Genomic DNA, 72,089 nt, shown 5'->3' on the forward strand with positions numbered 1-72,089 from the left:
ATTTAAAATGTTTCTTTGGAATATTAATTCTTACTGGATATAACAATGTGCCATCAAAAGGCATTACTGGGATATAAAAGACGATCTTAGTAATAAACTTGTGACCGACGCTATGCGTCGCAATAGATTTGATGAAATTCAAAAATATATTCATTTTGCCAATAATACACAGATCAATGAATCAGACAAGATGTGGAAATTACGCCCACTTATGGGCAAACTGAAGAAAAAGTGTTTGGATAATTTTGTGCCTGTGAAAAATGTTTCATATGATGAAGCCATGATAAAATATTTTGGTCGTCACGGATGTAAACAATTTATCCGTGGCAAACCAATACATTTTGGTTACAAAATGTGGTGTTTAAATACCAATGATGGCTACCTGATCAATTTTGATTTATATCAAGGGGACAACAATCCTCGTGGAAATAAATCTTATGAATCTCTTTTTGGAAAATGTTCTGCTCCTTTAGTAAATTTTTGGAAGATTTACCAGACGATAAAAGACAGTTACATTATGCCATTCATGTTGACAATTTGTTTAATAATTATAATTTGTTTACTTATCTGAAGTACCTAGGATATTCTCCAATTGGAACGATTCGTGATAATCGGTTGGGTAATACGTGTCCACTGACAAATAAAGCATCATTTTCTAAAAAATCCAGGAGTACCTCAGAACATATAATACATAACTGACGGAATACCATTAGTTTAATAGATGGATGTCAGTGGTGACTGTTGTTGCAACTTCTTCAGATGTTTTACCAACTTCGTTAGTAAAGAGATACTCCATGCAGCAACATCGTCACGTTATGATAAACCGTCCAAATTGTATATCTAAGTACAAAGAAAATATGGGCGGAACGGATCTTCAGGATCAATGTATGGCAAACTACGGAATAGGTGCTAAGGGAAAGAAGTGGTACTGGCCCATATTTACTTGGATGATAGATATCTCACTAAACAATGCCTGGATCATTTACAAAAAAAATTGTATCCAACCTCGATTTTCGTCGCAATAGTTTAGGTATTTTTGACTCGATATGGCGTCAAACCGACAGGTGCTGGCAGAAAGAAGGTTCACACGGAACCTTTCGTAGAAGTAAGGTATGAAAAAATCGATCATTTTGTTGCCCCTTGTAATAGAAGGCGTTGCGCTGGGATTGGATGTACTACATTTGGGAGAACATAATGCACAAAATGTGATGTCGGACTATGTGTAAAGTGTTTTATTTCGTATCATTCTAAATAATTTTTTTTGTAAATTGGATATAAGTTCCCAGTGGTAACATAGGTATTTTTTTTCTTATTGAAATTTGACGAAAAAATCATGTTTCCTTCTAACTTTAGGTCAAAGAGACTTGTAATAAAAATTGCAGTAAAATTTATAAAAGAAACGTTAGTATGGGCGTTAATGGGTTAAATGGTTTAGTGAAGAGAATGAAAACAGTGACTCAGAAGAAGCAGACACTTTCACTACGGAGAATACAAGTCTATATTACCATACAAAAGATTGGCATAACTGGAGAAAATTTGGTTTTGTTCGTAATGTTCGAACAAGAAGCGAAACTATTGTTACGCATCTACCTGGATCTCTTAGGGAAGCAAAACATGTAAAAACACCTGGTACTTGAACCTATTTATTGATGATATCGTGAGTATTGTGGTAACAAATACAAATTTATACATTCAGAAAATAGCAGGCCGTTATCCGGATCAATCTGATGCGGATCCAACGTCAGAACTAGAAATTAAGTGCTTTATTGGTCTACTTTATCTTGCTGGTACTTGTGTGTGGTGTCACAAAGGAGATTTCTTTTGTGAGTCATTAGATTTGATTATACAAATACGAGAGCAGCAAGGCAACTTGTCGAGAAGTTGGCTCCCATTGGGGAAATTTTTGAAATATTTAATATTAATAACAAGTATAGTTAACACCACCTATCTACCGTCCGTCGGCAAATTCAAACAAAAATATAACTCCCAGACCATCTTTTATCACTTTTAGTCCAAACAAATTAATATATGCATTTAATATTTTACCACCAAAAATGAGATGTTTTAACCAAATATTGCTTCAAATATAATATGAAGAATAATTTTGAATTACGTTCCGCTAACAAACTTGCTTTTTTGTCCTTAAAAGTAGGAAAAAGTTTCAATTATATTGCTTAATATTTCGTCTAAATATAACCGTTTAACAATTTTAACTGTACTAATGCCCAAGTATCAATTTTCAAGTTTTAAACCATTGATTTATGATGATTAATCCGGTTGTAAAAATACCGGCATGTGCATTATCTAAAGGACTGGACTTGCAAATTTTTAGTTTAGTTGTATCTTTGCAACTAGCTTGTTTATAGATAGATGTGCATTGCTTTAATTTTGAGTTGTGTTGAAATTTTGTTGTGATTATTTATAATTGTAGTATTTTTTTGTTGTTTGTTTTTTTGAAACTGTTTATTTGTGTATAAAGAACATGTTTAGACCATGCGAAAAATCAGCTAGTTTTTCGTGCATGGGAGCAAGAGAACCCAAGTAGTGGTAGAGAAAGTGTAGTAGTCAACAATCTTTTAAGTGTAAGTGTTACAAAAACAGTGACACTGAGACTGTAACTGTAGAAAAGTGTTTAAGACTTCCGAAGAAAAGGATTGTTTTGAATGAACAATCTAAGAGAATTTGTATGAACGTATACAAAAATCTTCAACATGAAACTGAAAATAGTTGTAAAGCCAGTATTATAAGAAAAACGGCCTTTCTAACAGGAATTCCGTATTCTACCATCCGCGACATCGTGAAAAGTTGTGTTAAAAATATAAAAAAAGATCGGATGCTGGAAAACCTAAACAAATTAATATCGTGACTACTAAAGTTTAAGGAATTTTGATATTATATACACCAAGCTTGTTGTAATGGGAAGAAGCTGCCCTAAAACCACTTTACGTAGACGGCTGAAAAAACTTGGGTTCGAATACAAAATCGTTGATAAACGGGTGGCTATTATGGAAAGTAAGAGGATAGTACACTGGCGTTTAGATTATTTAAAAAAAATTCAAGAATATCTAGATCAACAGCAGACTATATATTATTTAGACGAGACATGGTATGACACGCATGACACCGCTAGTAAGGGTTGGACTGATGGTTCACTTAGGTGCCCGTTGAAAGGAGTACCTCCGAATAAAGGTTTTCGGATGATTATTGTGCACTGTGAATCTACAAATGGTTGGGTGCCAAATGGGTTAATGCTTTGCGGAAAAAAAAATAGAAAAATGTAGTGTAGATTATTATCAGAATATGAATTCTACTATATTCGAAGAATGGTTTAAAAATATACTACTTCCCAATATAACACCGGGCAGTGTGATAGTTATGGACAATGCTAGCTACCACTCAAGGCTTCTCAAAAAAATTTCTAACAATGTGTCTTCAAAACAGAAACTAAAAGATTTCCTCAGATAATGATTTGTATTTTGAACACAACTATAATAAACAGTTACTTGAAGTGCTTTGTACTAAAACTTATAAGAAACAATATATACTGGACACAATTGCAATACAACATGGCCATACTGTTTTAAGGTTACCACCTTATTTTTGCATATTCAATCCTATCGAACTTATTTCGGGACAAGTAAAAAAACGGATTCGGAGAAAAAATAGGAAAACGACTGGAAAAAGACAAGTAAACCATGTAGTGAAAGTAGAAAATGAGTACAGAAGACTAGGACAATTATTTTCAAACAGTGGAAAACTTATTATTAATCTGGTGGATAGTAACGATGATGAGAGCACGCCTGCAGGAGAAATATTTTAGACAAGGTACGCTAATATGACGATTATTTCAGTTAAAACAACTCAGTTTTTCATTATAAATTGCCAACTGTGTTGAAAACAATATTTTCTTAAATGTAAAATACTTTTCCAGAGTTTCGTCTATGTACGTCATCGTTAAACGTTAATATGGCTTTTCAACGCTTCTCATATGTTTCAGGCACTTGGGATATGTCGTATAAGTTTAATATATCTACGCCATACGTTATTGGTAGGTATATAGTATATACCAATAACTATACATACCAAAGACGTATGAGGTAGATGTATTAAAATTGTATGACATATAACAAGTGCCTGAAACATATGAGAAGCGTTAAAAAACCCTATAGAAGATGCCGTTGTATCACCTAGTATTTTTTCCGACAGGTTTGTAGTGATAATTTTTTTTACATTTCACTTTCAACCATTTAAAAAACAAAGAAATATAACGTTTTGCTTGTTTTTCCAAAATAAAATTTTCTGCTCTTTGACTATAATAGACACATTACACATCAAAAAATTTGTGTCGGTGAAACAACCAATATCGCGAGACGTCCCTGGACATCGGTTACTCGAATTTCATAACATACAAATATTATCTGTTTGAATTTGCTGACAGACGAAATATCGATGGACTCGACTTTAATAACAAGTGTCAATGTTATTATTCAATGGGAGAGTATGTTACATCAGGTGAAATGTTGCTGGCTTTTCGTGGTACATGTGGCTTCCGCATGTTTATGCTTAAAAAACCAAATAAAGATGGAAGAAGTAAAGTATATTCTCTTGTTGACGCTCGAACTTACTATACATCAAAATTAGAAGGTTATGCTGATGTATAGCAGCCGGGTGGACCATTTCAGACAGACAATTTTACTAAAGCAGTGTCTCTTAGAATGTTTAAAGGCATGTTGAATTCCGGTGGTTCAAAGTTTTGCTCTTACTGAAAAAGATATTACTCAACACAGACTTACAATTGTTGGAACTCTCAATGCACATGCAAAAGATATACCACAGGTTTTTAGAAACTTCAAAAAACTACCTATTCCTTCGACTATATTTCGATATGAAACAAACATGACTTTAGCATCCCATGTGCCTAAAAAAAATAAAAATGTTCTGATATCTTTCTTTCGTCGAGAGGGTGTAATAGATACAAGTACAGGTGATGCTGAAAAGCCAGAGATAATTACTTTTCACAATGCCACAAAGTTTGGTGTTGATATTGTCGACAAAATGATTTCGTCATATAGTGCGACTAGAAATACTCGAAGATGGCCGTTAGTAGTATTTTATGAAATGCTCAATGTAGCCGCCATCAATGTATACGTCATATGTAAACGTAATGATGCTCCCAAGTCCCAAAATCGAAGACTATTTTTAAAAGGATTGGGAGTGAGATTGGAACTGGTAAAAGAAAACGTTACAAAAAGAGCAACTACGTTAAAATTGCCAAAACATATTCGGCAACCAAATTTTCTGAGCTGAATACTAAATCTCTACAGAATCCACCTCCAAACAAAAGAGGATATTGTAAGTACTGTAGGAAACGACAAACGAGATATTTTTGCAAGTTTTGTAAATCGTGGCTTTGTATGGAGCACATTATTGCCTACTGTGGTGAATGCGTCGAAAAAAAAAATGAACTTTAATTTTAAGCCTAAATATTTTCTGTTTAAAGTTAAGTTTGAATTTGACTTCTGGTTAGTTTATTTATATAGTACTTTTTTAAAAATAGTTAATATAGTATTTTACGGTAATCATTGACATAAATAACATGATGTGTCGGAAGTCTGTTTTTGTTTATCAATTTATTGTCAGTTTGTTTTTGTCAAAGAGGTTAGAATAAATACATTGAAAACTTGGAATAGTATCAACTAAATTAATCATAGCTGTTCTTTATAAAAAAAAGAACAAAAAAGCCACTTTAGGATACTTAAAATTTTTTACCTAATAGGCTTAACTCATTCGCGAGTGTTATGTATTCACTCGTCTGATGAAAAAAAAATTTTAATTGAAAAACCTTTTCTTATTTCGATCACGTTTGTAATCTTAATTTAAGAGCCACAAACTATTTTCAAAATAGAGTCCAATTATAACTAATCTTTGATATTGCCGGACATATGAAATAACTGTCATCCTTTTCATCTCTGATGTAGATGAGAAAGTGATTTAGATTTCCTTGAAGAATCTTCTTGTTGATATAATATCAATTTCTTGTTTTATAATAATCATAAATCGACTTTTCAAATTTGAAGTCAATGTTAACCTAATGATTATTATAAATAAATATATACGTAGAGGAACGTCCTTGGTGTTAAAAATCCTTGAAGTTGATCCACAGCCACAAACTATTTTCAAAATAGAAACTTTTCTGTCCAATTATAACCAATCTGATATTGCCGGACATATGAAATAACTGTCATCCTTTTCATCTCTGATATAGATGAGAAAGTGATTTAGATTTCCTTGAAGAATCTTCTTGTTGATATAATTTCAATTTCTTGTTTTATAATAATCATAAATCGACTTTTCAAATTTGAAGTCAATGCTAACCTAATGATTATTATAAATAAATATATACGTAGAGGAACGTCCTTGGTGTTAAAAATCCTTGAAGTTGATCCACAGCCACAAACTATTTTCAAAATAGTAACTTTTCTGTCCAATTATAACCAATCTGATATTGCCGGACATATGAAATAACTGTCATCCTTTTCATCTCTGATATAGATGAGAAAGTGATTTAGATTTCCTTGAAGAATCTTCTTGTTGATATAATTTCAATTTCTTGTTTTATAATAATCATAAATCGACTTTTCAAATTTGAAGTCAATGCTAACCTAATGATTATTATAAATAAATATATACGTAGAGGAACGTCCTTGGTGTTAAAAATCCTTGAAGTTGATCCACAGCCACAAACTATTTTCAAAATAGAAACTTTTCTGTCCAATTATAACCAATCTGATATTGCCGGACATATGAAATAACTGTCATCCTTTTCATCTCTGATATAGATGAGAAAGTGATTTAGATTTCCTTGAAGAATCTTCTTGTTGATATAATTTCAATTTCTTGTTTTATAATAATCATAAATCGACTTTTCAAATTTGAACTCAATGCTAACCTAATGATTATTATAAATAAATATATACGTAGAGGAACGTCCTTGGTGTTAAAAATCCTTGAAGTTGATCCACAGCCACAAACTATTTTCAAAATAGTAACTTTTCTGTCCAATTATAACCAATCTGATATTGCCGGACATATGAAATAACTGTCATCCTTTTCATCTCTGATATAGATGAGAAAGTGATTTAGATTTCCTTGAAGAATCTTCTTGTTGATATAATTTCAATTTCTTGTTTTATAATAATCATAAATCGACTTTTCAAATTTGAAGTCAATGCTAACCTAATGATTATTATAAATAAATATATACGTAGAGGAACGTCCTTGGTGTTAAAAATCCTTGAAGTTGATCCACAGCCACAAACTATTTTCAAAATAGTAACTTTTCTGTCCAATTATAACCAATCTGATATTGCCGGACATATGAAATAACTGTCATCCTTTTCATCTCTGATATAGATGAGAAAGTGATTTAGATTTCCTTGAAGAATCTTCTTGTTGATATAATTTCAATTTCTTGTTTTATAATAATCATAAATCGACTTTTCAAATTTGAAGTCAATGCTAACCTAATGATTATTATAAATAAATATATACGTAGAGGAACGTCCTTGGTGTTAAAAATCCTTGAAGTTGATCCACAGCCACAAACTATTTTCAAAATAGTAACTTTTCTGTCCAATTATAACCAATCTGATATTGCCGGACATATGAAATAACTGTCATCCTTTTCATCTCTGATATAGATGAGAAAGTGATTTAGATTTCCTTGAAGAATCTTCTTGTTGATATAATTTCAATTTCTTGTTTTATAATAATCATAAATCGACTTTTCAAATTTGAAGTCAATGCTAACCTAATGATTATTATAAATAAATATATACGTAGAGGAACGTCCTTGGTGTTAAAAATCCTTGAAGTTGATCTAGCATTTTTTACGTCATAGAAATTCAGCATTTTCGATAGTACTGGCGGTATCGTTTGAATTTCACTTATTGCTCTACTTATTGTATTGTATAAATCGACTTTTTTAATTTAAAGTCGGCGCTAACGTAAACAAACGTAAATAAACTTGTAACATATCTACTACTTTAACTGTTTAAAAACTTGATAAACCTGGAACTGGCTATAAAAAACACAATAACAACTTTTAATATTAACAATATTTTAGAGAGCACATTATTACATTTATACAGATCAAAATTTTGAATGTTCTTCAACTTGTATGAATGTATCTTTTTTCAACTCAAGTGGCTATTTCTGTTCTAATCCTGCTATCCTGTCGTATATTCTACAACCAATTCAATATCGATCTGATACTTCAGCGTATTAGTTCTACGGATCCATAAAAAAAACTAAACTTAAGATTTCATCTTCAGTAAAACATTTTTTGTGCTAAGCAGCTAACCAAATTTCATGATGCCTGCATTCCTTAATAACCAAAGATTCATTTATATGTATCCATACACTGTGATTAGGCACGGCTTCTGCTCTTAACCTGGAAAAAAAATAGAGTTAGAGTAAATGACATCTATTGCATATTTTAAATAATATTACAGGAAAAATAAAATAATGATTTTTCAGCAAATTTTTAAGACTTCTTTTATGAAGTATTTTGAACTCTTAAAGGATTGAATTAAAAAGCTCATAATCACAGCTGAACACAGCATAAATGATTAACCCAGTCAAACGTGGTCAAAGAATACAAATACACTAATTTATTCTAACCAATAAATAAATCACACATCAACTTTCGTCTGCTTCATATCATTCATAGACTTGGATATTAAACATACACATATAAAAGGGCACCCTACAAGTAACGGAATAAACCAGACACTAAAAAAGAATTACATCAAGAAAAACCGGGAAACTTACACCTCTGATTAGAATAATTACGAAAAATTTCAAAAACTATGAAGTAAGGGAGTGTTCTTTAAAAACTACCACTATCCTGCTTATCCCAGTATCTAACTTAACCTTCTCCTAGACCATGTTCCAAATGTTTATTATGTACCCACAACACAAAGAACTTCATCACCTTAATAAGCTCTAGGAAATGCCAAGGAAAACATCCAACACAAATGTGCACTTCTACCCTTTCAGAGAAATGTTTGTCATGCAATTCCAATGACCACCAAGCATGGTCCTAACAAACCAACTGACCAATGTCCTAACAGACCAACTAGACCTATCAAATAAATTCCTAATGCATTTCAAATGTTTTTAAAACTCCAGATGAGGTTCATACTGAACACCAACTGCCTCGGAAACCATCGGGGTCATGATTTTCGTGTTTAGTGATCCCAAAAACTACTGAGTAGTAATATTGAACTAATTTCTTTCAATTACTTCCGATTTACAAATTTTTTATAACTTTAAAACACACTGTCGAAAATGCATTTTCCTTGTTGTGCAATTTTCATTTCCAAATCATAATTTTGTTTACAAAACACTCTTACGAATCGAATACAAGTTTCATTGAGATCCATCCAACTGCAATAAGTTGGTAGGTTTTGGGCATTCTACTGCTTCATTTTCTCACCTTATTAAACTAAAAAAGAGATTTGTACATCTATATAATATTGATACTACCCCAGTATTTAGCAGAAATTCAAAATTTATACTCATGTTGGATCTGGAAAAACCAACCAATGACTCACCAACTATGCCACAGGAAGGTCTCACAATATTTCAAGATAATGGCTCATAACGTAAGGTTTCTTCAAATTCAAATATAAACAGTTTTCAACCAAAGAAATACTTTATATACAACTACATACAAAATCAGAATATCTATAGTTTTATGTGTGTGGAGAGCAAAAATGAAAATTTCATTAATCCATGTTATGACTGGTGTAAAACCTAACAAAAAGAAATTATATTAAGCCAAAACTTTAGAGGAGGCAACCTTGTACAATTCCGAAAACTATTGAAAATGGGTGAAGAAAATCCTAAAGGAACTCTCTCAATCACTGCATCTGTTTCATTCTCTGTCAAAGCCTCTAAATTACATATTTTCATTATCTACATTCATAATTCTTCTTTAATTGAAGATATGCTCTTCACTAAATCATCCCTTTATGATTATTCAATAATCATTGGCAATTTTAACACACCGTCATGTATAAATCAAATCAAATGTTTCCCTCAAAATTGCAATTTTTGTCAAATGCCTACAGCTCCTGTGTATCATGGCAGGTAACCCAAGCACAACGCTCGATACATTACTATGTTCTAAAAATGTTATAAATAATATCACAAATATACTTCTAACTGCCGATCTGGGCAGTGTCATCTGGATCTGCAATTTGATTTTAATCTACAACTTGTTCCTAATCATATTAATGAAGTTAAGCTTTTTAACAGCAAAAAAGTAATGTACAAAATCTAAATGGTAGAATGAAGGAATTTTTAAATGTAAGGCGATATTTGTCCACAAAATTTCAACACTATGTTGTCTAAATTATTAAGTAATAGAAAACTCACTCACACAAAAGAATTCGCCTTTTAATTGCAATCTTCCACCCTTGATTTTATCTCTAATTAAACTAAAGAGCCAGTTACTCAGGCAGATCCAAATCAATGATGCATGTGCATTAAAATCACAATTTAATGAATTAAACAAAGACATTCACAAACTTATACCACAATTTAAACTACATACATAAATGTATCCTACATGTAAGAATGTAAACTCTATCGGCCGGTTTCACAAAGTAAAGTTACCTTGTGGTTAAGAGATAACCAGTGGTTAGTCTGAAATATACGTTTCACAATATAAGGTCAAGGGCTTGGGTTGAGGTTAACCTATAAAATTTTTAGTTAAGGTGCTGGTTTAGAGCTTGACCAGGATATCCTAACCTCATTTCGATTTTCGTTTTGTTGACACTGTCAACATGACTATAAACACGTAAATTATTAATTACTCAGATATGGATTTATATGATGTAAATGCTTTTAGCAGTGATGAGGAAGCTGGCAGACCACGAATAATAAGGCACAGAACTAATCATTTTGAAGAACTAGACCATGAAGATTTTTTCTGTCGCTTTAGACTTTCAAAGAACACTGTTGAAAATATTTTAGAGCAAATCGAAGATAATATTTCTCACCCTACAGACAGGTAAGTACTTATAATAAATGGATTGAGATATATTTTTAACTAAAATATGTGTTATTTTAGGAATGATGCCCTTACACCTATGAAGCAGTTACTGCTCACTTTGAATTTTTATGCAAATGGCTCATTCTTGCGCACTACTGGTGATTTTTGTGGAGTCAGTAAAGCAACAAGCAGCAGAGTTGTAAAAAGAGTCAGTGTAGCCTTGGCAAATTTATTACCTATTTATATAAGAATGCCTGAAGGTGATGAAGTAGGTGAAATAAGGCAACAGTTTTATAATATTGCACGTTTTCCTAGGTGTATAGGTGCCATTGACTGTACAATATAAGAATTCAGTCTCCAGGAGGTGCCAACCCAGAAATTTATAGGAATCGAAAGAATTTTTTTTCTTTAAATGTACAAACAATTTCTGATCTCAACTTAAAAATACGGAATATTGTTGCTAGATGGCCTGGTTCTACTCATGATGCACATATATTTCGAAATTCAAATATCTGTGCATCTTTTGAACAAGGTAATTATGGTGAACATGTCCTACTAGGAGATAGTGGCTATCCGATTAAAAATTATTTCATCAAACCTTTAGCCCATGTCACAAATGCAGCTGAACAACTTTTTAATGAGTCTCAGATAAGAACTAGAAATGTTGTAGAGAGACAGTATGGTGTATGGAAGCGAAGATTTCCATCTTTAGCAATGGGACTCAGGGTGAAATTGGAAAGTATTCAGCCAATAATAGTGGCTACTGCTGTTCTCCATAACATAGCTTGTGATGCAAATGAAAATGATCCACCAGTGCATGAAGAGCAAGAGAGAGCAATTCGTTTTGCAAATAATATCAATACACCAAATATGGATGAAGTGTTAGATAATAGATTAAATCCTGATAATAGAAGGCGGTATAATCTTATAAACAATTATTTTGCTCAACTGTAGTTGCAAGAGATAAATTTTTTCTACTATATTAATTTTTGTTCTGATACACCATCTTTGTTTAATCAGCATTTGTTTATCTATTTTAAGAATGCATTATTGAATACTTGTATTATTTTTGATTATATTCTTTATGTTATTTCTCAAAATGTATTTTTTATATTTTAATGTAAAATAAATGAGGGTTTTTCACTCACTATAGTCAGACAACTTAAGCAAGTATGACTTTACTGAGTACAAGGAGTTTCCCTCCCTTTAAATAAGTGTTTATTCCTATCAAAACCCTTCCTTGCAGAATATAAAATTAATTACACATTTAAAATAATATTCTTTATTTCAAAAATATATATAAGCAGATATATTGTTACATACTATATACAATATAAAAAATTTATAATTATATATATATATATATATATATATATATATATATATATATATATATATATATATAATTATGTTATATTAATTATATATATAATTATATTGTACATAGTATATAATATATCTGCTTATATAAATTTTTTAAATAAAGATTATTTTAAATGAGTAATTAATTTTATATTTGGCATAAAAATTTTACATACTTAGGATCCCTGGTTACTTCTGATAACAACATTGCAGAGGAAGGAAAGAGGTGGATTTTCATTGCCAATAAATGGTACTATAGCTTATAACAGGCAACTAAGATCAGATAACGTCACAAGAAAAACAAAATGCCAAGTATATAAAACTCTTTATAAGACTGGTACTCACATATGGTTCAGAAACTTGGATACTCTCTAAAAGTGATCAAAAACAATTAGCCACATTTGAAAGAAAAATGTAAGTGGAATGGAGTCACAAAAGAAATGGAATGGAAAGATTTCTTTGATTTATACAAAATATCACGATCCAGATATCATAACATTTATTAAAATAGGACAGCTGCGTTGGATGGGACATATGGAAAGAACAGATGATGGAGAAATACCAAGCAAAAGCACCCTAAATCAGAGAAAAAGGCATGAATCAGATCAGAATGGAGAAGAACTCTGAAACAGGCGAATTCACAAAAAGGGTTGTTGAACCAGAACTAAATATATATATATATATATATATATATATATATATATATATATATATATATATATATAATACATATATAAATACATATATATAAATACATATATATAAATACATATATAAAATAATGTATGTTTCTTAATTTTCAATTCCTGGGTTAGGAGGTCTATTATAAATAAAACACTTAATTATTGCTTAAGCATTTCGGCTGTTTGCTATTTTTAATAAGCACTTTAATTATTTAACAATATGTTATATACAATTATATTTTATGTTTACACTATTTGGTGGTTTTACATGGAATAATAAAATGGTATCTGAGCCTAAAATACAGGTTACAGGATATATAATATATATATATATATATATATATATATATATATATATATATATATATATATATATATATATATATATATAAGCACACCAAATCAAAACTGGTCAAGAACTGCAAAGATCTCAACTACACAACTAAATAGAAAATGTCTAAAAAATATATATACAACAAATAGTCCTAAATAAATATAAAAATTTATCTTAATAACGATCTAAGAATTATAATTAATTAACTAGTAATTAAACAATTATTACGGTTAGAAAAGTAGGCACTAAGTGTCTACTTTTTCCTTTAACATTTTCAGAGACCTATAGCCATTTCCTCCACATGTTGCATTGAACTCTTTTTCAAGCTGAATCCAAGCACTATTTTTTTGGCGCCATGTGATAGCGTTTGTTTCTCGGCATTCAATCACATTTTTATATTTAATGCATAATGAGTTCAGTACCTGTTCCTCTTCTGGCGAAAAGTTTGCCGATCTTTTAAATATTTTGAAGTGCTAGCTTCCATTCTAAATTTAAGCTTGCTAAATTCTTAAACAATACAATTATAATTATTATGTAAGTTGAACACTGAACACTATGAAATGACAACTAACCTGAAAATATTTTGACTGTTGAATAAATAAAGTGACAAATGTGTCAGAACTCATCTATACTGGTCAATATTCATAACATTTGCTGATAATTCTCCATAAAAAATCTGATTATTGCCCATAATTTCTTACCAACATAACAAAAATAAAACAAAACCTACGGTTAAGTAACCATAACTAGATCTGTGAATGTGAAACGGCGTCTGTCAGTTAAACTATAGGTAAAGGTTACTTAACCGCTAGGGTTAACCACTGATTGTGAAACCGGCCATATGAAGGGTTAAATATACTGGAATGGAATAAAAAAAAAACTGTCCAAATATTTATTTAATACACAGGATAACCCCATTAAAAGTTTAAATTACAATATACAATATCACAGTTAGGATTCAAAACTTGAAATTACTGATAATATAAAATCAATATCAAAAAGTTTCCAAAACGAGACTAAAAATCTTACATACTAAAAATATGTACAACAAGTACAACAAGAACAAAATTCATTAACACTAATATACATATCACAAAGCAAGAGATCTTTTTAACTGAGTTAAAGTTATATTGAAAATATCAAAATCGAGAACATTTAATAGTAACATAGAGCTTAATGGGGAACATTAAAGTTAATCTGGCGAAACAGGTTTGGACAATCAATAAATCCATGTATGATCTTATTATATAAATATAGCTCCTAACATATCACAACAGTTCTTGTGTGAGGGTGAAGATAATTCTTGTTAGATACGGGAATAATCATGATGTTCAATAGAAGTGTGAACATGGTAAGTTCAAAATCTCAAAAATTTTTGGTGGACTCTTTCTATGGTATCAATATTGTTCTGAAAATAGGGTGACCAAATAACTGATCAGTATTCCAAAATAGTTCTAACTAAGCAACAATACACTAATATTGTTAAATCAATGGAGAAATCTATATATCACACCTGTAGATACTAAAACTATCACATTTAATTTCAGAATCAGTTATGTTATCACTAGTTACTCTCCACTAAAATAATTATATTGTACAAGCAGCAGTAAATACTTTTCGGGATCTCAGAAATCTTTGTATGAACACCTTTAACATTTTGATAAAAAACTGTTAATGGGAAGGACACTAGTTTTTGTGGTTGTTTAACTTCACAAACTGTAGGAACACCCCTGCAGTATCTAATACATAGATTTTCACTGCCAACAGATTTTCTTCCATCCAGTTCCTGTTTAGCTGCCTTGTAAGTGTATTGCTCCATTTTAGTTTGATCCTCAGAGATTCTATAAACAGTATTTCAAAGTTTATTACTAGATTTAAGAGCCATTTTCACTGTGTTATCATTACATATAACTTTGACTGGTCTAGCTTGATGGCAACTGGACATTTTGCCAACTTGAATAGCATGTGATATTGTGCATTCCTCCTGGTGTAAACCAAGAAAATGAAAGACTTCACACACCTGAGATTTGTCATAGCTAATGCGATCAGCTAATACATTAGTTATATTCAGGAACTTTATAAATCATATTGATGTTATATTTTATAAAAAACTGAATTGGCTGTTGTCTGTGAATTGCTATTTTCCATTAATATAATCTTTTCTTTGAGACCGGTGATTTCTTCTTCCAGCTTGGTAAATCTTCACACAAACAGGAACACTCTTAAATGCATCATGACAGGTAGCACAAAAGTACATAAGTAGATGTTTCTGCAAAATAATTGCCTGTATCTCAGATGTGGAAAAGCCAGAGCATTTTTTTGAAATGTGTACCCTTGAACGGCAACTGTCGCATGCTGTTATTTGCTTTTCATTAGTACCGACATCTTGGGAACAAGCGCTACAATTATTAGTCATTATAACCTCAAAATTTTATTTTAAAATATTTCACCAATCATCGGCTTTTTGCGGTCTATTATTTATGGAATATAAAAAGCAATAACCAAATTAACTAGTATGCACAATATTATTTTTAACATGCTTTCAAAACTGGAAAAGTTTTTGGAAAAATACAGCAGCAAAATTTTGTTTGTTTTGTTAACCTAACCTGATCTAATATTTTTTTGACAAAATATAAATCATTTAGACAACAAATTTCAGAACTGGTATATGATGGCCGGTCATATAATACAGATGAAGAAAATGTAATGATTTTGTAAAGTACCTAGAAGAAATCTAAAAATTTAGTAAGGAAAAATGGGCAGCAAATGTAATAAATTTCAGCTTCAGTTATAAAGGGAATCTTTTTGATCAGACAGACCAAATGAGAAAAAGAAATCATATTCTGCATGTGCCTAGTATTGTAACCATACTGATCTTTGTAAGTTCTTGAAATCATTTAGATAACAAATTTCAGAACCAGAATAAGGTAAACAACCAATCCATGCCACTGTACCATTTATTGCTACTGACCCTTAAATTCTAAGAAAATAAGAAAATGGCTTGAAATCAAATTACATTTGTTACAAGTACTAATACCTTATTATATTTGGGAACTGTGTACTGTTGTACAACACTCAAGCTTCAGCCAATTTTGTTGTATACCACTTACAGTAATGTGTAAAACTGCTTCCTGTTTTTTGTAATTTTCTTATGAAAAAATTAAGATAAGTATACATTTTTCTTTTTCTAATTCACTTTATTTACTATTTAAAATTGCGGTGTTGGTACTACTTTTTTTATTACAAAAACTTTACTTTTACCAGTTATTACCAGTGGTGGCAATCAGTGGTTCTAAAGTGGCAATCATAAGTTCCATTAATATTTAAGTATCTTGTACATTCCAGAAATGGCACCTAAAATGAAATATTCGAAAGAGCAATTGGCCAAAATTCTAGAGGATGTGAAAAAGGGATTCCTAGCAGCTACTGCAGCAAAAAATTATGAGTTTCTTGTAGTACTTTGAGGCATAAGAGGGATGGAAAATCACCATTAGTTTGTTCTATGTCCCTTCTACAATTTTAACCAAAGAATAGAAATCAGTCCTAATAAAATGGATTTTACATCTAACAGAAAGACATTCTATGATTTCAAAAGTTCAGTTTTGGATGCAGTTCAGAAAATAATGAATTCTACAGAACGGGAGAAATAATTTATTAATAGCTGTCCCATGACAAATGGTTTCACTTGTTTTAGAGAAGACATCCAGAAATATCCCAAAGAGAATCACAGAATTTAACTCCCAGTCAGGAAAATATAAGTGAATACAATTTGAAACAGTGGTTCAGTCAAGTTGAGGAATATTTAAAGTGAGTTTAAATTTATACAGTTTTGGTAATTGAAAAATTGCCCCCCGCCCCCCCAATGATTGTGTTGGCATGTGAAAGAATTCCACCATCTGTATCCCAAGTATTCCAAAAGAATGGGCTCTGGGAACTTCAGATAATGGATGCATATGTTTTAGTACATTTTAGTGGGTTGAGAGTGGTAGAAGCTGTGATGACATAGACTTTTATGAAGGCCCTAACAAAGAATTTTGCCTACTAACTCACAGAGAATTTAGTGGGGAAACTATTTGCTTGTGGAATTCATAGGAGGTAAAAGAAAATCCATAACATACAGATATGTTGTGATGAAAAAGACATCTGTTTTGTTAATGAAAATCGTATTTTAGGCATACTGCCAACACCTATTATTTTATCCACTGGTAAACGGAACCAGTGGATATATTTGAGGCCTAAAACCTGTGGAAAACACTAGATATATTGTTTAATTTATTTTTTATATCAAGATTATTTTATTTATTAGTTTGGTTTAGATTTTTATTAATAAACAAAATTTTTCAGTAAAATATCGTTATTTATTTATTGCAATGACTGGATGGCATTTTGGTATTTTGAAAAATTTTGTGGCAATTATTGGTTTTTTGTCTTTATATGGTTTTTAGTTATACCTTTCTTATAGTGGCAATGACTGGTCATTTACCTTATGCCAGCCAGTCATACAATAGGAATGAAGAAAAATGTAATGATTTTGCAAAGTATTTTCAAGAAACCTACAAATTTAGTGAAGACAATAACTTTGATAGATACCTAACATTACATGGATAATTAGCTCAGAAATTTTTATAAGAACAATCATAATCTGAATGTCCTTCAGATCATCATACAGAAGAAGAATATGATGAAACATTTAAAGGGAATAAGGAAATAATAGAAGACAGAACTCCATGAAATGTTACATACACTGGAATGAAATAAAAAAACTGTCCATTTAGACAACAAATTTCTGAACTAGTGATGATCAGAACTAGAATGATGGCTAGTCATACAATATGGATGAAGAAAACTGTAATACTTTTGTAAAGTACCTTAAAACCTACAAATTTAGCAAGGACAATAATTTCTATAGAGATACCTTAGATGAGGAGGATAATTGGCTTGGAAATTTTTATGAGAAAAATCATAATCCCAATGCCCTTTGGATCATCACACAGAAGATGAATATGATAAAGCATTACATAAAGAAAAAAACATAGCTCCAGGCAAAAATTACATAAATCGTAAAATCCTTAGGCAACTAGATCCTGTTATTTATTATTTAAATTTATATTTAAAAACACCAATAAATTCCAGAAAACCAGTTTGGATTTAAGGAAAAATCAACAGTAATCCATTCTCTTTCAATAGTAACATCCAATGTACAGACAGCTAGAATACAAGTACTGAAAACTGTTAAGTTTTCTTGAGGGGAATTATGATTGAAACTGCTGCCAATATGTATTAAAGTATTAAATGATTTGCAAACCCATAGTGGAATATGGTTCTATAATTTTCTACAATTATAAAGTTCCTGCTAAAAATAATATAAAAGTGGCCAAAATAGCTAGTTTCCCACAAATGAATAGAATGCATCATTCTGATAATCCATCAAATATAATGTTTTACAACAAAAGCTTGAGCCTCACATTATGAACAAACCTGAAAACTCTCACAGTAGATATCCCAAGGGAACTCTATTTGAAAAAATACTCTAAATACCAAGACAATAAACAATTTTCTTTTAGTGTCTTCTCTTTAATGGTTGTAACTTAATAGTCTAACAATATTGTAATTACCAGTATTTTTTTTATATTTTTTATTATGTTTAGTCTTAAAAAATAATTAAGTACCTTCTATACTAATTTTGTAAATTGGCTGATAGACTTCAGTCAATAGCCTTTTGGTAAATAGTGTCAATATAGTATATATTTCTCTCTCTCTCTCCCTCTATAATCTAATATTATTGTTTAATACATTGTGTTTATTTTGTACATACTTTCAACAATTTAACCTGTTGTAAATCGTAAGTAATTTTTGGAACTCCAGTTCTTCGTTAGGTTAGGCATATGTTCCCAGAAAATCTTGCCACTGCAATGACTTACTTGGGAACAACACGTATTAGAGATATGTCTCTAAATATCTCCAGTAGTAGGCATACTTGAATGTATTATCCTCTAATGAACTCACATTTGTCCTATTTAACTATCAAATGGGTTAATATCAATCATAACAACTTCATCCTCTTATGGTGTTATAAAACAAGGCTATTAAATATGTTTTTGAACTGCCACATCTTCATCCAACTGAAGGCCTATCATATTCAAAAAGAATACTCAACATGGAATCAATGTATACCATGCCAGTGTGTGTAATTATTCATGAATGTAAGCTTTGTCAAGCATAGACAAATATTGTCCTAACACTGAGTGAAGATGTGCATGACTACCATACTAAGCAAAGAAGTACTTTTCATATGGCGGGCAATTTAAATTTGATGTAACAGAATCCCTTCCTGACAACTACTTTCAAGACCAATCAGTTTTGAATTAATTTGAACTTCCTCATACTTTGTAAAGTAATACATTTCTGTGTTAATATAAATAACTTAATCACATTTTATAGCACATAATAATATAATATTAGCATTAAATAAAACATCTTATTTAAACTTACTTAATACCATTATTTTAATGTAGTGAATGTATACTTATAAAACCAACATAGTTAATGCTCAATATTTACAAATGTATATTTAAAATATAGAATGTTTCACAAAAAAAAACACCTAAGAAAATAAGACAGTGACTTAGATGTATGAGACAAACTTAGTTGAATGGAGGAATGAATTTCTTAAAAATTACTGCTGAAATAACAAAGCAAAGAACATATCAGAATGGAGGAAAACCCTGGAAGAAAACAAGACCCAGAAAGGGTTGTCCAGCTGATGATATTTCTGATGTTAATATACCTATGTATAACAAAACAGAATATGTAGCAAATATACTAAATGGAAAATCTACATCTAGGACAATACCATACCATTTTAATATTTAAGAAACCTCATAAATTCTTTTATGGTCTGAAACAATTAACAAGATTTCATTACTGAGAGTTTGCAAATACTGTTTATAACAAAATTATACTTAATGTTAATTCATCATTTAAATTTGTATTATTTCTTGCATTATATAGGTAATAGAAGTTACTGGAACAATAAAGTTAGAAGAAAGTGCATATCATGACTAGGCCTCCTAGCTAAAGTCTGGATTAATTATACCCCACAAACAGGCTTGATTTGGAACAGTATGGCAAGCTTGATCGACCATAACTCGATTTTTTATATTATAGTATAATATGGAAATATATGCAATTTGCCAATTTGTAATAATTAATAGGCGACAACTATTATTTTCTAAAGATATATAAAACAAAATACCGAGAAAAACTAAGGATTATCATTAATGAGTAGTTATGAACTAAATATATTACTTACATTCATTCATGTACATGTCTGCAAATGTACAAGTTTACTCCTACATTTCAACTTAAAATCCATGTACTATAAGTAGCCATGTCCATTATACTAAAACTCAGTTAAAACCGTAAAACCTTGCGAGTGTTTACTAGAATAGAATAGAAACTGGAATGCAATGAATGCCGGCGACGCACGCTGTGGCCATGGCGGCAGGACCAGAGACAAGCGTCTATTCATACCTTATTAATTACAATTCGTCTTCGATGCTCGCGCATCCATGTAATGTCAAATATTTTATTAGGTTATGCCTGTCAGAGGTTTGTTGTTCATAGGATTTATTCCTAGATAAGGTTCTGATATATGATTTAATTCGTTTTTGTGTTTTGTAATTATTGTAATTAAAATTTATTGTTAAAGTTTAATTTTAATAAACTTTATTGTTAAAGTAAAGTTAAGAATTAAGTTTAGAATTTCAGTTTAAAATTTTAACCAAAGGGATAGAATATAGTAGTAGTCAGTCTTTAAATTTAAATTTTAAATATTTGCACCGTACAGAGGGCACAATAAGCTGAGTTCATGTTAGAACAATTGCGATTTTATTTTCATGATTTCCCAAGTCGGCGACAAAAAATCGAACACAAAACCATAGGAAACATTTCATAAAAAAACAACGTAAAAATGCAATATCAAAAATTGCGGAAATCGCAATTGAACTTTTCTAGTAAAATCTAGGCAATATTTTTAATCACATATTTTCTATCATTATCGTTCTAACTCTGATTTAAACGAATGAAATCATTAAGTAGCCTGTAATTTCAAAATATTAACAAATCAAATCTGGTAAGTATAACCTAATAAAATATTTGACATTACATGGATGCGCGAGCATCGAAGACGAATTGTAACAAGGTATGAATAGACGCTTGTGGACCAGAGTTCGTGATCATGGTACAATGACAATGAATGTCAATGAATACACAAGGTATGATACATAATGTTCCAAAATCGGTTCGCTTTCGCGCATGACGTAGTCAAGATCGCTTATTCCCGCAACATTTGAATGTAGTTGTATAGGAAAGACTTTTAATTTTAAGTTTTTTTATATAATTTGGCTCATTTAATTATAGTAATTATAAAGAGATGATAAAATTATGTTATTATAATATTTATCCTTTATAAAACATAGATATCCTTTATAAGACAAGTTTTAATTATCTTTTATTACACGTAGGTACAGGTTAATTAACTTATACTCCAGAGTTCGATATTTCAGATGTTTAAAAAGATACAGAAAAGTGGTAATGGAGGTACACAAAATTTGTACGTATATATACCTACTGAACTAAACACAAAATCAAAATAAATAATGACAAAGTCAACTTTATTTATATCGAATGAGCTAGCTGGCCATCGAATATGAGTGTAGTGAGGGCACACAATATTGCACAACATTTAAAATGACATTTTTGTAATATTCACACATAAAATTATCTTGGTATTGTTTATAATAATGATAACATTGTATATTTTAATAATGATAACATGATTTAACAAAGAAAAATATGTTATTTTGGAAGATGCTAAATTGATTTCCTGCGAAACAGTTCTTATTGCAAATTGCATAGCAGGCTGAGGCTAATTTCTTACTTAACAAATCGATATGAAAAAATCATTAAGGTTTCATGACTAATAATTAATAAAAATAAAGATTTAGACTTACGTCGTTGACCTAGAAGTAGTAAGAAGCTGCTCAACATACTTTTTGGACTCTCTGTGTTCGCCTCCTTGTACGCGTTTCTTTTAGTTGGTTAAAAGTGTAGCCGATGTTGATTTAGGCAAATAAAGACTAGGTACTGCCTCAGGTTTGAGTTTTAGACCCTTTTTAGAAACGTAATTTAAAAGTTCCTGTTCTAGATTTCTTTGGTAATCTTCAGTTTTAAAATGTGTATAACAAATTCTTGCAGTATTACAATTAAAATTATCCCATCTACAACAAGATATAATCCACAGTTTTCTGGTCACGCTATCTTTAGGAAATGTATGAAACCTAAAGATTTTATCTTCATTGTCACTATTGCAACAAGCAATTGCACAGCGTACTTTGAAAAAGGTACAAAACCAGATATACAAAGGCAAATAAAAACTTTCAGTTTTACAAAAAAATACTATACAGTATAAATAAATAGTAACTAAACACCATTTGTATAAAGACACATATATAAGCATATATCTAAATTATTTTTCTATTATAAAATAGATGACTCAGTCAGTATTGAGATACTTTAAAATATATTTATTATCTCATAACTTGCAATTTGCAATAGTCACCATTGATAACCGATATTATTGTTGAACTTTTGTTTTTATACAAGCTTTCTGTCTTGCCGGTGTAAAGTCGTCTGAAGTCGATATTTATTGTGTTTTGAGTTTGAACTAATTTGTGTCTTATTTTCATATTATTATATTGTTTGATAAGTAAATTTTGCATATAATAATCGGTAGGTTATAGTAATGTGTATATTTTTTATTTTACTAAATTTCATTATAACTCATCTAAAATACCATATTGAATTGTAAAACATATTTTTCTCTATTGTACTCTATTTTGTTTTTATTTCAGTAAAACTGCTTGGAAGTGAGTGACAGTGAATCAAAATAAGCAAATCTACTACTTTACCTATTCACAGTATTTCCTCTGCAGAAAATTTTTAAATTTCAAGGGATTTACATACAAAAAGAGTACTTATATTATTAGTATATGTATGAAAACAAAAATAAATATTTTGCCTGAATCTCTAGGAGAAGTAAAGGTTTTACGCTACTGAAAATATATTTTTTATTCAATTATAACCAAAACAAAACATTTAAAAAAAAATTAGATAACTTTTTAACCATAATTTCAAAATTAATGTGTACGTTAAGCTGTAATAATGGGTTCGAGGTGGTTCAGGCGATCTTAACTACGTCACACTCCTGGGCCAGCTGTCAAATGTCATGCGCAATATCATACCTTGTGTATTCATTGTACCATGAATACACAAGGTATGAAGGTATGATACAAAATGTTCCAAAATCGGTTCGCTTTCGCGCATGACGTAGTCAAGATCGCTTATTCCCGCAACATTTGAATGTAGTTGTATAGGAAAGACTTTTAATTTTAAGTTTTTTTATGTAATTTGGCTAATTTAATTATAGTAATTATAAAGAGATGATAAAATTATGTTATTTAAATATTTATCCTTTATAAAACATAGATATCCTGTATAAGACAAGTTTTAATTATCTTTTATTACACGTAGGTACAGGTTAATTAACTTATACTCCAGAGTTCGATATTTCAGATGTTTTAAAAGATACAGAAAAGTGGTAATGGAGGTACACAAAATTTGTACCTATATATATACCTACTGAACTAAACACAAAATCAAAATAAATACTGACAAAGTCAACTTTATTTATATCGAATGAGCTAGCTGGCCAGCGAATATGAGTGTAGTGAGGGCACACAATATTTCACAACATTTAAAATGACATTTTTGTAATATTCACACATAAAATTATCTTGGTATTGTTTATAATAATGATAACATTGTATATTTTAATAATGATAACATGATTTAACAAAGAAAAATATGTTATTTTGGAAGATGCTAAATTGATTTCCTCCGAAACAGTTCTTATTGCAAATTGCATAGCAGGCTGAGGCTAATTTCTTACTTAACAAATCGATATGAAAAACCCATTAAGGTTTCATGACTAATAATTAATAAAAATAAAGATTTAGACTTACGTCGTTGACCTAGAAGTAATAAGAAGCTGCTCAACATACTTTTTGGACTCTCTGTGTTCGCCTCCTTGTACGCGTTTCTTTTGGTTGGTTAAAAGGGTAGCCGATGTTGATTTAGGCAAATAAAGACTAGGTACTGCCTCAGGTTTGAGTTTTAGACCCTTTTTAGAAACGTAATTTAAAAGTTCCTGTTGTAGATTTCTTTGGTAATCTTCAGTTTTAAAATGTGTATAACAAATTCTTGCAGTATTACAATTAAAATTATCCTATCTACAACAAGATATAATCCACAGTTTTCTGGTCACGCTATTTTTAGGAAATGTATGAAACCTAAAGATTTTATCTTCATTGTCACTATTGCAACAAGCAATTGCACAGCGTACTTTGAAAAAGGTACAAAACCAGATATACAATGGCAAATAAAAACTTTCAGTTTTACAAAAAAATACTATACAGTATAAATAAATAGTAACTAAACACCATTTGTATAAAGACACATATATAAGCATATATCTAAATTATTTTTCTATTATAAAATAGATGACTCAGTCAGTATTGAGATACTTTAAAATATATTTATTATCTCATAACTTGCAATTTGCAATAGTCACCATTGATAACCGATATTATTGTTGAACTTTTGTTTTTATACAAGCTTTCTGTCTTGCCGGTGTAAAGTCGTCTGAAGTCGATATTTATTGTGTTTTGCGTTTCAACTAATTCGTGTCTTATTTTCATATTATTATATTGTTTGATAAGTAAATTTTGCATATAATAATCGGTAGGTTATAGTAATGTGTATATTTTTTATTTTACTAAATTTCATTATAACTCATCTAAAATACCATATTGAATTGTAAAACAGATTTTTCTCTATTGTACTCTATTTTGTTTTTATTTCAGTAAAACTGCTTGGAAATGAGTGACAGTGAATCAGAATAAGCAAATCTACTATTATTTACCTATTCACAGTATTTCCTCTGCAGAAAATTTTTAGATTTCAAGGGATTTGCATACAAAAAAAGTACTTATATTATTAGTATATGTATGAAAACAAAAATAAATATTTTGCCTGAATCTCTAGGAGAAGTAAAGGTTTTACGCTACTGAAAATATATTTTTTATTCAATTATAACCAAAACAAAACATTTAAAAAAAAATTAGATCACTTTTTAACCATAATTTCAAAATTAATGTGTACGTTAAGCTGTAATAATAGGTTCGAGGTGGTTCAGGCCATCTTAACTACGTCACACTCCTGGGCCAGCTGTCAAATGTCATGCGCAATATCATACCTTGTGTATTCATTGTACCATGGCTGGCGGCGCATGAGGTTAGGTGATCTGTGGGCGCATGGGCAATGGGCATGACGCATCCCAAATTTATTACCAAGCACAGGTCCGCAAATGATTGACAGCTGACAGCGTGTATCTTACCACATAATGGACCACGGTTCGTAGACTTACTACGGTTGCCTCTTCCGACTTGGGTGATGATGCTTGAGTTACGTCACCAGAGTACACAAGAATACAAAACCCATTTATTCGCGATTGAAACTGAATCTAGAGGGCACGGTTCGTAGACTTACTACGGTTGCCTCTTCCGCCTAACCAATGAACATTAAGCCCGAAACTGTACTCTCGTGACGTAAAGCTTCCCCTTCAACCAATCAACACTGCAATCGACCTGCCCTCTACATTCAGTTTCCATCGCGAATAAATGGGTTTTGTATTCTTGTGTACTCTGGTGACGTAACTCAAGCATCCCCACCCGTCGGAAGAGGCAACCGTAGTAAGTCTACGAACCGTGTGTAGAGGGCAGGTCGATTGCAGTGTTGATTGGTTGAAGGGGAAGAATTACGTCACGAGAGTACAGTTTCGGTCTTATTGTTCATTGGTGAGGCGGAAGAGGCAACCGTAGTAAGTCTACGAACCGTGGAATGGACTACCTAAGCTCTGACGTCAAAATGGGCGAGGTTTTGAAAAAAAAATTATTAAAAATCCTTTATAAAAGGTATATAATTTAAAAACCCAATCGGGCTATATCATATCAAAACGTTCTCGGAATCCATGTTCCATCATCAGTACATCTAAAAAGTATATAACCACTTAATTAAAAAGAACGTGAAATTTAAATTTTTACCAAGGTTAATACAAAATGTGGTGAACATGTGGTTAACATTTTGTATTAACCTTGCAATAAAATGGAACTCACCTGACCTATGACAATTATAGTTTGTTGTGGTACAGTTACCGATTTTCTTTGAACCATACATTTTTACAAATGATGAGAATGTTTCTTCTTCTACATTTCCAAGATTCAAAATCTTCAAAAGTATCGAATACTAAGTAATTATTTTTAATTTTAATGCAATGGTCATTCCTGTAGTGCGAAATTAAATTTTCTCGACCAGAATTAGTATTTTCACACAACGCACACTTTAATTTTGTTAAGGCATTACTATGAGTTTTTTTTTTGAGAAACCAATTTTTTTAAATTATGAAAACTTTCAGAGCAGCAGTAACATACATAAGTTTTCTAGTTAACAGGTGTTATTTCGTCTAATTTATCTGAAAAAGAAAAAACATGTATGTTATTATTGTGTTTGGTTATAATTGACTTCTTCTTCTTGATGTGCTTATCCGTTACGAATGTTGGCGATCATCATGGCAATCTTTATCTTATTTGATATATCATGCCAATACAACATCTGTGAATCTGGTTCAATACACAGATGTTGTATTGAACCAGATTCTGAGGTTCTTTAACCAAGATGTTCTTCTTCTTCCTGGACCTCGTTTTCCAAATATTTTTCCTTGCAGGATGGCTTGAAGGAGAGTATATCTGGATTCATTTCGCATAATATGTCCGAAGAACTGTAACTTTCGAGATTTGGTGGTGGTCAGTACCTCTGGGTTCTTATTCATTCTTCTGAGGACCTCCTCCTTTGTGACTCTGTCAGTTCACGTGATCTTAATCATTCTCCGATATAGCCACATCTCAAATGCTTCCAGTTTTCTGCACATATCTTCGTTCAAGATCCACGATTCAACACCATAAAAAGGACAGAGAAGACTCTTACTTTTGTATCAAGGGAGAGGTTGTGACTCTTAAAGAAGGCCCCCATCCGATTAAAGGTGGATCTAGCTTTTCCGATGCGTGCTCTAATCTCCTGGTTGTTGGTCCATTCTTCATTTATTATGGTGCCGAGGTAGTTGTAGTGCGTCACTCTTTCTACAGGGGATTGGTTGACGTAGAGTTGACCTTCTGTTATTCTTTTCTTGCTAATTATCATAAGCGTTGTCTTCTTAACGTTTATATTGAGTCCATATTGTTGACTGTAATACGTGATTTTGTTCATAAGAACTTGTAGGTCTTTTAAGTCGTCCGCAAATACTATGGTGTCATCTGCATATCTGATGTTGTGTAGCCGGCAACCATTTAGTAGAATACCTTTTTCAGTTTCTATACCATAATTGACTTAGTGTATTGATATTGGTTATACGTTATACCTACCTGAATGCTGCCTTTTCACATGAAGTCTAAGATTGCCCAGATTTGCAAAATTTTTTATTACATTCTAAGCAAGGCACAGTAGATTTACTTTGTTTAACGTTCTTTATGTGTAGCATATCTAAAAAATTTATTGTACATACTGCATTAAATTAGAGGATAGGTATATAAAATGATATATTACCTGGATGTTTTCTTTTTACATGTGCCGTTAAGTTTGAAGATTTTGAAAAGTTTATGTTACACTTAGTACAACGATTCGTTTTTTACTTAGCCAAAAAAAAACACAAGAGTTTAAATTATAAATACAAAACTAAGTTAATAATATTTCAGGACGGTCAAAAACCACACGTAAAGTATTCACACCACAGAATATCAGTTATACGCAAATATTCAAACAGAATCAACAACCAAACATCCGACACAGTGTCGTAAGTACGATTGCGCGAAGCGCGAAGCCGTGGAGTGGAATTTACAATACTCGGTCGGTCTGTAGATCCTTGTAGCGCAGATCTGAAAATGATTGACAGCTGACAGCGTGTATCTTACCACAGAAATTACTACCTAAGCTCTGACGTCAAAATGGGCGAGGTTATTAAAAACAATTCCAAACATTTGTAATTTGTGTGTATTTCTCCCAAAAGAGGTTGGAAATATTGTTTTTTAACTGTTTGAAGAATTAGTAAGAACTTTTGATTATGGACATTCATTCTGTCCGATTCGTATTTGTTGTTCGTGAATTTGTGAGGTAAGAATATCAAACGATTAAGGGATGGATCAGACTGCTCGACCAGACCGGCCGTCCACGATCGACCATGAAAATGTATGTTCGATCTAAGAACCTTGTTAGTCACTAATTACCGGTGTTTTATCTGTTTCATTTATTGGAGTATTGCGATACTCCAGGAGCGCCATATCTAAGTCGTCACAGTTTCTACGCATGTTTTTTGTAATTTGAACGGCTCGTTCTGCCTGCCCATTAGACCGTGGATAGCGGGGACTGGACGTTACAAACCAAAAATCCCAGTCTTTAGCAAATGGCTGACAATGCCACGAATTATAAGGCATGTTATCTGATATGACTTCGTAAGGTATTCCGTGTGTTGAAAAAATTTTCTTTAACTCCTTGATGACCACCTCAGAAGTTTTTGTATTAATTTTCACTATATCGAACCATTTAGAAAAATAATCAATCAGAACTAGATATGACTGTCCACCATAATTTAATATATCACTTGCTACCTTTTCAAAAAGTGCTTGAGGCAACCCTCAAGTACCCTAATAGCACACATACGTCCAATGGACGTCCCTCACGGACTTTAAGGACGTCCGCTTTGGTCCCAATTACGTCCATTTAACGTCCTATATTGGTCCTAATGTCGCTGCGCCGAACGTCCTATGGACGTCCATTTTACGTCCCGAGCGGACGTAAAGTGGATGTACCGGGACGTTAATTGGACCTAAATCGAACGTCCATAATACGTCCGGAGGACTTACTGGATGGACTTTTGTAATGTTTTCGGACGTCTATTTTAGCGCTGAGGATGTAAATTAGACGTCAACGCCATTGTATAAAGTACTAAAAGTGGCGTCATCCTGTGCATAGTAGGAATGTATTTGGGGAAATAAAACGTAAATGTTTAATGGAACTTACATTTATTATTACATTTATTTATATTTATTTATTATTAACAAACGGGACAAATCCACTGTAAAAATTATACAAAAATGCAATATTATAGGAGTATAAAATCATTTTGAGTAATAAAACATACACATGTTTAAAGGACCTTACATTTATTATTACATATATTTATATTTATTTATTAATAACAAATGAAATGGAACAAATTCACTGTCGTAATTATACAAAAATGCAACATTATAGAAATATACACAAAATTACAGATAAAAATAAAATATACATGAATAAAATAAATAAGTAGACATTTATAAAAAGTATCATTTTGCACTTTAGTGCTTCAAATAGTACCTAAAGCTATTGATACAGAAGATTCAGACCATACCTATACTTGAACCGTAATTAGTTCTGCGGTAAGGAACATGGAAATGTGAATTCTAACGCAGTGAATGAGGAGGAATATGAAAACTAGGTGAAGAAATTCAGGAGATTGATTATTTTATAAAAAACCTTAAAAATAAAGATTGAAAGGTAACTCTTCTGGTAAGAGAATCCAGATTCAAGAAATTGATTATACCAGAATAGAAATATGGTCTACATAATTTAGAAAAACAGTAGATGCTTGTAGACAAGTAGTATAAATCTAATCGACATAAAAAATGTTTTTTAATGCAATTATAACATAATCAGTGTAAATTAGTAGAAGTTGAACGACTAGACAGTAAACCATGCTGACCAGTATGAAGCTGATTCTTCAATTTACTGTCAAAAAATCAATCAGTAAAGCCTCAAAAATTTTAGGAATAGCAGAAAGAATTATAATGGAACGATAATTAAGAATCAATGAGTTAAGGATAAAATCAATAAATAAATTGTGATGAAAAGTGACCCTCAGTCAGAGATATATTAAAAATAAGCCATAGAGGTCTACATAAAAAGAATGCACAACTCCTTAAAAATAAGTTAAGATATTCCGTCTAGACCAAGACCTTTATTGGTATTAAGACACTGTAAGCATGCTAGAATGTCACAAATTTTAATAGTTAAAGAGTGAATATGGCTGTGACTGATATGGGATCTTTGACTACACTTGTCTACACAGGAGAAAGAAGGATTGCGAGTACTGCTAAAGAAATTGGCAAAATCATTGAAACCGTAGCTCACTAAAAACAGAACCATTCAACTTCCCTTATCCTTTCCCATTCTGATTTCCCTTACAAGTGTTTGGTAGGCAATTAAAATCAGACAAGTCAATTGTTGAGTTTTAAAGTTGAAGTCATAAGTATGAAAAAGATCAATACTTAATATGGAACTTTGTCTATTTTATTTCAGCAGTAGATAAATTTTTAGGTACCTATTTTTAATAAATAAAAATGTCTCAAAAACTGACTGTCCCTTTCTGTTTACCAACCACACAATTTAACCATTACAAAATTATCATATTTGCTAATACAACATGCAAATTAAATTTTATCTGCCCTCTCTTCAGATCTCCTCAAATATTACATTATCAAGCTTCAATTACCTTGCAACGCTGGTTTTGGAGTTTTTCCAAGCAGCATCTGAAAACAAAATTAATGTACATTCATAAATTGAACAAACTAATTTCAGATGTAGTTCATTATACTTTGCTTATTGTGAATAAATCATCATTCAAAGGCGTAAAATTAAACACATGAATTTCAAGTGCTGTGGTTTTAATGAATCTCACCTAAACTAGAAGAATACCAACGCAACCATTGGTATTTCTTTCTAATGACCAAATAAGCAGTAATTACACTTTGATACTTAAAAAACAAAAATAACAGTGTATAAATAAAGTATAAGGCCAACAACAAACCTTCATCTCATATAGCTAGCTGTAGTTCTTAAAGCAATCTCATAGCCAGACCTGAACATTTGTGAGTTGGTAAATTTTGCCATCTAAATTATATATAAGACACAGTTAACAATATGCTTCATCGGCTATATGTGGCCACTTAAGCGATAGTGTGAATTCTTAAATGTACCTTAAATTGATTTATGTTTACAAGATACAAACCTTTTAAAATCAGAGCTATATGTGTGTCCTCAAAAGCTTTATATTGATTTTTCCCTAGCCAACTATATTTTCGTTGAATTTTATTGATCAGCTTCTTATGGCTTCTCCTAACAAATTCGTCTCATAAATGTTGGAAAGCTCATTATCCTAAAATATAAATCAACATGTAATAGTAATCTAACTACCCCACAAACTTGATCATCCATGCTTAATTATTTTAGCTTAAACTATCTAATAAAAAAACAGCCTCTGTTACAAAATCAATTAAACATTCATTTGCAAATTTTGGCTTCTCATAACCATAGTAAATGCCTATTAAACCTACAATTTTAGGATATATAAACAAATTGCACAAACTAGGATAAAAATGACTACTAAAACTCTTTTTTAGTGGGATTTCATCAAATTTTACACAAATATAACATTGTTTTTTTGCCAAGATAAAAATAATTTTGAAATTTGAATCATGTGGATCAGAGTATTTGTTCTCTGGGTGAAGCAAGAAGGGTTCTAGCATCTGAAGGCAAATAAGAAAAATCAGGAACTTCTTTATGAATTTTTAATAAATCACCTAGCATTAAAGGACAAAGTCCAGTTGCATAACTTATTGGAAAAATTAAAAACATCTCGATAAGGTTCTCCAGAATTCTCGTTACAACCATATTTAGACCCTTCTTCAGTTTAATTGAAAGAAGAGCTTTGTAAATGTAGGATTGCATTCGTCATCAAATAAACTTATTTAAATTATTTCCGTTACCAATAACTTCTATTTATCACGAACCGCGAGCCAAAAGCCAGAGTTAAGTACTATTGCTGAAAAAACATAAAACGCGGTATGATAGTAGCTCGACGGGGGGTCGAGTACACAGTACACAGTGTAAGTAGAGCACTCAAGACGAAGAGTTGATATGCATATGACGGCATCTCATCTCTATACGACGTACGACGAAAGACGTTCATATTTTTGCTATTAAACCGCGGACCTATTTCAAGTTATAAGTAGTTACTGTTTACATTAGTTCCATATTCATTCCTGTAATTTACGAGTTTAACAATAAAGTGTTTGTTTCAATTCGAATCGACCCGTGGCCTATAATTATTAAACCCTAGACAACAAAGAAAAACCCTACATTTTGGGGGATCGTCCGGGATGAACGATGAACGATAAACGATAGCGGATAGCAGATAGCAGATAGCAAATGAACGATAAACGATAGCAGATAGCGGATAGCAGATAAAGGATAGAGGAACAGGATATATGATATCGACAGGATTGCATGTGAAATCAGCTGACTCAACCACTGTTTTGAATTGGATTGTTTATGACGACACAACAACGCCTTGTTTACCAATACCAACTCAAGTAGATGTGCCAAGAACGAGAAACAGGAGCAAAGAGGATAAAATCTCAACCGATGAAAGATGGTGACGAATTAAAAAACTATTAAAGATGATTTGCTAAGGTAAGAGTTATTTTTCAACATTCTACCAAGCAAATAAAGACGGAAGAAGATAACGTTATTTATATGACATTTGTGTTTTGAAAGTTTTGCTTTTGTTTATATAACAGAATTAATAGTATAGTAGATGAACTCTCAGTAAAGACGCACGTGTTTCTTATTATATGAATGAACTATTTTTATTTGACCTAGATTTAATTTTGTGACTTATAAAAACATTTTCATACATTTGAACATTTATGGTATCCGGTTTTTAAACTTTTATGAGTCTTAAGAGTGAATTCCGTAATAAATAGAAATCAATTATAATAAAAATTTTATTACTCCTATTTTTTGTCGACGATATATTTCTGTTTTAGATTAGGAAAACGATAATTTATGTAGGTTTGATAGCACAAATATGCGTTATTATGGTTATTAAAAGACAATAAACATTTTTGAGAAGGTTTAATTTTTTTGCATGTTTATAGTTTATATGTAGTTACATATATTTTCGGTATTGTTGGATATTTTTAAAAAAATATTTTATTATTATGGCAACTTTGGGTTCTATCGGTAATATTGGCTATAATATTATATATATAATGGCTATACACCCCAGTGTGGGGTTAAACCGCAAATGCTTTCTAGATCCGATTTCTTAAGTGGATCAGTCTTTTTTGTTTATCTTATCTTCTTGACAATATCTCTCCATTTTTTCCTGTCTCTAGTTCTTCCTCTCCATTCTCTGACTCCTGCCCTTTGGAGGTCTTCTTCAACTTCTTGCAGCCACTTTGATCTCGGTCTTCCCCTTCTCTTTTTTCCTCCTGGATTCCATTCTATCATTGCGTATGTCACTGCCTCATCGCCTGCTCGCCAAATGTGACCTAACCATCTAACTCTGCATTGCTTTATTTTAGTTACGATGTCTTCCTTAAGTTCTTCCTTAATTTCTGCATTTGTTCTGCTTCTATATTCATTTTGCTCTGTTCTGATTGGTCCTAGTATGGTTCTCATAATCTTTCTCTCTGCTATTCTTAAGTCTTCTTCATCTTTTTTAACCATCGTCATTGTTTCTCCTGCATATAATAATATTGGCCTAATTATGGTGTTATAAATGCTCATCTTACTTTTTTTAGTCAGTGTTTTGCTTTTAAGTAATGGTTTGTTTGCAAAATAAGCTTTATTCGCTGCTAATATTTTTTCTTTTATTTCGGATTTCCTTTCTCCGGATTTACTTATTGTAACTCCTAGGTATTTGAAGTATTCTACTAGTATGCTAGAAACTAGCATTTCTTTCATTATTTTTCTGTTCTTTGCAATAATAGCAATATCGTCTGCATATGCAATTATTTGACCACCTCTTGTTCTGAGATTTCCTTTATTTATATTTCGTAGTACATATTCTAATGCTAGATTAAATAGCGTTGTTGATAAGGCATCTCCTTGTTTCATCCCTTTATTTATAATGAATTCCTCTGTCTCTCCTCTTTGTGTCTTTATGCTTATTTTTGTAGTTCTCATTGTCATTTCTATTAATTTTCTGAGTTTATGTGGAATTTTTAATTTTTTAAGTGCTTTCATTAATCCGTTCCTTTTAATTGAATCAAATGCCTCTTTGAAGTCTATGAATAACATTTCCAATTCTAATTTATACTCGTTTGCTTTTTATAATATTACTCATGCTAAATTGAGAGTTGCTAAAATTTTACATTATATTTGTTTTATCACTGATGGTGAACCTCGAAAAACTAGAAAAGCTTTGCGTGCTTTTCCTGGATTTCGGCTTGACGACACTTCCGAACAATTTTTGAGTAAATGTCAAGACGTAAGTGAAAATTTTGATCTTCCTGATTTAATTGCGGTATGCCAAATTCTTGGTTTAAATTATAAAAATGAAAAACATGACGTGGTTGTCCGTATTTGTTCCTTTTTGAATACCTTTATTAACGACGACGAAACTGAAGACGACGAAGAGGAGGATGACGTATCAGATATAGATGAAGACGACGAAAGACGAAAGGAAGAAAAAAGACAACTGAAAGGAAGAAAAAAGACAACTGGAAGACGAAAAAAGACAACTGGAAGACGAAAAAAGACAATTGGAAGAAGAAAGACGGAAAGATGATGAAAGACGTGAAAAAGAAAAACGACGATTGGAAGAAGAAAGACGGAAAGATGATGAAAGACGTGAAAAAGAAAAACGACGATTAGAAGAAGAAAGACGGGAAGACGATGAAAGACGTGCGGAAGACGAAAGACGTAAAGAAAAAGAAAGATAAGAGAAGATGTTTACGATACATTCTTTAACGATATTTGTTTAACACCCGACACCATAATTTTGAAAGGCTTAGGACAAAATGCGAAAGTTAACACATTAGGATCATTCTCTACACAAGCTGACGTTAACGAAGAGAAGTTTGATCTAACATTTCATATTATCCCAAAAGCTGCGACATCTTTTCAAGCAATAATTGGAAATAATATTTTACAACAAGCATCTGTTAGTATAAGAGATGATGGGATAGTGATGTATAAGAGGACGGACGAAAACTTTATTATGCACATTATGCTTGACGAAAAAGATAAAGAAGATGAAGTAAAAGTAGCACATATTGAAGACGAAAAACACAGAGAAATTGTTAAACAGTTAATGGAAAGTTATGAACCAAAGAAAATATAGACGACAGAAATTGAAATGAAAATTGTCCTAAAAAGCGAGGAACCGATTTAAGAAAGACGCAGACGATTATCTGTTTCTGAAAAAGAAGAGGTAGACAGTCAGATAAATGAATGGTTCAACGAAGGTATAATTAAACCTAGTTGTTCAGATTTTGCCAGCCCAATAGTATTGGTAAAGAAGAAGGACGGTCGGACAAGAATTTGCTACGATTATAGAAAAGTAAATAAAAACATAATAAGAGACAGATTCCCACTTCCCCTCGTTGAAGACGTGCTTGACTGTTTACAAGGTGCAATAATTTTTAGTACGATTGATTTAAAGAACGGATTTTTTCATGTTCCCGTAGAATTTAGTAGTACTAAGTACACATCGTTCGTGACGCCCAGCGGACAGTTTGAATTCCTCAAGTGTCTATTTGGACTGTGTAACAGCCCAGAAGTATTTCAGAGGTTTATTGCTCACATTTTTAGAGAATTGACGGCTCAAAAATATGTAATTTACTATTTAGACGATTTTACCAAATTTGTTTGGCTTTACCCGACGAAGTCGACTACGAAGAAAGAAGTTATAAGTTGTCTTGAAAAGCAACGAAGAATATTTGGAAACCGTTCTCGAATAATAACCGACCGAGGTACAGCATTTCGATCAGAGGAATTTAAAAGATATTGCCAACAAGAAAACTTTCAACATGTTCTAGTGACAACTGAAGTACCACGAGGAAACGATCAGGTTGAACGAGTGAATAGAACAATTACCGATGTTCTTACGAAATTGAGTTTAGAAGAACCTACAAAATGGTATAAAAATGTTGACAGGGTACAAAATGCATTGAACTCTACCTATCAACGAAGTATAGGTACTACACCTTTCGAAGTATTGGTTGGCGTAAAAATAAAAAATAAAGAAGATATTCGAATCAGAGAACTCATAGAGGAAGAGGTGATTAAAATATATGATGAAGAAAGAAAAGAACTTCGAGAAAGATGTAAAGAACAAATATGTAAGGTACAAGCTGAAAACAAAAAGGGGTATAATTCTAGAAGAAAACTTGCAAAAATTTATAAGGAAAAAGATTTAGTTGCAATAAAAAGAACCCAGTTCGGCCCAGGACTTAAACTCAAGATAAAGTTCTTAGGTCCATACGAGATTGTCAAGGTTAAAGATAACGATCGTTACGATGTTGTTAAGATTGGTGAGCATGAGGGGCCAATGCGAACATCAACGTCTGCTGAGTATCTTAAACCGTGGGTCGACAATGAAAGCGACGAATCCGAGTCGGATTCTGAAGAGGATGGCCGAGTGTAGGATTTCATTCGTCATCAAATAAACTTATTTAAATTATTTCCGTTACCAATAACTTCTATTTATCACGAACCGCGAGCCAAAAGCCAGAGTTAAGTACTATTTCTGAAAAAACATAAAACGCGGTATGATAGTAGCTCGACGGGGGGTCGAGTACACAGTACACAGTGTAAGTAGAGCACTCAAGACGAAGAGTTGATATGCATATGACGGCATCTCATCTCTATACGACGTACGACGAAAGACGTTCATATTTTTGCTATTAAACCGCGGACCTATTTCAAGTTATAAGTAGTTACTGTTTACATTAGTTCCATATTCATTCCTGTAATTTACGAGTTTAACAATAAAGTGTTTGTTTCAATTCGAATCGACCCGTGGCCTATAATTATTAAACCCTAGACAACAAAGAAAAACCCTACATAAATGATCACCAGAATGGTCGTCCACGTGGTAATTTGGATTATTTTAGGTACTTAACATGTTAATAAAAAGTTTAAATCGGAAGTATTGTAACCTGAACTATTTGAACTGAAACTCTCATCAAAATAATCAGTTAAGGATTCCGAAGAAAGGTTTGAAGGAGATGGAATATCGGGGCTATTAATAATTTCAACAATATTATCTACGTTTTTCGTACCTATTCTCTGTTGATGAAGCTTAGAAACAAATCGTTTTCTTTTAAACATAACTAATTTTAGAAAAAATTACACTTACCTTTTTGTAATAAAATAAAAACCAAACTCGGAAGGTCGGAAGTAACCTAAAAAATGGTACCAAACCTTTATTAACGATATACCAATGCTATAACCAAAACAAGCATCAAAAAAGGTTGCTAATTCACACCATTTGCACTTTATACTGCTTAAATAGAATTCTTTTAAGCATTAATAATATTATAATTAAACTGTGCCATTTTTTTAAATAGGTATGACGTAACAATGACAATTAATATAAAATAATAATCACCATTCATTACTTTGCCCAGCCAGAGTATATACAACCACTTGTTCATCTTTTCAAAGATGATTTCAAGATTCATTTTGTTGATGAATTGTCAAAAAACTGTCAAACTTGAAGCACGGTTTTTTGAAGAAAATCTTAACAATTTGTCGATTTTGTCCATCGAAAGTAGGAGAGAGGTTCTGTCAAACTCATTTGAGGTTGAGGGTTGAGGCTATCTTCGGTTTCCGTGATTGGCTTTTGTGGAGAGAGGTTGTATTATAATAGTTCTGTTCCTATCTTTATAAACTTTAATTTAATTTTTAGTTGTAAATAAATAATTTTTATTGTTTAAAATCAATTGAAAAAAAAAGATTTAAAGAGGTTTAATAATGGGGGATAGCACAGGGGGGTTGGCCCTCCTAGTGTTGAGATGGTAATAAGTAAGAGAGATGATTCAGACATAGAATGTAATATAAATTTAGACAAAACATTTGTAGGAAATAATGATAATTCGGAGACCACTAATCAACATGAGAGTAAAAAAGACAAAAAACAGTATTCTTATCAGTATACCGACACTGGCCCATTTGAGGTCTATATGGAATCAAAAAACAATAACGTCGGAAATTATAGTTTTTTAAAGCTAGCAAAATATATACATGATAAGAAAATTGAGAATATACAAAAAATTCATAAAAAGGGTAAAAACCGAATTAGCGTTATTTTTAAGAAATGGGAATGTGCTAATAAATTTGTTTCAAATATAGAGATTAAAAATGATGGATATGAACTCTTTATTCCTGCTAATAAAGTAACTTGTAGGGGTGTAGTAAATAATGTTGATGCAAGTATTTCTGATGTTGAATTAATTAGTTTTTCGGGTACATCCTCAGTAAATATTAAAATTTTGGAGGTAAGACGTTTTAAAAGAAAATCAAAATATGATTCAGGCAAATACATAAATACAGAGACAGTTGCTTTTACCTTTTCAGGAAAACAAATTCCAAAAGAGGTTTCTATATATGGGATTCCCTTTAGGGTAAAGCCATATATGATTCCGGTGGTTCAATGCTATCATTGTTTTCGTTTTGACCATACAAAAAATCAATGCAGAGGGGATAAAAAATGTAAAAATTGTGCTGATAAAGCACATGAAGGTGAATGTATGATGAAATGTCTCCATTGTAGTAGTAATTTTCATGTAAGTACTTTTAAAGAGTGTCCTGAATATGTCAGACAACAGAATATTAAAGCTGTTATGTCATTAGATAATCTCTCTTATTTTGAGGCAAGTGAAAGGTATCCATATGTCTCCAATAAAAAGTTATCAAAAGAAAATACATTTAGAGTAAGCCAGGACGAATTTCCACCTCTATCAAATCAGGTTAATATACCTGACAGAATTCCAATTAATGAGCGATGGATAGAAAATATTCGAAGTAACCCAGAACAGTGGTTTAGCAAAAAAACAGAAAATAGCGGGAACAAAAATAAAAGAAAAATTAACGAGTCAAATAAAACTTATGACAGAGAGCTTCACAATCAGAATTTAATATCTCCAAATGGCAGATTTGAAGAGGGAACCTTTTCTGTTAGTTCTAAAATTCCTATCCCTGGATGTTCACGTACAGAACAACTAGAGAGGGAAACGGAAAAAATATTGAATGAAATACTAAAAAAACTGAATTGGAGACATAAGGAAGACCTAATCACCTACTTGAACAAGCTAATTACACATGAAACTTCAACAAATAGAAAATTATTAGATCTAGATGGATCCCAAGAATCCATACATCCTACAATGGAACATAAAAAGTTTAAACAGTAATTATAATAGTTTAACGATTTTATACACGATTTTAACCCTAAAGTAATATTATTAAATGAAACATGGTTAAAAATAAATCATCATTTTTATTTAAGAGGGTATAAAATACATCGATTGGATAGATTAGATGGTTATGGTGGTATTGCTACTGCTGTTGATAATAGTTTGGATCATAAAGTAGTATATACTTATAACAATAATAATAGTAAAATTCAAATTTTAGCAGTTAAAATAATTGATTGGGACATAACAATAATTAATATTTATATTCATCCTGGGGCAAAAATAGATTTAAATGGATGGGTTGGGCGAATAGAAAAAATCAGAGGCAATAAAATTATAATGGGTGATCTGAATGCACATAATGCACTTTGGGGAAGTCAGGTAACTACTAATGCTAATGGAAGAATAATTGCTGACTCTCTAGAGGATTTGGATCTAGTTTGTTGCAATGATGGAAGATCCACACGGATTACACTCCCAGGTCAGAATGCTTCAGCAGTAGATCTAACACTAATCTCCTCGGAAATAGTGAACAGATGTCAATGGGATGTGTTAGAGGACTCGGGTGGTAGTGATCATTTCCCAACGATGTGTAAAATCCAGACACAAATTCAACATACATCTATCCAAAAAAGTTACAAAAGAAACATTAAAAATGCCAATTGGGAAAAATACTGTTCAAAAATAGAAGAACTAATGAAAAGTGGGTGTAAAGAATATAGCACCTTTACGCAAATTATGGAGAAGGTGAGTGATGAAGAAATACTCTTTTTGGAAACAAAAAAGCACACAGGAAAAAAGAAAAGTCCTCCATGGTGGGACACGGAATGCTCAAATTTAATTAAAATGAGGAAAGAAAAAATCAAAAAATACAAAGAAGATGCAAGTACAGATAATTATATAGAAATCAAAAAAATCTTTGCCTATAGTAAAACAATATTTAAAAAAAAAAGAAATAGTTTTAGATGCTTTTGTAATGGACTAAACAGGGACACTCCTCTAGCAGGAATATGGCGAACTGTTAAACAGTTCTCCACATATCAAAATGCAATAATTCCTGCCAAACTTCCCAGCAAACACATAGCTTTGGATATATTAAATAAATTGGGAATTGATATAACAGATCCAGAATTTACTGTTATCCAATCCAATGACAATGTGGAGGACATTTCCAGAGAGGAAATAATAAGTGTCATTAAAAAAAGGATAAGGCTACTGGCTTAGATCTAATAACATATAGTATGATTGGCAGACTTCCTCAGGTAGCATTAGAATCACTGTCAATAATATTTAATCAAATAATGAACAGAAAAGCTGGATTTCCACAAGAATGGAAAAACACTCTTGTTATTCCTTTCTTAAAACCCTATAAAGATCCATTATGTGCAGACAACTATAGAAATATTGCCCTAGAGTCATGTGTGGGCAAAATACTCCAAAATATAATTAAATTAAGAATTGAACAAATAATTGAAAAAAATTGTATATTGAATCCAAAACAGTTAGGATTTAGAAGAAATAAAGGGTGTAACGATAATTTAGCTTTAACAATAAATTATATTAGAACAGGATTTAGTAAAAATTTAAATACAATCGCAATTTTTTTGGATATTAGTAGGGCATATGATACTGTCAATACGTTTTTGCTATATAAATATCTAATAAAGTATGGTATTCCAACAACCTATACAAACCTAATTATGCAATTCTTGCTCAATAGAAATATTTATATTAAAGATAAATCAAACAATATACTAGGCCCAATCCAAGCATCAACTGGATTGCCACAAGGGTCTCCTCTCAGTCCAATATTGTTTAATTTGTACTCTAAGTCTTTACATGATTTAATCAAACCTGAAATGGAGTGCTTCCAATATGCAGATGATTTTGTAATTCTGGTACAAGGGTCAGATATATATAAATCAATTAATTGCTTAAATACTTACTTACAAAAATTACAGGAGTGGTTTGAAACACACAACTTTAAAATCTCAGCACATAAATCAAAAGCAATAATATTTAGAAAAAGAGCTCAAGCTTATAACTTCCCCCACCTTATGTACCAAAACATGGAAATCCCATGGAAAAATGAAATAGAGTATCTGGGGTTCCATCTACAGTGTAGCTTGAATATGACAATTCAAATAAATGATATGATAGCTAAAGCAAACAAAGGAATTAATGTTATGAGAGCAATTTGTACAAAATGGGGATCTGACCCAAACATTCTTTTAAGCTTATACAAAGGGATAGTAAGATCTCATTTAGATTATGCAGCCAATCTTTTAAATCCTTGCAGTAAAAGTCTGATGATGAAGTTGGAACAAGTACAAAATGTGGCCTTAAGGATTATAACAGGTTGTCTACGTTCTACACCAATTTTAATATTACAAGCGGAATGTTCAGTATCCACACTAAAAGTTAGAAGGGAAATATTGGCTCATAAGTATATATTGAAACAAATGTCTGAAAAAAATAACATAGTAATAAGAAGTTTAAATAAGTTAAATGAAGCTATAAACGCAAATAACCAATTTTGGAAGAATAAAGCTATACCAGACTACTCATTAGCATATACGGACATACTCAAAAAATCAAAAAATATAATCCGATACAAAATTAATCCCATATATGAAGTAGAAAGAAAAATTCTTTTGTATCCTATTACAATTAATAGCCTAGAATATGAAAAATATGAAATTGAATCTAATGAAATGTTTTTAGCAAAATATGGTGGAATATATAGTAATCATACCTATGTATATACAGATGGATCTATCGACCCACAAACAAACCAATCTGGATTTGGAATTTATATACCACAGATTAATTACAAATTTTCATCAAGGCTCCATAATTACACACAAATCTGTACAACTGAAATGATAGCTATATATAAAGCTATCTCTGTGTGCATTGAGAAGGGGATCATGAAATGGGAATGGGTTATCTTTGCGGATTCAAAAAGTGCTTTATCCAAAATTTCCAGTCTCAAATGGGATCAAATGGATTACGTAACCATAATGACCAAAAAACTATTGGTAGAAGCTAATAATATGGGATTCTCGATAGGAATAGAATGGGTACCTGGACATCAGGGGATTAAAGGTAATGAGGTAGCTGATAGGCTGGCGAATATTGGGAGAGAATTAAGAGTACCATATAATATAAAAAATGTTAGTACAGATATCTTTTGCGTTACAAAAAAAGACATTTTAACACAGTTCTACAATGAATGGCATTCCCAAATTAAACATAAAGATCCAAACTATTGCAGATTGCAGTGTGATTTCCCCATAAAACCATGGTATGCCAAATGTGGGTATATGGGCAGAAATACCATAACAAATATTAATCGTTTACGTAGTGGACATTGCAAAACTCCTTGCTATCTCTACAAAATAGGTAAAACGGAAACACCGATATGTGAATGCGGAACCATTGGAACAGTGATCCATATCTTCTTTGAATGTCCCATAAACAAACACAAAAATATGGATCTGTATTTAGAACTAATAAAAGCAGGAATAGAGAGTCCAATATCTTTACATAGTATTCTATATAAACCCTCTGAGAAAGTTATAAAAATAATTATTAAATTCATTAAATTTTTTCAAATCGATCTATAAAAAATTTTTTTTTTTTTTATACTTGTCAAAATAACAAAATAAATCTAGAAAATACTGGAAATATCCTACATACAAAAATGTACGTCCTTAAAATCCTTAATCCTAACCGAAGGTAGCATTACCCATATACCTAATGTGACAATGTTTGGAAGCTACCCCCAAACGAGAAAAGTCTAATCTAACCTTAAATTAAGAAGATAAACAAATGGAAAAGCTAATCTTTCAGTATCACCCAGTTGTCAATTAGCAGTAAACAGTAACCTTAAATGAAGAAGATAAACAAATAATGGAAAAGCTGATCTTTCAGTATCACCCAGTTGTCAATTAGCAGTAAACAGTAACCTTAAATGAAGAAAATAAATAAATGGAGAAGCTCATCTTTCAGTATCACCCAGTTGTCAATTAGCAGTAAAAAGTAACCTTAAATGAAGAAGATAAACAAATGAAAAAGCTGATCTTTCAGTATCACCCAGTTGTCAATTAGCAGTAAAGTAAACAGAAGTAGAAATTTATCCCTGGTTGTGCATTGCCTAGAGCAAGACGAGCATAACCTTACATGTACTGGGTAAATGATTATATAATCGAAACCCAAAAACAAACGAAGAAGAAGAAGAACATTTTGTTGATAAAAATCATATTTTTACTCATTAGAATTAGCAAACATATATCATCGTGATAACTAGAATAATAAAACAATTGTAACGAATTATCTAGAAATAAAAGATTTTTACAATCTACCTAAAAACAAAAACATGTTTTGGATATATTAAACTATACAATTTTTAATTAATCATGATTTAACCTTTTCGCTTTTAATTATTTTATTAACATAAATAATTTATTATTCTATTACGTCCATATTTAGTCCACCCAAAGTACGTCCCACTTCGTACGTCCAAAGTACGTCCATTTTACGTCCAGGGACGTCCGGACCAAAACTGGACGTATATTGGACGTCGATAGGACGTCGTGTGTTACTAGGGTAATAGTGGTTCTTTAGCATTGTGACTTTTAAATATCTCACACTTGCTACAATTTCTTACCCAGACTTCTATACTTTTGTTCATTTGTGTAATATCTGTCTGGCTCTCTGTTGGGTTTTCTGAATGCCAAAATGACTCGAATGCAATAATCTTAGCATGCTCTCTCTCAATATTTTTGGGACTATAACTTTGTCTTTGTAAAATATTAGTCCGTCAAGTAAATAGAGTTAATTTTTTATATTAATTAACTATTATTTTATAATACCTAATTGAATCGCTTACTCTTGACAAGGTTTTGGGCCACCCTTATATACAATATTTCTTTACTAGTTTCAGATCTTCATCAGCATCCACTTCAGTCCTAAATTGCTCTCTCTTCTCATCAGTCATGTCAATAGTATGAACTATTTCTGTAATAAATTTATCATCATCCACCTAATATTTTATAAAATTCCTCGATAGTAAATCTGCCACATGCATGAACTTGCCTGGCTTAAATTTTACCTCTATGTCATATTTAGATAATCTTACCCTAATCCTTTGTAATCTCGGAGACATTATGTCCGCAATGCCTTTATGCATTAATGCCTCCAAAGGCTTATGGTCAGAATCAATTTGCACTTTTCTTCCGTAGATAAAATTGTGAAATTTATTGCGTGCATATAGGATTGCCAAGAACTCCTTTTCAATTAGACTCATATTTGACTCTGCTGTCGTTAGCGCCCTAGATGCAAATGCTACCGGTCTGTTATTCTGTAAGAGTGCCACAATTAAATATTATTACTCATGGTATACAGCCAGCTACAGCAACTTAGTATCCTTGTGGATTTTAAATGTAAATATTGGAAAATTGTTTGAATCTCTTTTAAGGACATAACTATTTTATCTGAGGAAGTCCTACAGCATTGGACCAGTAGCTTCTCACGTTTTGGCATTTTTACTAACGACATGTATACAGAGATGTCAACATATTGTTTTATATTATTAGTAGTAAGCATCGCAAGTTTACTAGGATTAGTTTTTGTCGAATACAAATTAGATTCCGTATTGATTTTTTCAGAAAGACTCTCATCAAATACATACTTAAAGAAGCTATAAGATGTTGAGAGGTTAAGAATATTTTTGGGAAGCTTAAATTTTCCCCTAAAAGTATTATTTATGGAATTAATTTCACTATCTGAATACCCACTACTGGTTGATTCTTCTGGTTGAACTCGCCCTCACTATCCCTCAAATTTAGGATTGCTTCCTCAAGCTGTCTTTGTGTAAGAGGTCTGAAGCGGTGATATATTGCTAAAAGGTATATTTTGTTTAAGCACAAGTAATTCAAAAATAACTCACAAATATTTCAAATATTTCAAAAAACAAAAAATGATACCAATCACACAGATTGAATGTTCATAACCAAAAGTCGTTATTTATTCTTCAAATAATTAAAAAACCAATATTTCCAACTTCTTATGGGACAAATACACACAAATTAGAAATGTTTGGAAAGATTTTTAAAGTCCCCGCCTATTGTGAAATCAGACTTAGATAGTCCATATACCACCCACACGTTTCCCCTTCGTTTAATTTATCTGTGATCACGATACACACATACACGGTATGACAGCATGGTACAATGAATACACAAGGTATGATATTGCTCATGACATTTGACAGCTGGCCCAGGAGTGTGACGTAGTCAAGACCGCCCGAACCACCTCGAACCCATTAAACACATTAATTTTGAAATTATGGTCAAAAAATGATCTAATTTTTTTTAAATGTTTTGTTTTCGTTATAATTGAATAAAAAATATATTTTCAGTAGCGTAAAACCTTTACTTTTCCTAGGGATTCAGGCGAAATATTTATTTTTGTTTTCATACATATACTAATAATATAAGTACTCTTTTTGTATGCAAATCCGTTGAAATTTAAAAATTTTCTGCAGAGGAAATACTGTGAATAGGTAAATAGTAGTAGATTTGCTTATTCTGATTCACTGTTACTCACTTCCAAGCAGTTTTACTGAAATAAAAACAAAATAGATTACAATAAAGAAAAATCTGTTTTACAGTTCAGTATGGTATTTTAGATGAGTTATAATGAAATTTAGTAAAATAAAAAATATACACATTACTATAACCTACCGATTATTATATGCAAAATTTACTTATCAAACAATATAATATGAAAATAAGACACAAATTAGTTCAAACGCAAAACACAATAAATATCGACTTCAGACGACTTTACACCGGCAAGACAGAAAGCTTGTATAAAAACAAAAGTTCAACAATAATATCGGTTATCAATGGTGACTATTGCAAATGGCAAGTTATGAGATAATAAATATATTTTAAAGTAACTCAATACTGACTGAGTCATCTATTTTATAATAGAAAAATAATTTAGATATATGCTTACATATGTTTCTTTATACAAATATCCACTTCGTAAGGGCTTAAAAAATTTGACGGGTAAAATTTAACCGGCGGCCGTATCCCAGACGAGCGCGTAAAAAATTACCAGTAAGGGGCGCCTGTGTCTGAGACTTGTGTGTACTTGTGGTGTTTAGTAACTGTTTATTTATACTGTATAGTATTTTTTGTACCTTTTTCAAAGTGCGCTGTGCAATTGCTTGTTGCAATAGTGACAATGAAGATAAAATCTTTAGGTTTCATACATTTCCTAAAGATAGTGTGACCAGAAAACTGTGGATTATAAATCTTGTTGTAGATAGAATAATTTTCATTGTAATACTGCAAGAATTTGTTCTACACATTTTAAAACTAAAGATTATCAAAGAAATCTACAACAGGATTTCTAAAAAGGGTCTAAAACTCAAACCTGAGGCAGTACCTAGTCTTTATTTGCCTAAATCAAAATCGGCTACCCTTTTAACCAACCAAAAGAAACGCGTACAAAGAGCCGAACACAGAGAGTCCAAAAAGTATGTTGAGCAGCTTCTTACTACTTCTAGGTCAACGACGTAAGTCTAAATCTTTATTTGTATTAATTATTAGTCATGAAACCTTAAATGGTTCTTTCATATCGATTTGTTAAGTAAGAAACTAGCCTCAGCCTGCTATGCAATTTGCAATAAGAACTGTTTCGGAGGAAATCAATTTAGCGTCTTCCAAAATAACATATTTTTCTTTGTTAAATCATGTTATCATTATTAAAATATATGATGTTATCATTATTATAAACAATACTAAGATAATTTTATTTGTGAACATAACAAAAGATGTCATTTAAAATGTTGTGCAATATTGTGTGACCTCACTATACTCATATTCGATTGCCAGCTAGATCATTCGATATAAATAAAGTTGACTTTATCATTATTTATTTTGATTTTGTGTTTAGTTCAGTAGGTATATACGTACAAATTTTGTGTACCTTCAATACCACTTGTTTGTATCTTTTTAAACATCTGAAATATCGAACTCTGGAGTATAAGTTAATTAACCTGTACCTACGTGTAATAAAAGATAATTAAAACTTGTTTTATAAAGGATATCTATGGTAACAAAATAACTGTACAAAAATCAATAAATTTAAATTAACTTCAAAAATGTATTTATGATTAAATATTATAATAACATAATTTTATCATCTCTTTATAATTACTATAATTAAATTAGCCAAATTATATAAAAAAAAAACTTAAAATTAAAAGTCTTTCCTATACAACTACATTCAAATGTTGCGGGAATAAGGGTTCTGGACTACATCATGCGCGAAAGCGAACCCATTTTGGATTATTATGTATCATACCTTGTGTATTTATTGTACCATGGTGTAACAGTATTAAGAACGGTTTAACTCAGAAATATGTAAGGGAGATGTCTCGTACATATCTCTGGTTTAACTAGAAGGATAGTTCCATCATCCAAATATATCTGTCACAGCACCATGTGGCTGTGACCAGGTGGCGTATTTTGGGGATTACGAGCAATTATTGTTAATATAAACTTTTATTGAAGACACATTTGAGATTTAAAGATTTAAAACGAAAAATTAACGTTTTGTTTTTATAAATAATCAGATTAGAAAACAGTACCTAAGAAATAGACTTGTCGCACCACCAAAAAACTACCCGTTTTAAGAGGTTTGCGTAGGTTGGATTCGATTTTATTTGCTTTTATTTTATACAGAATACAGTATTACAGTTACTTAAATATTATATATGCAATAATAACAAACTTGCAATATCAACACAATAACAACATGACGTTAATTGCCTACTTCATACTGTCTCTTATTTCTTTTTTTTCGTGGCCCAACACCACTTTGCCTTTCATCCAACAAATTGTTCTAATAGGTAAAGGCAATCTCTGACATACTCCCACCTGAGGAATATTCTGATAAAGTAAAATATTGCTCATAAAATCTAAAAGAGACATACTACAAAACCATTATACAAAAAATTAAAAATTGCTAATAAGTATACAGTTTTTGACAATCACTGCTCCAAATAATGTTTAGGTACTTTGGAAGCCCGTCCCGTACGTGTGATTTTCATTTCAGAAACCTTTGCACTATTTGTCGGAATACTGACTTTAAACACTCCCGCACTCTCACAGTATTCGTCTTCGGAACTGGAGTCTCTCCAACTCAGGAACATGTGGGGTACCATTTAATTCACTGTCATCCTTCATTGACGTCTTCACATCATTCTGAAGCTCGAACTCAGGAATAGTACAACACACTAGTAGGTAAAGACGCTGGACAGGTCTCAATAACTATCCCTTAACTGACTTAACTTTGCACAGTCGAACACTTCCATCTTTACCAGGAAAAAGTTCAACAACTTGTCCCATAGGCCAATCTAAACGTTTACTGCCATCGTTGCTGACAAGTACAATTTCATTAAGAGCGATCTGACCGTGAGTTTTATTCGCGCTAACCAGTTTTAACTGTCCAAACTGTTCCAAACGGAATCGCTTAGGAAGTTCCTCTCGCAAAGTCTGAACTCGACGCACTTTCCGACACGATGAAGCATTGTCTATAGCATCACAAGCTGGTAGCCTCCAGTCCACCTGATCCCGCAAAAACATCGCTGGTGTCAAGACAACTAACTCTTTAGGATAATCCCATAAATACGTTAATGGTCGCGAATTAATTATTGCCTCACACTCACATAACAAGGTTAGCAAAGTCTCATAGTCCAAACTGGCACGACCTAGTGTTTTTCTCATTAAATGTTTCATAACACCAATGAAACGCTCCCAGAATCCTCCCCACCAAGCTGCTGTAGGTGGGTTAAAATGCCAACGAATATGTTGCACAGACATCTCACGAGTAGTAACGTCCCAGTCCAGACATGATGCTAGATGCTTTCCAGTGTACCTCCGGCACAATACACATTTGGAGATAACAGATCTTACGCTACGCCTTCCTGAGAGAATCCAAAACTTTTCTCGGAGCAAACTTAAAGTAGATTGGACCCCAACATGACAAGACTTTAAGTGATAATGCCTCATTAACTTAATGGTTACCTCATGTTTAGATTGCAGTACGACTGGAAAACGGTAATACTGAGTATCTTCTCCGTTACAAACTCTAGATCTCAATCTAATCAAACCCCCTTCTTCATAAAATGGGTCAAGGTGATTAATCCTTTTATCATCGACACCTGAGAAGCTTTCCTGCTGCACTTTTGTCAAAATAAATTTCTCTGCAGCTTCAAACTCTTCAGAGGTCAACTCACCTTTGTACTTCTGGTCACCTTTGCGACAATTTTTTACAAAACGTTGAATCCAAGCCACCATTCGTACCATCTCAGTATATTGTGAAAAGTAGCTAAAATGCCAGTCACACGAATTATAAACATTAATACGAGATGTCACCAAAGTCTTCCTACGCTCGGCATTAACTTCTTCTTCATCAGAAGTAGCCGCACTAGATGGCCACTTATCATGGCTTTCATATAACCACTTCGAACCCTCACACCATCTTGACTGAAACAAGTCTAGCAGTGCACCCTCGTGATGGCAAGTCTGCAGGGCAGGATTGACCACTCCTGGTAGGTGACGCCAGCTTTCCATTGAAGTTAAGCTACGAATTTCTTTAACTTTGTTCAATACAAAAACTCCCCATTCTTCTTAGCGTTGTATTCAGGAAATAACAGTGCTTGAGTCACTCCAAGAAAAGGATTCTATATTTCCGGACAAGTTCGGAACAAGTTCCGGACAAGTTCGCTCTGCAACTTGAACATACAAACGGGCACCTGTAGTTGCAGCTATCAGCTCCAGACGTGGAATAGACATTTTCGAGGTAGATTTCTTAATTGGAGCCAATCTAGCTCTCGAGGCCAATAGAGATACAAATACTTTACCAGAATAACTCACTTGCAAAAGATGGCACAAGCATAGGCCAGTTTGCTTGCATCACAAAAAACATAAATACTTCAATTTTGTAATGTCTCACCATTCATTTGTACCCATCGAGGCAATTCAATCTTCCCAAGATAAGGTAAATCTTTCAACCAAATTTTAAACTTTTCAGAGATAACTTTATCCAGTGGTTCGTCCTATGCCAAGCTCTTCTCCCACAACTTTTGTAACATAAGTTTGGGTACTAATAGAACTGGACATAAATATCCAATAGGATCAAACACTTTCTGTGCTATAGAAACAATTCTACGTTTAGTCACTACCATATTTTCCAAGTCAGTATCCTCTCTTAAGAATTTCATATTAACTATCAAAACATCTCGTACAGGATGCCAGGTCATACCAAGAACAGGACATATCTCTTCAGTTCTACTAACTTCATCATTTCTTGTACGCTCCCACCCTCTTAGTTCGAACTGTCCCTCTGCCATAATTGCTACAGAGTCTGTAATGAACCTTGACACCATCTCTTCATCAGGTAAACTTGTAACACAGTTGTCCACATAGAAACTTTTATCTTAACCTCTTCACAACATCTAAAGTATTTTAGCCCTTTTCCAGTCTAGAAAAGAGCCCTTTTCCAGGTATCTTGCTAAGTGGTACTCTAGTATCATTCCTAACAAAAATGGACTACTGTAAATACCGAATACTACACGTTTATGACGAGAAACTACTGTCTGACCTTCTGTGTCAACCCATAAAAATTTGAGGAAATCACAGTCCCTTTCGTGCACACCTATTTGTTGAAATGCCCTTTTAACAGCAGAAATAACTCCTATTTTGTTTTCTCTAAACCTTACAAACATTGAAGGAATTAACTGAATTAGATTTGGACCTTTCTCGAAACAGTGGTTTATTCTTTGAATGTGCAGATGCATCAAACACTGGACGTACCTTGGTAGTACTTTCTTCCTTTACTACTGGGCGGTGAAGTAAAAAAATGTCCTAGACTGATCAACATCATTTAACTTTCCAACTAATTCAATTATACCCTCAGCTTGCCAGTCAGCAAAAACATCATCATAACTTTCAAAAAGACCATCACCTTTCAGCTTTTGAAGAGTGGAATTTAGTCTTTTCTCCGACAACTCACAATTACTGGGGAGAGGAGGGTGACCATCCAACCAAGGAAGACGAATCTCGTACCGGCCCATCTTATCTACACTTACAGTCTGCATAAAAAAATCCCTAGCAGCTAAAGCAGCCTCCTCTTTGGTATGTCTATCTGTAGGCTCTTTAATACCAATTGCTTTCAACTCCCAAAGCTCACTTAAGGAAGCATCCTTTATGAGAAGATTCAATGTGGACATGACAACATCAGAATGTTTACTACTTGTAGGTATTTTTCCCATAAGTGTCCATCCAATGAGAGTTTCTATAGCTACTAGCCCACAATCTAGCTTATGACGACCTCCTGTATACAAATAACCAACGACATCTGCTCCCAGCCACAGTTCAATTGGTCCAGGTTAGAGGTCATCAGATAAATCAATATTAAGGTTCTTGGCTTGTTCCCTCCATGGACCATGAAATACTGGAGCTACATCACTACAAATTGTTAGTTGATCTAAGGCCTCAAAACAATAAGTAAAGTTCTTACCCTGTATTGTGACTTCATAACATATGAGAGTTTGAAACTTCTGACCCTCCAAACAGACAATGAACAATTTTTTCCTGTCGTTTAACTGGATAACCTTATTTTAAAGCTGTGTCCTTTAATATATATGATCTTTGTGACCTACTATCAATTAAGGCACGAACAACTCTACTTTTACCAAAGATACCAATTAAAGTGACTCTCAATGTTTGCAAAAATACATGACCTTTAGTTTGGTTAGTCAAAACCTGGTCGTTTATGACATCCTTAGAAAACATGTTCTCATTTTGACTATTACGATGCTTACCTTGACTTACTGTGAAACTGAGGCACATCAAGACTACATGAGCTTGGCTGCAGATAACACATCTTAGCCTTGTTTTACATCTTTTTGTTTGATGTCCCACTTTTAGACATCTAAAACAAGCCGTCTTCCCAATGAGAACATCCCTTTTTTGAACAAATGTCATTTTTTGTGCCCTAAAGCAATCTTCACTACCATGTGTACCTGAACAAAAGACACATGCTGAAATTTCACAATTAATTAGATTAGCAGCAGTTGGAAAACCTGATGCCACTTCGTCAAACAGTCCAAAACCTTTAGCAGCTAAAGCAATCGTTTGTTCATTCTCTACTTCATTTCTGAGAAAAGTCATCAACAATTTCAACCTGTTTTCCAATGTTCCATCTCTACAGTCAATATTTGTGACGCGTTGCCATACCCTAAGCAATTCCTGAGATAAACAAGATTGGATTAATGGAAAAAGCATTGCTGAACACTTGTGAGATGTGAAACCTAATGTCTCCAGTGCTCGCAATTGAGTTTCAATGCTGTCATATAGTTTAGATATATCAATCTTTTGTTTAGATACAGACTTACTCAAAATAAGTTTTAATAACTCTCTAATGTATACTTCTAGCGGTAAGTCGTCTCTGCCAAACCTGCTTTGCATACTTCCATAATTTTACTATAAATGTCAGCCATAGCTGGATAGCTCTCTACTAGTTGACGTGCTCTACTACCTAGTACTGTGGCTTGAATTAAATATTCTATCTTATCATGGCAATCAATAGAATCGTCCTCGTGAATCTTTTTGAATTGTGCCCAGAATGCCAACCAACCTTTGATACTGCCATCATATTTTTTTCTAAATTTTCTCATACCTGTTAACTCTGGCTCATCTGTATTCTGGGACACTGCACTATGCCTACTGGATGCTTCAGTCTTCGTTTCTTCCATCAGCTTGTTATATCTTGTTCTACACTTGGAAAACTTTCTCAAATACACATAATTCAGTAATTTGGGGATCAATTAACTGTAACTCCTTAAACTTACATTTTATCAGTTCCCTGGACACTTCTATTGACTTGTAGTCCAATGATTATGCTTTCATAAAAACTTCTAACTCGTTGGCCGTATGCGTAAAAATAGCCATTAGTACTCTTCTGGTTTTCTTTCTACTTTCCAATTCTGCTGCCATAGTGCGTTTTTAGTAAACGTTCTCAATACAAATCACAAACCAAAAGAACGCGGTAAAAACTCACTGGCCCAGAAATACAAAATTCACACCGAAATCCAACTCAAAAAGTCCTGTCACGGTCGCCACAATGTCGCACCACCAAAAAACTACCCGTTTTAAGAGGTTTGCGTAGGTTGGATTCGGTTTTATTTGCTTTTATTTTATATAGAATACAGTATTACAGTTACTTAAATATTATATATGCAATAATAAAAAACTTGCAATATCAACACAATAACAACATGACATTAATTGCCTACTTCATACTGTCTCTTTTTTCCTTTTTTTTGTGTGAACTTTGAAGGATATTGCAATGATATTTATTTAACTGTTGTCTTTTGTCTTTATTAAAAGGTTGTACAATAATACATAATTTATTTAAAGGCGAGCGTAACAATTAAAATCGCGGCCGCGGGTCTTTAGAATTAACTAACTCCTTCAATAAAAAATCCATTATTATATATGAAACCACAACTGGCCTAGAATTCAGGAGAACCCCTCTGATGTATACTAGAAGGTCATCGTCTGACCGGTTTTCTTTCTGCCAGCTGGTAGAATTCTCTCGTACAATCTACAACATATTAGTGAATTAGTCATAATATATTTACGGTTATTTTTAGGCCATGATATTTATGGTAACATTGCCCCCCTCTTAAAAGATGGTTCCTAAAACGATATGCTGGTATCGGCAACTGGACCCTTTTTTACAACTTCCAGTTGTATAAAAATGACAAGGGACGGTTTTCTCTCCGCACCAGTAACTATGTGGATTGCGACAGACTAACACCTGGACTTCGGTGTCTTTAAAGATCTCTTCCACCATATTTCGGATAACCCTCCAATCTAATTGGCGGCACTTCAACTTTGGCATGGCTAACTTTTGCACGTCGGACTCTAGCACGTGCTCTCTCAATTGAAGTAAAGCTTCCCATACGTCTCGGTAGGTAGGTTGGTCACGGGCAGTGTCTTTTGTTACCAGGTAGAAAAGGTAACGTGATGCATCTTGGAGTTTCAAGGTTTTACCGGGAGCTGGCACTTGGCATTGAAGTTCTGCAACTCGACCAAACTTCCTTCGAAAGACGGATGCCAACCCTGGTGCGTCTTTGATACTAGCCGGGATGGTAAGGGCCAGCGAGTGGTCATCGGGGAGCGCGAGTAGATCTTGCTTTTCTTCAGTGGTAACACCATGTCTTGCTTTACCGGTACCTCCATAGGCACCCATGAATTCCTCAAACGTGAGGTCAGACACATCTTGGACTTGGTTTACTTCCACTTCTCCATCTACGTCGTGGTCACCTTCGAAAGACGCCAGCCGGTTATGGTGTACTATCATCGGCTTTCCCCTCGGAATCTTGCTTATTCGGTAGATGACATCGTTGATCTTCTCCATAATGAGATATGGACCTTCCCAAAACTGCTGCAATTTGGGAGAACAACCTTTTCGCTTCTTGGGATTATACAGCCAGACTTTGTCGTTCTTCTTAAAACAACCCTTTTCGGCTTGTGTATCGTACCGTTTCTTCATTCGGTCGCTAGCGATCTGAAGGTGGGAACGGACCAACTCATGTACATCGTCCATTCTTCTTCGTAATTCGATCGCATAATCTTCACCTGCTACATCTTCTCCAGGTCGACAGCCAAACTCTAAATCACAAGGTAGTCGCATTTCGCGTCCAAATAGGACTCTGGCTGGTGTCTGGCCTGTTGATTCGTTAACAGCAGATCTGTAGGCCATTGTGAAGAACGGAAGGTATTGGTCCCAGTCTCGCTGATGATCGAACACCGTCTTTGTCAAATACTTGCCGAATGTCCTATTCATCCGTTCTACCATACCATCAGATTGCGGATGATATGCTGTAGTTCTTGTTTTCTTCATGCCTAGTCTATCGCATATTCCTTGGAATAGATCGCTTTCGAAGTTCCTGTCTTGGTCACTATGTATCTCCAAAGGCACTCCAAATCGGCTGATATATTCTTGGATCAACTTATCTGCAACGGTGGCGGCCTTCTGGTCTGGAAGTGCGTAAATCTCGACCCACTTAGTAAAGTAATCCATTACTACCAACATGTACTTGCCTCCATTTTCACTTTCTGGAAATGGCCCAGCGATGTCCAAAGCTATTCTTTCAAACGGGCTTCCAACATAATATTGTCTCATAGGAGCTCTCCTTTTTCGGTAAGGCCCGTTACTCGTGGCCCAAATAGTACATTTCTTACACCAGTCTTTTACATCGTCGGAACTGTTCATCCAATAAAACCGTTCCCGAATTCGCTGAAGGGTTTTCTTTACACCAAAATGCCCTCCCGATGGACTGTCGTGTAACTGACGAAGTACTTCGGCTATTCTGCTCTTTGGGATCACCAACTGTCTTCTCTTCTCTGAACCGTCATCATTTTCCAGGACTCGTTTGAGCAAGCCATCTTCGATGATAAATGAGTCCCACTGGGCCCAATACGTCTTAACTACTGAGCATAGGTTTGATATTTCCTGCCAAGGTGGTCGACGGTTTTCCTCTTTCCATTTTCGGATTTTCTGTATAACTGGATCTCTCTCTTGTTCTTCTCTTATCTTAGTAGGCGTCCAGTCGTCGTTGACAATCGTCGTTCTTAGCACTGCTGCTTCCTTGGATTCCGTTTTGTTGCAGTGGGAACACTCTGCTGGGCATGGCCTTCTGAAAAGAGAATCAGCGTTTCTGTGACTAACTCCGGCCCGGTGCTCAATCTTAAAATCGTATTCTTGGAGTCGTTCGATCCACCTGGCTATCTGACCCTCTGGATTCTTAAACTGCATCAACCATTTAAGGGCGGCATGGTCGGTTCGGATTAGAAACTTCCTACCATAAAGGTATCGATAGAAGTGCTCTACTGATTTTACTACTGCTAGAAGTTCTCTTCTCGTGACACAATAATTCCGCCCAGGTTTTGAAAGAACTTTACTAAAATATCCGAGGACTCGTTCCTGTCCTCCTTGAATCTGAGACAGCACTCCTCCAATTCCCACATTACTTGCATCTGTATCTAAGATGAACTCTCCTTCTAGCAGTGGATACCCTAAAATTGGTGCTGTTATTAAATGCTTTTTCAAGGTCTCAAAGGTATTTTGGCAGTCTGTATCCCAGCGGTAATCTTTCGCTTCCTCCGTAAGTCGCGTTAATGGCTTAGCGATATCTGCAAACTTCTTAATAAACCTCCGGTAGTAAGTACATAGTCCAAGAAAACTTCTCACTTGATGTTTGTCAGTTGGTTTTGGCCATTCCTTAATGGAATCGATTTTTCCCTTATCCACGGCCACTCCTTCTTTACTGACTATATGACCCAGATAATTGACTCTACCTTGAAATAGCTGGCACTTCTTGGGGTTTAGCATCAATTGGGCAGCTTTAAGTCGATTAAAAACGTTTTCTAAATTCCTCAAATGATCTTCGAATGTCTCCCCCAAGACGATTATGTCATCTAAATAAACCAGGCATGTTTTCCAAGATAACCCTCTCAACACATTTTCCATAAGCCTCTCAAATGTCGCAGGAGCATTACAGAGTCCAAATGGCATAACGTTGAATTGCCACAATCCAGATCCTGTGGTGAAGGCTGTCTTTTCTTTATCTACTGGGTCCATTTCTACCTGCCAGTATCCAGACTTCAAATCCAAAGTAGAAAACAATTTACTTCCAGCCAATGTGTCCAATGTGTCATCGATCCGAGGCAGAGGATAACTATCTTTCTTGGTAACGTTGTTCAGCGACGTTGTTCCACACAGAACCTCGTCGTTCCGTCTTTCTTCTTAACCAGGACCACCGGAGAGACCCATGGGCTTGTAGAAGGTTCTATCACCCCGTCTTTCTTCATTTCCTGAACAATCGTTTCAGCTTCCTCTCTTTTCGCCTGTGGTAATCGTCGAGCTGTTTGACGAATTGGCTTAGCATTACCAGTATCAATTTTATGCTTAACAACGGTAGTTCTTCCCGTCTTTCCTCCTTTCGGTACGAAAATATCACGATACTGCCGAAGAAATTCCCTTAATTTCCTTTTCTCCATCTGATTTAGAGACTGTCCTGCAACTGCAACCATTTGGTCGAATTTGTTGTTGGAATTATCAGATGTTGTCGCCTGACGGATTATGGATGTCACAGGTACACAAGTTCCTACTTTTGTCTCTTTCTTTATGGTCACTGGGTAGTCGTTGACATTGATAAGTCTCACAGGAATTTCCTTAGCCGAAGTCACCAATTCCTTTCCAATTGTGATTTCACGGCCAACCTCATCGTCGTGGTTCCAAGGCTCCATCATAACAGGTGTCCCTTCGTCTACAATTCCCTGTAGTCGCGCTACTATGATCGTTTCGCTTCTCGCAGGCACGACTGTATCTTCTGTAATGGCTGCTTGCACAGTGTTGTCATTATGTGGATGAAGAAATACCTCCTCGTTGCCAACTTTGATTACCTTATTCTTAAAATCCAATTGGAATCCATGCATATTCATTACGTCCATTCCTAATATAACATCCCACTTCTGACACCACTGCAATGATATTTATTTAACTGTTGTCTTTTGTCTTTATTAAAAGGTTCTTATTTTAATTTATTAAAAAGCACGATAACTTATATTAATTTATTTTAACTACTCAATAATACATAATTTATTTAAAGGCGAGCGTAACAATTAAAATCGCGGCCGCGGGTCTTCAGAATTAACTAACTCCTTCAATGAAAAGTCCATTATTATATATGAAACCACAACAGGCCTAGAATTCAGGAGAACCCCTCTGATGTATACTAGAAGGTCATCGTCTGACCGGTTTTCTTTCTGCCAGCTGGTAGAATTCTCTCGTACAATCTATAACATATTAGTGAATTAGTCATAATATATTTACGGTTCTTTTTAGGCCATGATATTTATCGTAACAATATCATCATATTCGCACAAACTGTATGTTGTAAAAACAACCTGTATAATATTGTAATAGTATAGTTATTTTATCAAATTGTGCGCTCAGGTCGTCAGCTATCGTGTTAACGTGTGTGCGACTGATTCCCTACATCAGGGACCCGTCCTCCCCTCGTTATATAACTTAGGACAGACAGTGCTAATTTGCCTCTCGGCAAGTAAAGACGGGCTGGGGTGCACAAATGGTGGAAAGGGTAAACTTTGTTGCCAAACTATCCACATTTAAGAGAGGCGTATTTGAACACCTAATTGCTTCAAAATATTTATTAAGGACCACTGAAGCAATAAAACAATTAAAATGTATTCGATTTATTTATAGTGAACTTAAGGGCTAATTCAACATTGATAATTATCGCAATTCTGATAATACTAAAAAGAGTTATACAAATATCATTAGCTTTACAGTGCTGGGAGGCAGTAACAGAGATACATAGAATTGAGAGAAACAAACTGATATACGTTTAACACAAAACACCGGGGTTACAAGCGCATTTATCACTTACGCACCACGCACTTTTCGGGATCACACCCCAGCCCGTCTTTACTTGCCGAGAGGCAAATTAGCACTGTCTGTCCCAAGTTATATAACGAGGGGAGGACGGGTCCCTGATGTAGGGAATCAGTCGCACACACGTTAATACGATAGCTGACGACCTGAGCGCACAATTTGATAAAATAACTATACTATTACAATATTATACAGGTTGTTTTTACAACATACTGCCCCCCGTTGAAGCACTAGCTTTAACATTATAAAAAGCATTAAAAAGAAAAGAGTACATAAAAAAACCAATATGAGTAATAGTATACAAACAACATATGAGTAAAAGTACTAAACCTAATAACATTAACATAATCCTTCACTAGGAAGGGGACACAATTTTGTTATCGTGCGTTTGAAAATCCCATCCTTAGTTTTAATAGATGCAATTCTCACTCGGCCATCTTTACCCGGAAAGACATCCATCACTCGTGCCAATGACCAGTAGAGAGGAGGGAGATTATCTTCTTTAACTAACACAAGGTCATTGGGTTCTAAATTTTTGAATGGGAGAAACCATTTTGGACGATTTTGAAGTCGATTCAGATAATCAGTCGACCACTTTTTCCAAAAAAGTTGCTGGAGCTTAGAGAGATTTTGCCAGATGCTATGTCTATTTTCCGGGATAGATGTATACTCCTGGTCGGGTAGCGAGGTGAGAGACCTTCCAATTAGGAAGTGACCAGGGGTAAGATATGTGAAATCGGAGGGATCATTAGAGAGGGCACAAATGGGCCGAGAATTAAGTACGGCTTCAATTTGGGTAAGCACGGTACTGAATTCCTCGAATGTAATTTTGAGATTGTCCAACAATCTATAGATATGATGTTTAGCGCTCTTTATAGCGCTCTCCCAGAGTCCTCCATGATGAGGAGATCGAGGTGGTATTGTTTTCCACCGAATTTGAGAGGAGGCTAAAAATGCCTGAATAGAAGAGTTAGTTTCCTTATTTTTCAAGAAATTATAGAGTTCGAATAACTGATTTTTAGCCCCAAGAAAGTTTGTCGCATTATCAGAGAATATAGTCTGAGGGAGACCTCTTCGACTGATAAAGCGCTTGAGAGTAAGAAGAAACGCTTCTGTTGTGAGCCCACTGACTAATTCTATATGAACCGCACGTGTGGATATACAAACAAATAGAGCTATGTATGACCTTATCAAGGGACTTTTACGAAGTTTAGTGGCCTTTATTAGAAAGGGACCACCAAATCCAAACCTACATGAGCAAAAACTTGAGCAGAGCATAAGCGTTTCTTAGGTAAATCAGACATGATTTGAGCTAAGGGTTTGGCATTAAACTTGAAACAAACATGACATTCGTGGACTATCCTCTTAATCTCCCCTAGACCATTTAAGGGCCAATATCTAAGGCGAACTTGAGAGAGGGTATTCTGAGGACCTGCATGATGGAGCCTAAGATGTTCTTTTTTGAGAATTAGACGAACAACATGATTTTTCGAGGGGAGGAGGAGAGGATATTTTTGATCAAATGTAACTTCGGAATACCTAAGACGTCCACCTACACGGAGCATTTCATTTTTGTCAAGAAAAGGAGCAAATTATAAGAGAGACTTATTAGAAATAATCTTATTGCCTTTGAGATCAGCAATTTCTGAGGAGAAACTTGAGTTTTGCAATAATTATATAATTTTCATTTCGGCATTTTGAAGTTCAGATACTTCAAGTGCACCGGATAATTTTTGAGTGCCAGACTTTGCGTTATTACCAAATCTGAGTACATAAGCTATAGTCCTTACATATTTCGTGAAACTGGAGAACCTTTCAGAAAGCATGACAAAGAAATCAAATTGAGCACTTCGAGTGTGAAGAACAACTTTTCTTTCTTCAGGTAATTTATTAGAATTAAACTTCGGACTATATTCAGACAAATTTAGGTCAAATGTTTGCAAAAGCTGAGGACCGTGAAACCAAAGAGTGGAGTTGAGTATGTTAGAGGGCATCATTCCTCTGGAGAGGAGGTCAGCAGGGTTGTCTTTAGACTTTACGTGTCTCCAATGAGAGTGAGAAGAATTTTCTTGAATTTGAGCTACTCTGTTGGCGACAAATTGATTCCATCTGGAGTGATGTGATCTGAGCCATGCCAAAACTATCTCAGAATCGCTCCATATGTTTATAGAGGTAATAGAGGGCAATTTATTATTTATGATATCAACCACCTTTGTGGTGAGCTTGCTAGCCAATAAAGCACCCATAAGTTCCAGCCTTGGAAGCGTTATGGTCTTTAAAGGAGCAATACGACTTTTCGAAGCAATGAGAGAGCACGAGACATTTTTTGATTTGTAGATAACCCATATATAACAACAAGCAGCGTATGCTTTCAAACTTGCGTCAGAAAAAGAGTGAATTTCAATAGAAGAAATTTCATGACATGAGAAAAGACATCTGGGTATGCTTATGTCTTTGAGAGCAGCGAGATCAGTTATAAACTTCAACCATTCATTTAAAATATTTGAATCCACGGAGTCATTCCAATTAATTTTAGAAATCCAATTTTTTTGCATAATAATTTTAGCAAGAACACTTACGGGATTAATGAGCCCTTGTGGATCAAAAATTTGAGCGATAATAGAGAGTACTTCCCTTTTTGTGTAATTATCCTTTATTGATAATTTAGGTACAGAAATTGAAAATGTATCAGTACTGGGGTTCCAACAGAGACCTAAAACCTTATTAAAAGCATTCTCTGGTGAAATAACATAGGCAGAGTTTGTAGAGAGAGTAGAAACATTTTCCAAAAACATTTTTGAATTAGAGCACCATTTATGAAGAGAAATGCATGCCTTGTTGAGTAGGTCAGTTATCTCATTATGAGCCTTAAGAAGAGTTTGCGTGTCATCTACATAGCAGCCTGTTAAGAGAGCATCGGAGGCCAATGGGTAGTTGTTTTGATGAGTTTTAGCTAATTCCATCAAACAACGAGTACTTTGAAAGCTTGCGCTTTTTGTTCCATAAGTTACGGTTTGAAGCTCAAGACATTCGATGTCCTGTTCTGAAGAATCCCGCCAGAGGATATTCTGCAGGAATGTGTGATCAGGATGAATTTGGACCTGCCTGTACATTTTTTGTATGTCGGAAGTTAAGACATAGGTATACAATCTAAACCGAAGGAGAATGTCGAAAAGTTCAGGCTGAAGAGTTTTTCCTTTCAACAGGATGTCATTAAGAGAACAGCCACTGGAACTTTTCATGGAGCCGTCAAAAACCACCCGTAATTTGGTAGTTAATGATTCTTCTTTTATGACAGAGTGATGAGGTAAAAAGTATTTATTTTCTAAGCGCACATTTGTGAGAGAAAGAGGAACCTTTTTGGCATGTCCAAGAGAAACATATTCATTGATGAATGCTTTATATTGAGAGTATACATTTTCGTGTTTTAAGAGTTTATTTTCTAAACTAATAAACCTTTTCCTAGCCATATTGTAAGAATTGCCCAGCATTTTATGTGCTGTTTCAGAAATGAGAGGAAGCTTTACCTGAAACCGACCAGAAGGTAGAATTTGAGTTGTTTCAGTGAATATTTGTTCAGCCAGATCCTCAGAGGAGGAGATTTTAACAGAGGGGGTCACTTCTTTGACTTCGAAGAATTGTCGAATTATATTATCGAGCTTATCTTCCTCAGATGTGGACTGGACAAATAAAGAGACATTTGACTGTGTAGGGGACAACTGTGAGCGATAAATCCCTTTGTGAAGTGCGTAAGGAGGTAAAGAACCAAACATAATGTACCCGAAGTGTGTGTTCTGGAGAACAGGGAGTCCTTTACCTAAACGTATTAAACCATCCGATAACAACTCGCTATATATGTCACTGGCAAAAAGAAGATCTATATTTCCAGGGACAGAGTAGGTGGGATCTGCAAGAGTGACTGTAGAGGGGATATTCAATTTACTTCTGTTTATGGATAACTGGGGGAGTCTACAAGTTATGTTGTCTAAAATAACACAGGAGATTTTGAAACCATTACCATTTCTTTTGTATGGAAAAATTTCTAGATCGACCATTTTGTTCGAGAATGAACTATGTTCAGAGATAGTAGAGATTTGTAACCTTTTGCTGTAAGGAGAGAGATTTAATTTTTGAACCAAATCTTTAGAGACAAATGACGACTAAGATCCACTATCTAAAATACATCTAGCGTGTATGGGTACGCCATGCTTTGAATAAATAGTGACTAGAGCGGTTGCCAGCAGAACATCCTGTTTTATTGACAGAGCAGAGAGAGAAGTCATCACATTTGAGACCTGAGAGGTTTGATTTTGTCGTTAAAAAGATCTACTAGAAGAAGAGCTATTTTCATGGTCATTGTGCAAGAGTGTATGATGCCTTTTCTTACATATACTACATGAACGTTGAGACGAACAATTTTGAGAAAAGTGTTTAGTTCCTAAACAGTTGCGACATAGTTTGTTTTCATTAACAAATTTATACTTATTCTGTAAGAAAAGATTAGCAAATTTTGTGCATACATAAATAGTGTGTGTAGCATTATTACAAAATACACAAGTTTTGGAGTACGAGTTATTTTTATTACTTGCCGAAGAGAAGAGAACCGTTTTAGAGTGAGTTTTAATAACTTTTTTATCGTTATTATCTGAGGAGTTTAACTTTTCCATAATGTCACACTTTTTTTCTAAAAAATCAAAGAATTGATTTAGCGTGGGAATATCTTTTGACCCTAACTCGTATTCGAAAGACCGGTGAGTGGTAAAGTCCACTTTTTGCAAGAATATTTCTATTAATAAGAGATCCCAATGCTCGATGGGTACATTCATATTTTTTAGCGCGAGTAAGGTCTGTTTTGCGGTGACCAAAAATTCACGTAAGGCCTTTGCATTAGTTTTGACTAAGGATGGAACTTTCAAAAGACGCTGTATATGCAAACTAATTACGCGCGATTTGTTTTCGTAGCGATTTCGAAGAGTGTCTAACGCGATTTGGAAGTTTTCTTCTAAAACTTGGATGTTTTCTACCAACTGGAGAGGTTCTTTGCGTAGAAAAGATTTGAGATAAACAAAACGCTGGACGTTGTTGAGTTCCGGGTTATTAATAATTAACGTCTCGAAGAGCTGATAGAATGCACTCCATTCTGAGAAGCATCCTGAGAAAGTTTGAATTTTAGTTTCGGGAAGAGTCACTTTAGCACTGGCTAAACGTGGAGAAGTGGAACTGGACTGGTGTGAAAGAGGTTGGAGCATCTCCATTCTATGTTGAAGACCTGCTAGAGTTGAGAAGTATTTTTCTTCAATTTCTTCCCTATCGCTTTCTTCAGTGTTTGCTTCGTCCAGTTCCTCAATCTGATCCATGAGGTCATCATATTTAGCGTAGCAATTCGTTAGTTCAGTACGACGGAGTTGGAACTGCAAGGGACCCGTTTCTTGAGCAGAGTTATCCCTTAAGCAATTAGAGATACGAGAGATTTTTGATTTCAACGGTTTGCGTTGTTTCTTCAATTGATCCATTGCGGTTAGAGATGTATCGAAAGCTTTGCGAGATATTTATCTATGAGAGATACACGAGAAATAAAAAAATTTAGAGTCTAAAACACAGCTTAGTCCACCCCGTATAATAAACAAGAGTCTCAGAAAATAATGTCTGTACGAATCCTGCGAAATATAAACTCGTCCTGTATACTAATAATATGCGTTCGAACTTTTGAATGTCCCTGTACGCGTGATTATAAAAATATATCTTGGAACGAACTCACCAAATAGAAATGAATCGTAAAAAATCCATAAATCCATAGTCACATCACATGTTTCTTGTCAGCAATTTTACTTGATACCGGCCGGCGAAGAGCGATAAATCTAAGAATGTTGAGATGAACACTTCAAACACTTGCGTGGTGATGTAATGTTCCATGTACCGTGAGATTGTTTATCTTATGTTTTTATGCAAAGTTCTATTTTGTGAAGAGCACTTAGTAATGAGTTTTATTTTAATTTTTGTGGGAAAAGAATTAAATAAGAGAAAATTAATTTGATTTATAAAGATAAATCGGAAGAGGAATTGCGATAAACAATATCCGGCTCGAAGGACCACAAATGGTGGAAAGGGTAAACTTTTTTGCCAAACTATCCACATTTAAGAGAGGCGTATTTGAACACCTAATTGCTTCAAAATATTTATTAAGGACCACTGAAGCAATAAAACAATTAAAATGAATTTTTCCTTCGATTTATTTATAGTGAACTTAAGGGCTAATTCAACATTGATAATTATCGCAATTTTGATAATACTAAAAAGAGTTATACAAATATCATTAGCTTTACACTGCTGGGAGGCAGTAACAGAGATACATAGAATTGAGAGAAACAAACTGATATACGTTTAACACAAAACACCGGGGTTACAAGCGCATTTATCACTTACGCACCAGTGTACAAGGGTCAGTGGTGGTACTGTAACGAGTCCGTTACTTAAATAATCGTTTACCTTTTTTTGTGACTGGAATCTTTTAATTTAATTCCAAATTAAATTCATATTGAAATATTCTTAAACTAAATACTTAAATAACTCCCAGTAAATCTTATTTTCTAAGGTTGGCATTAAACCGCGCCACCAGTGGTAAAATTCTGAAAGTTCATCCACTCGACGACGTGTAGAACCCATCGAGTTAGAATCTATGGAGAGGGCATCACGTGACTAAAAACGACCTCACTTCGGCCATATTGTTTTGACACTTTTGACAGATCGTATATGTTTATTTACGTTTGTCGTTTTTCGAATATTTTTAGTTTTATAATACTTTTATAGAAACTGTAATAATATATTGTGATAGTGCATAATAATGGTTTCTTATTTTCAACGTTGTTGCAGTGACAGAAGCAATGTTAATAAAAAATCTTCAGGAATAACGTTCTACAGGTTAGTATACAAATATGTAAACAAAGTAATGGCCCGTACTTCAGAGAATAAATTAATAGTATTTGACTGTATTAATTTATCTTTATGTATAATATATCGTGTTTTTAGTGTTTACCGCGGGATAAATAAATCATAGTTTAATAAAAATGTATTGCACTTTTTTAGATTATGATTAAATCTTCTGAATAACTAGTCATATTTTTATAGTAGTTTTAATATTATTGAGTCCGGCCATGATCCCACCGCCATATTGATATCACAGTTAGCCACGCCTACCTACGCCGTTTTTAGTACATACGTTAATATGCTCATAGCTTCTCCATAGATTCTAACTCGATGGTAGAACTTTAACGGTTACTTGTCAACTTGATGTGATCGAAGAAACATCGTTTCGATCAGAGTAGTAGCGGCTGGGAGTGCCATTTTTTCCCGAATTGAGTTTAAGTTTATTTTATTGTCAAGAGCTGTTTGTTTTAGATGAAATCATTTGAGTTATTTTGTTGTTTGTACGAGGATATTTTCAGTTGGATCACCCTAGCCGGTAAGATAAAATTACAAATAAATTATAAGGAAAAATCCTTCATATCATCCGCCATTGTTAGTAAAATTCAGACCTATTTTAATTTCGTCTTTGATAGGTATTTCATATATTTTATATATGTCATATTTCACCTTATTTCATTAAGGAAAATGTTTTATACCTAAATAAATTATAAGTATTAGATTCAATATCTCAAATTTTTATTTCCTTTCAAGAGTGAATTATTTATTTCAATTTCATACCGTTTAAACCGGCTAATATTTCTTTTTTTTTCCTATTCTATAATATATAAAGATCATGCTTTCCTTTAAAATTATCTATTTAATATATCCATACATTATAAAAATATTGTCACACCATTCGAAGGTCACTATTTACCGAAAACCATTAAGGTTTTTATTTCAATTTAAGGTCACTTGTTGACATTTTTTGTATCGCCTTTCAAGGTTGATAACCCTTGTGTTTTTCCTTACCTTTTGTATGTACAAAGAACATGAAGTAACACAATTGTTCCTTTTAGCCTACTCCCAGAATCCAGTTGCAAGTCAGGGGAAGAAATCTTTTTTAGTTTTTTTGGGGTTATACTTACTTAGGACAAGGGGAAGAAGTTCCAAGTTCATTTATGGGAAATTTAAGAAGAATTTTAAGTTGACTTATTTGTCTAAGAGTACCTGATACAGGGAATCCAGGTTTGGTGTACCTTTTACCACCTGAGTCTAGTTCTCCACCGGATCATCTTCAAGGGAAACCTACGGAAACCGGCAGGAAGAACTTACTTTTATTTTTGGTTTTCACTCAATTATTTTAAATAACTTTTGCTACATCCTCTTCAAGGTTTTAACTTTTGGTTCCACTTTTAATTTAAATATATATTCTTAATAATAAATACCTTCAATTTTCTTAAAACATTAATTATTGTAACTTAATTTAATTATTTATTGTCTACCAAGGGATGAGGTTATAACTCTCCCTTGAATTTCTCTTTGTTAGGTTATCGTGTGCACACATATCCAGAGAATTTTCACTAGAAAACTTAAACAATTCTTGAACAAAACTAAACTATTAGTGAGTAGTATATAGTTATATTTATTATTTATTCATTATTATTGGTTATAACTTTTGTCACGATTTGAAATTAAGGGGTATATCAGGGGTAAATTGTTTTATAATTATATTCAGGGATTTTACTGTAAATATAGCTAAGTTAATTGTACATAAGAGGTGGTGGTTTAGTATATAAGCATTTAAAAATAGTCTGTACCTAAGTTTGGTAATTATTAAAGTTGTGGTTAAAATTTAATATTTCAATTAGTACCTATCTTTCATATTTCAGCAATACAAGATATCTCGGAAGCAAACATTTAACTTCCTGGCGCCCAAGCATTCATTAGAGCAACTATTATCTTTCATCTGTTTATTTCTTGGTGGTTTTCTTGTCATTAGTTCTTATATCTTACGGTCTCTGTAGGGCATGCAAATTGGCCGAATCCTTCTTTGAGTGTCAAGTGGTCATTCTCCTGCATAGTCGCTAGCCAACACTTAATTCTGCTATATGTTAAAATTCATATTTGCCCTTTATTTATTTCTTTTACATAATTTATTTCTATCTAATCCCTTCCATCTTCCGTTATTCCACATATTAGTTCGTTGGTGTATCAAGGTGCATTTTAGAGTTCACCCTTTTGCTACACTGGATAGAGTCACCCAGTATCCTTAGCACAATTTTTGTTACATTGGCGAGCCCAACGTGGTGCCTATTTTCAGTTCAGACCGTACATTCTGTAGTATATTTCTCTTTGTAAAATATTCTTTATTATTTCTAATTTGTTCCTGTTGCTCTTTGTTCAATTTTTTTTAACTTCTTTATTTATTTATTTTTCCTTATTAGATTTACATTTATAGATATACTTGTATTGCTGTAGTTTACTTACATTCATATTTAAACCCGCACCTTTTTAATCTCATTGTGTACAGTTAACAACTTATTTTACTATTATTGAACTATAAAATTTAATAATTTAGATATTACATATATATATATATATATATATATATATATATATATATATATATATATATATATATATATATATATATATATTAGCCAATATTGGTGGGTTTTTTATATTCAATTATTTGTTAACCATATACTTGTTGAAACCATTGTGTGTTGATTCAAGGATTCAAATTTATATTTACTTAACTTTACTTAACCATTTTGAAATTTTTGTGAATAACTTTAGATTATTCTTGGATTGATTTTTTGGTGTGTTGGTACATCTATTGTTATTGGTTTTCCTAATGTCTGCATTCAAGGTAGAACATTTGTTAGTAAAGGAATTGGATTATGAGTTGAGAATTAGAGAGATCACCATTGACGAATCTTCCAATGTGGATTTAAAACGCAAACTCTTGCGTGGAGCTTTAAGGCAAGAAGAAGGAAACAGAAGCTTTCGACAAATTTCTGCCACAAGTATTCCTTTTCTAGAGCAGCAAGAAGAGATTGATGAGACTGTGGATGATTTGGCTAAAAGGATATCCGATTTTAGAGGGACTGTCCAAGATAGCCTATACTCCAGGCTGATATCTCGTCTAGCTCATGTCTCAGGCCGTGTTCATTTATTGTCGTGTTTGAATGAGGAGCAGCAATCTTATAAACGCTCAATTTCAGTCCGAATTCTTAGCCTAGAGGGAGGGTGAACTTGATTCACGAGTAAATCCAATTGCTACTTCAACTCCTATTTCTTCTGTCCAAGCAGCTAACTCATTTCTACACCCCAAACCTATTCAGGTATATAAATGGGGCATTTCGTTTTCTGGTGAAGGTCATTATGACCAAGTAATTTCTTTTTTGGATAGGGTGGAATGTCTTCGTGTATCGAGAGGAGTGAGTGAAGATGATCTTTTTGCAGCTTCTGCTGAATTGTTTACAGGCGCAGCTTTTACGTGGTTTAGAAACAATCGCAATAATTTTTCTAATTGGTCTGATTTGGCTCAGAAACTTAAGTCTGATTTTCTACCATATTCTTTTCAAGATGACCTTCTAGACCAAATCAAAAATCGTAAACAGAAGCCAAATGAGTCTGTGACGATGTTTATCAATAACATTTTGGGTATGTGTAGTCGCCTTGAGACTCCTTTAACAGATTCTGCAAAAATTAGGATTATTCTGAAACGTCTATTGCCATTTTATCATCAACAATTAGCTTTAGTAGACATCAACAGTATAGCAGACATAACCGAGAAGTGTAAACGTTTGGAGGAAACTTTATCTTGGTCTTCTCAACCTCCAACCACTTCCAAACACTCTTCTGACTCTTTCGGTCACCAGAATTCTTTTAGACACCGTTCTTGGCAACCTTAGGGCCTGAGCGTAATATTTCAGTTGTAACTTCTGTAGTGTGCTGGAATTGTCGTGAGTCTGGTCATACTTTTTATGATTGCGGCATCCCTCGTACCCGTATTTTCTGCCACGGTTGTGGTAGGGAAAATACCCTCAAACGAAATTGTTTTAAGTGTTCGGGAAACGAACGATCGGAGGTCCGTCCCCTGAGCGTTTCTCCGTACACACCCCCATCAGGGAATCAAACCGTTACATCAAGCGAAGTCACTGGTCCTACCACGTCAAGCCACAAAAACCCGTCTTTCAGTCGGAAAGGGAAAGGGGTGTTCTCCAAAAAACCAACACACACCACACCAAGTCATTCCAAGAAGTAACTTCTCAATATAATACATTTGATTTGCATAGATTATCTTCCCCAAATATCTCCCCAAATTTTAGTAATAAACATAATAGTAGCAGTGTAGTAGTTCCAGTATATATACCAGAGTCTACCACAATTCAGGAGGATTCTTTTATTTCCGATTATTCTTGTTTGCCTATCGTATCCTCTGATTGTGTTAGTAGAGATAATAAGTTTAGTTTAGTACCATTTAAAATTTTTGACCAATCAGATAATGATTGTTTTGATTTGAATTCGTTATTAGTGAGAAAACATAATGATAATAGACCTTATCTTCCTATTAAGATTTTAGGACAATCTTGCTTAGCTCTTTTAGATAGTGGCTCGAACATTTATGTGATAGGTTCACATTCATTAGCTTTACTAAAAAATGCTGAGGTTTCTATTAAGCCCATTTCTTCTCTGCAAGTGTCTACTGCAGATGGTACAGTTCAGTCTATTACAGGCAAATTTGAAACCGAAATCACAGTAGCAGATTTATGTAAGCAAATTACATTCTATATCATTCCTTAAGTTCAGAATTCCATAATTTTAGGTATGGATTTCTTAAATGTTTTTAATAGCACACTGAATTGCTCAAATTTTTCCTTTTCTATTTCTCAATTTAATCTGTCCTTACTTAGTGCTATTCAGGATTTTACTAGTTTATCTAGTTCCGAACAAAGGCAATTAGAGAATATGATCTCTAAATTTATAACTCTTTCGTCGAAAGACAAGTTAGGTCGTACATCCTTAATATCTCACACTATCGAGGTGGGAGATACCACACCTTTTCGACAATACCAGTATCCTATTCCTCAGGCTTGGCAAGTTGACTTAAAACAGGAAATTGATTCCATGTTAGAGTTGAAGATCATTGAACCTTCCACGTCTTCTTACTGTAGTCCTTTGTGGTTAACCAAGAAAAAGGATGGATCTTTTAGGGTTTGCTTCGATGGTCGAAAGCTGAATAATATTACTACAAATCGGGATGCTTATCCTATTCCCCGAATAGACGTCATTCTAAGTAAACTCCGGAATGCTAGGTATATTTCTTCTATCGACCTATCTAAAGCTTTTTTACAAATTCCATTAAGTGAGGAAAGTAAAAAGTATACAGCTTTTGCAGTTAGTGGGAAAGGATTATTTCAGTTTGTCACTATGCCTTTTGGTCTCGTTTCAGCTCCTCAGACAATGTGTCGTCTGATGGACGTAGTCATTGGTCCTCAGTTAGAGCCCTATGTTTTTTATTAGTTGGATGACATTTTGGTTGTCACTCCTGATTTTTCTCTTCATATGGAAATTTTGGATAAGTTGTTTTTACGTCTCAAAGAGGCTAATTTAACTATTAATTTAGATAAATGTCAGTTTTGTCGTCCTAGTCTTAAATTTTTAGGATATGTAGTCGATAGTAAAGG

The 72,089-nt window shown here is 33.4% G+C and overlaps 1 protein-coding gene and 2 long non-coding RNA genes across 3 annotated transcripts; all 3 read right to left on the reverse strand.

Annotated features, from left to right (window-relative positions):
- Window positions 1-8,077: 8,077 nt before the first annotated feature.
- On the reverse strand, window positions 8,078-20,940 carry LOC140449634 (uncharacterized). Its single transcript, XR_011951847.1, has 2 exons — window positions 20,754-20,940; window positions 8,078-8,452 (listed from the first exon to the last, which is right to left on the reverse strand). It is a non-coding gene; the product is annotated as an uncharacterized lncRNA (long non-coding RNA).
- A 10,270-nt stretch (window positions 20,941-31,210) lies between these two features.
- LOC140449716 (uncharacterized) lies at window positions 31,211-31,744 on the reverse strand. Its single transcript, XR_011951870.1, has 3 exons — window positions 31,719-31,744; window positions 31,518-31,568; window positions 31,211-31,239 (listed from the first exon to the last, which is right to left on the reverse strand). It is a non-coding gene; the product is annotated as an uncharacterized lncRNA (long non-coding RNA).
- Window positions 31,745-49,268: 17,524 nt separating this feature from the next.
- LOC140450982 (uncharacterized) lies at window positions 49,269-50,573 on the reverse strand. Its single transcript, XM_072544685.1, has one exon. The coding sequence runs from the start codon at window positions 50,571-50,573 to the stop codon at window positions 49,269-49,271; it is 1,305 nt and encodes a 434-aa protein (XP_072400786.1).
- Between the last annotated feature and the right edge of the window lie 21,516 nt (window positions 50,574-72,089).

This window comes from Diabrotica undecimpunctata, chromosome 9 (genome assembly GCF_040954645.1).
Source record: "Diabrotica undecimpunctata isolate CICGRU chromosome 9, icDiaUnde3, whole genome shotgun sequence".
Lineage (NCBI taxonomy): Eukaryota > Metazoa > Arthropoda > Insecta > Coleoptera > Chrysomelidae > Diabrotica > Diabrotica undecimpunctata.

Bases quoted from the DNA above. Each gene is read 5' to 3' on its own strand.
- LOC140450982 (XM_072544685.1), bottom strand. From the start codon at position 50,573: ATGGAAAGCTGGCGTCACCTACCAGGAGTGGTCAATCCTGCCCTGCAG.